Here is a 72,089-nt window from a genome sequence, read left to right on the forward strand (position 1 = left end):
TGCTTTTCTTCTTTTGCCATCAAGTGTAAAGTGGTTGCTTTCCACTTTCAGGCTGTCCTCCCCTTTGAACCACAAACATCTTGTATGGCTCAATACAGAGAAATTCCGGTCAAGGGTTCCATAGACAGCACATAATGACTTTCTTCTCTATATATGATCTGCATATTCCCCCTGACTGCAGCCTTTAAATGGGGGGAAGCTATTTTGATAGGTGATTTCAACACAGATCTTCACTGGGCCCTCAATAGAGCCTACATTATATATCCCATTATAGTAAAGGTGGATCCATATCACTAGAAAGAGATATCAGGTTAGCAGATGTTTTCAGGCATTTCCACAACTACACATTTTACTCAAACTTACATTTTTTCCAATTATTTTAGGATATATAATCGCTTCCAACACACGGGTAGGCACAATAATTCTCAAAGTTCTGGAATAGGCCACAATAGATGAAATCACCTTAACACAAAGGTCGCAATTGCCAGAAGCACTTCCAGTTTGCTCCTGACCTCTACTGAATGGACCTCAGGCCATGACAATATTGGACATTATATGACAATATGATCAGGCAGAGTGCAGCACAAAATAGCCAGTGGTGCATGGAGTAAACCCTCCATGGCCCTGTGTGTCCTCTTTGTTCCTCCCCAGGCTTGCACCTCAAGATTACCTGATGTCTATATTCAACATCATAAGTCTCCCATTATGCGTATTATTGTGTAAAGTGTACTGCTGAGCCTCCGTTTACATCTGCTCAGACCTCCTCAGCTGCTCTAAGAGGGCGGTGCACTAGCACAAGACCATATTTTCATAGAACACCTCCATCAAGCTCTCGCACTCCTCTATTAAGATGATCCCAGGCAGCAAGAGCACTGCCCAGCATGCAAACATGTGATCAGGCCTCATGCAAATCATATACATTTGGACTAGGGCAGAGTCACCCTAGAGGCTCCACAACAGGAAGTAGGCCAAGAGGAAACACTTCCTTCACATGGTCTGTGCTTTGAACAGATCATCTGAATGGTGCAGCAGAAACTCTTTGAAGAGCAATGAACGCAAGACCATTCATGCAGAATTTGTTGAGAAAGAATCTGGATGAGGATCAAATGTTTATGGCAGTTGTATATTAATTTCATTTTGATTAAAGGAAATGGGGTACCATTTGTAGTGAGCATGATGAATGATGCACAAGGATTTGAAGATGCATTTGTGATCATGCAGCTACTAAAGGGAAGACAGAGCTGGAGTTGTGCAATTGTTTCTCTTGAAGTGACAGAACAGATGAACAGTGGCATTCTGGACAATTTGAAGTCTCTAAAGTAGTGCAGAGAGATGACTATGGTAAGCAGTGTTTCAAAAGTCTACCCGGAATGAAATTGTTGTTTTGACCACTGTGACTCTGTGGGGAAAACATCAGATTTGGGAACATTTTCTTAAAGGAGGTGACAACTAAAGACCTACATTTTGTTAGGTGTTCATATTTAGTGATTATAAATGTTCTTTAAAGGTTGTAGATGTTGCCCATAGGTCATTAACATCATAACAGTGTTTAGGCATATTCTTATTATGCGGAAGCACCTCAAAACCTTCCTCTTTACCTCTGCCTTCTCTCCCCCTCTCCCCTGCTAAAATGTACTGAATCTACACCAAATCTGCAACTGGGCCACTCACTGTTCTCGGTCCTTGGCCCAGCCACTCTCCCCTGCACTGCCTCCCTGGCATCTCTTGCACTGCGGGACTGTGTCTGTATCCCTACAGCTCCCCTTCCCAGCACTTGTCTGCACTTACCACGCACTTGCCACCAGCTGGCCCTTTTATTTATCCTGTATTAACCCTGTACTGCACTTTCCCTTTCCCCCTTCCCCCCTTGCACTTTTCCCTTTCCCCTCTACCCTTGCACTTGCGCGATCTGAATGACACCTGGCCTAGTAGGATCGTTGTCTGTCTCCCCTTGTCCCCCCCCCCCCGCCTCGTCGCACCTTGAAACACTTGTGTATAGGCGCGTTACAAATGCCATATCATATCATATCATATCATTATTTGTGTTCAAAGCTTTGTTTATTTACATTCAGGGTTACCAGAGTTACCCTACGAAAAGGGTTTCCAGAGGAGATGCTGATGGACAATGGAGTACAATTTATTTCAGGTATTATGAAGGAGTTTTTTAGGAACATTGGTGTAGAACAACACAAGACATCCCTATTTCATCGCTTCATCAATGGAGTGGTTGAGAGATTTAAGAGGACGCTGATGCAGAAGAATGACTGTGCAAGGGGTCAAGGTTTGGGTGGAGTCTGTAAAGAAGACAGTGGGCCTCATTACAAGGTTGGAGGTAGCCTTGCCGGTTTTACCAGCAAGGCTACCTCCATACCTGCAAAACAATCTGGCACACACAAATGGGCAATTACCAGGGTATTCCGGCTCCACCAGACCCAGTAATTGCCCTTTCGCGGGTGCCGGTGCTGGTATATCCCCATTCCCATTGAGCCCTATAGAGCTCATTGGGAATGGGGATGCCTGTAGAACCGGCACCGTTCATAACAGTGCCAGTGCTACAGGCTTGCTGTGCCTACGGGTGCCTTTCATTCCGCAAGGCCAAGGCAGAATGAAAGGCACCCGCGAACACAACTCAGAGTTTGCCGGTCCGGTAACAACAGTACTGGCAAGCATACCAGTACCATTGTTACCGGACTGGCAACCTCGTAATGAGGCCCAGTGTATGCACACAGGTTGGTGCCCCATGCCACGACAGGGCGTTCTTATCTTTCTTGATCTCTTTTCTGCGTTTAACACTGTCAACCATGTCATCGTGCTCAACTGTCTCCGCGATAACCTGCGTATCACTGGTCAGGCTCTGGCTTGGCTGACTTCTTTTCTCTCAAACCGACCCTCCCAGGTCCAACTTAGATCATTCCTCTCCGACATCTTTTTCTCTACCTGTGGTGTCCCCCAGGGATCTAACCTCTCTCCCTGGCTGTTCAACCAATACCTGGCACTCCTTTCCCACTGCATCGCCGCTCTCTGTGCCAACGTCCAGTGCTATGCGGATGATACCCAGCTAATTTTCAGGCTACCCTCTGCCTCCTCGTCCTCTCCTTCCCTCATCTCTGACTGTCTGTCTGCCATCCAGGAATGGTGTGCCGCCAACAACCTCTGCCTTAATACCAGTAAGACTGAGATTCTACTCATCGGCACACCCACTCCCTCCTTCCCTCAGCTCTCTGGCCGGCCTCTCTTGGCCCTCCTCCTACTCCCACCTGCAAGGCAAAAAACCTCAGGGTCATCTTTGACTCTGCACTCTCCTTCTCCCCTCACATCTCTGACGTCTCTAAGAAGTCACACTACCAGCTGCACCTCCTTAGAGGTATTCTTCCTTTCCTCTCCTTCCCCAGAAGCTCACTGTCTCCAGAGCCCTGGTCCTCTCTAAGCTGGACTATTGTAACAGCCTCTATCTAAATCTGCCTGCCTCCACTCTCCGCCCTCTGCAACGTATCCAGAGACTTGTCCTTGGCCTCAAGCCCAGGGATCATATCTCTCCAGGACTGAAATATCTGCACTGGCTCCCAGTGGCTGCAAGGATTAAGTTCAAAACCCTCTGCATTGTACACAAGGCCTTCTCTCTCTTCCTAAATATCTTCCTTCTCGAGCTCTTCGCTCATCCGCCTCTAACTCCCTCAGGGTCAGTCGCTTCTCCAAGCAACGAATTGGTGGCAGATCACTCTCTTCGGCAAGGGCCTCTCTCTGGAATAGCCTTCCAGCCTCCCTGAAACTCGAGGAGAACCACCTCCGGTCCGGAAGCACCTCAAAACCTTCCTCTTTGCTTCTGCTTTCTCTCCTCCTCTCCCCTGCTGAATTCCTGACTGAAATTGCACTGGTTACCTGGCCACCTTTTCTGATCTCTGGCCCAGGCCCCATCAATTGCCCACCTGCACTGCCCCCCTGGCAACCCCTGCACCTGGGGACTGTTTTTCTGTATCCCTACAGTCCCCCTACCAGCACTTATGTCTGCACTTCCTTGCACTTGCCACTAGCTGGCCGTTTTATTTATCTTATTTATTCTACTTTCCCATGTACTGCACGTTCCTCTCTCCCTTCCCCCGGGGCACTTTTCCTTTCCCCCCTTGCTATGCACTTGCGTGATCTGAATGACACCTGGCCTAGTAGGATCTTTGTCTGGCCTCCCTTTGTTCCCCCTTTGCCTCGTTGCTCCTTGAAACACTTGTGCATAGGCACGTTGTAAATGCCATATCATATCCTATCATGGAAGTGAGAACAGTGTTCAGGGACGCTGGGCAGTTGCAAGATGGAAGGGCATGGGATAAGAGCATGTGGTGGTGGGAGGTTCTAGAGTGTGTGGAAGGGGGATGAATTAATCATCCTCTTCACTGCCATGCCAATGTCTATTAGGAAGGGAGGTGTGTTAGGTGTTGATATTTAGTGTTTTAATAAATGTTCTATAAAGGTTGTAGATTTTGTGCAGAGGTCATTAACACCATAGCAGTGTTTAGGCATATTCCTATTATGCATTGTTTGTGTTCAAAGCGTTGTTTATTTACATTCATGTTGCTGGTGGTTGCCCCAAGCGCACAGGAATGTTTACCTAGTTGTTGGGGTGATGGCACAAGACTCTGTATTCCAATGAAGTGTATACATTACCTTCTCCATTGAGCCAGAGGCAGTTGTTCTGTTTTGTGTGGAGGGTGCTTCTTTGTCTTGTTACTTAATAAAAGCAGTTGAAGGCCTACCAGGGTTTCTGCTTTATTGGAGTCCTGCATAAAAGCCTTTCAACTAACTTTATTCTCCTTTGCCTTTACTTGATCATTATCATAGTTATTTTCTACCTGATTTCGAACTGTAACCAGAGCCTTGGTGCCTACAGGTTTAGTGTGCTTCTACAAATGCAAAATAACCAGATACAATAAATAAAATATGTGAAAGAATCCAGAGCTGATGCCTGAGGTTATTTGGGAGGATAGTGAGAGTTTGTGATCAAGATAGAACCCCATAGTTAAGACCACTGATGTGCCACCAGCCATGATAAGTATGCGTGATGTTTTTCTTGCTGTAGCACAATGCTTTAGTCTATTTCCCTGATGTCTGGTGATCTCTAGCTTATACACCTTTCCAACCAGACTTTGTCCAGCCAATGGCTCCAGGAATGTGTTACCCCAGCTCCTACTCAAATTGGTACGTGGGAGAGAGGGCTCTCTGAAGCAATGTCGTGATGAATAGGAGAGCTTGTCACATTTGGAGTGTGTATTTGGGACGTAGGTGCCGTATTCTGGAGATTTAAGTGATCATCAAATACTTAAAGGAGATCAATGGAGGATTTTGGGGAGTTGTATATCGTTGAGAAAAAAGGGGGATTTTTGCATTCCTGATTAGTTTTCGTGGCCTCTGGAGTGTGGGGAGGTAAGCTGTTTTAGAGGCATGACTGCTGGACTGTGCCAATTCTGTTGCTGGGAATAAAGCAGATGTTTGGATTGCAGGACCTCTGGGGTAAACACATTAGCTGCATGCCTTTTTGGGGTAGAATCTGATTTATTTGTAAATGGTCTATTTTATCCTTGGCATGCGGGTGAGGCCATTCCTTAGTGAAATGGCGATATGGATATGCTGAAAACCTAAACCTTCTTCCATTGACTCATGATGCAAACAGAGGGTAGATTGGGGTGAGCAGAAGGTGCATGTGAGGTGTACGGAGAACAGATTGCAAAGAGGTCAGTGTCGAGCAGCAGATCTAGAGTGTTACCTTTGGTATACTGGAGCAAGGACCATTTGTTTACATCTGAGTGCCTCCATGTAGTTCATGAAGATGCTGGAAGCAAAAGGTTGGGCTGGTCAACCCAAATGTTGAAGCTACTGCAAAGATGAGGTTGGAAAATGATAGGAGGAGATGAGCGGCAGAGTTGGTGGAGGTGGGATTGAAGGAGCTGTGGTAACCTGGAGGGCAGTAGATTATCAAAATGTGAAATGCATAGGAAGTAGAGGGCACACACTTGATCAAGGAGCATTCCGTGAGAGTAGGGAGGTCGATGGCAGCTGTGTCCATTGATCTGGGTGTATGAAAGCAGTTCTACCTCCCACACATCTCAATATATTTTTAAGAAAGAATTTTAAGTCATTTGTGCTCATCTCCATAGTGATATGATTAGACAAATTACAAAATGAGCTCCACAAAATTAAAGGTCTTAACTTCATGGACTCTCAGAGCACAATCAAATCACTACATAGTTCCTACATTTGTAATATGAGCAGACATATAACTACCTGCACATCTATCTTAAATGTCACCATGAGCTTTACTCTCACCTTATCCACTTCAACCTCATGTACTCTATTCATCTATCTCAAGAGTCTCCCTGCCCTTCGTCTTTACTATCTCACTATACAAATGAGCATACACCTGGCCACTGGAATGCCCAAACCCTCTGCAACATACTCACCTCCTTCACTGACCATTTTGATTCCTGTCACCCCAAACTACGTGTCACCATCAAAATAACGGATGTCCTTAAATAGGCTCTGGTGGGAGGGGGGGTCATGATCTTCAACGAAACACCGCCTTCTGCTGTCCCCCTCTGACTTCACTCCATCCTCCTTTGGGGACATCTTGCTTTAATGTTTACCTCCCCACCCTTAAATATCCTCATCTTGCACCCACTGGGGCATATATTATTTATTTGTTTATATACAGGAGGAACAATGTGCTTCTGATCACAAAAGAATGTACAGTAAATAAGAAATCAGGTTTGACGGGAAGACGTCAGCTTCTTACAATGAGGTGAGTTTCAGGGAAATTCTGACCAGGTTCTGGAAGGGAGTAAATGGAAAGTCACTAGGGACAATACATAAGTAGACATACATAGATTAAGGGTAATGAACATTAAGTGCAGGTAGGCAGTACATCCAGCTGTGCTCGGGATGTGACCATGATGGGCCAAAGAGCCAGAGTGGAGGCAAAGGAAGTGAGGGACAGAGGCAGGCTAGTGGCGAGGAAAACATTATAGCTATCAGGCAGATGAGAGGTAGGTTAATAGGGTAACTCAGAGGCGAGGAGGTAGGATTTTAGATTGGTTTTGAACAAATCCATGTGGACTGTTTCTCAGATGTCCTGGGTAACAGAATTCCATGCAAGTGGAGCAAGAAGAGAGAAGGCGCGGAAGCAAGAGGAAGAACGGGGAGGGTGAGGAGCCATAAGGGTAGTTGAGGAGGAAGAGCAGCGATTACGAGAAGGCTTTTAAAGTTAGATAGAAGAGGATAGATACAGTGGTGCCTTACCATGGATAGATTAAATCTGGCCTTGTTTTGCATCGTCAGACATCCAGCCTGGTGATGGTACAAGGAAGTAGGGTTGAAGTGAGGGAGTTCAAAGAGAGTCCAGGTAGAGAAGTTATTGATCTTGTCGAGAGGACAGAAAACATAGTTGGGAGACCAAGGTGGATGCTGGCACAGTAGTCCAGGTTATAGAAGACCAAAGTAGTTAAGATATGCTTGGTGGTGTTGAAAGTGAAAGGAAGGAGGTGCCTGATTTTCCTTATATTTAGGAGGAGGTTGAGCGATGAAAGTAGAGAAGATGTGAGAAGGGTCATAGATAATGCTGAGATTTATAGCTGAAGTATAGTATGTGGAATCGGAACTGGAGAGGCAGAAGAAGAGATGAGAGAGAGAGCTTTTGGCAGGGAATTAGTAACGCCGGTTCTGGAAGCACCTCAAAACCTTTCTCTTTGCTTCTGCCTTTTCTCCTCCTCTCCCCTGTTGACCTCCTGGCTGAAACTGATTCTGCTCTGGTTACCTGGCCACCCTCTGATCCCAGACCCAGTCCCTCCCCCGCCAGTCACACACACCTGCACTGTCTGCTCAGCAACCCCCACACTTGGTGACTGTTTCTTTATCCCTACAGTCCCAGTACCAGCACTTGACACATGATGTCTGCACTCACCTTTGCACTTGCCACCTGCTGGCTGTTACTTTTGCTTATTGTTATTATTATATTCCCATGTAAAGCACTGTCCCTACCCCCTCCCCTTGCATCTTCCCCCTTTTCCCAATCCCATGCACTTGTGCAATCTGAATGACACCTGGCCTAGTATGATCGCTGTCTGTCCTCCCTTTGTTCCCCCTCTTTTGCCTCGTTGCACCTTGAAACACTTGTATATAGGCGTGTTATAAATGCCATATCATATCATATAATATCACCTCTGTTTTGGTAGAGTTTAACATCAGAGAGTGTGAAACCATATTTAATGGCACAAAGAGTTTGAAATCTCTTTATTAGTTATTTATTTACTTGTTCTTTTATAACACGTCTAAAGCAGTACCTGTCTTCTGCCTCTAAGTGCGGATCTGGGATTCAAACCTCTCTTGCTCTGCGTGGTCTTGCTTCCAAGACCAGCGTGTTGCCACTGTGCTATCCTTTGTTCACTTAAGATTGGAACACCTCACAAAAGCTGTCCCTGTGAAAAAGGAGTCTGATCTTCACCTGCATAACATGTCCAAAGCCAACATGTTGCTCCTGAACTCCACTTTTTCCGACTACTCCCTGGTCTGTGAATAGAACCTGCCCACCTATATTTATAGCAACTCACTTAAACTCATCTTCCCATTCTCCTCTCTTGCCTTGTCTGCTATCTCAGTTAATGCACCATCCTCTGACCACTTACCCACTCATTCATTTCACATTCTGCACCTCACACACTCACCAAACCTTCAACAATCACCAGAAGAACATGTATGCCAGAAACCAATGCCCAAGCCCTCTCTTTCCACTTACTCAATATTTAAATCCCACCTTTACTCAGGTCAGCAATGTACTGGCTAAGCCCTTCCACTACTGTTGAGCCGACCCCTTCAGCCCCTGATACCCCATACCTCAACCATGCACCTCTTATACATCTACCAGATGAGGACTACCATGCATCTCTGGCACATAGCGTATTCCCCTCTCGATCCCTTTGCACCCCAGACTATCACAAGGCCTGATCCTTTCACTTGCTTTTACTGGTCCTCCTACTCAATCTATCCTTCTCAACTGTAACTAATATTTTCCAATATACAAGGTGGCCAGAACTACTGTTGACCCTATAAATCCCTCTTTCAACCAACATATCACTTGATTCACCCACCACTCCTAAATCCTTGAGAGAGATGTCTGCAACCCTATGATCAACAACCTTGAGGAACCCCCACTGCATTCTGGATGTTGCTGTAAACCCTACACTGATTATTCTGTCAACCACCTCACCAATGTTCTTTCAGTACCCTGCTCATTACTTACGCATCTCATCCTTCCTCATTTTGCTTGCTCTCTCTAATATTGTCATAACTAATTGACACAAATGCAATGTTTTGTTAAACTTGGGCATTTGAAGATGGTGAAATAAAATATCACTTAACTTAATTAAACTTAACAGGATTTTTGTTGATTGCAAAATTAACTTACCTAATCCAAAATATGTTTCTGCTGGTGCATCAATGTTGCATGAAAAACATGCAAATGTATACAAATTATATTTTGTTATTCTGCAATAAACGACAGCCAGAATGTGTATAAGTAACATAGATTGAGTTTAACATGTTGATAGGCTTACACTTTATTGATTTGTCTTTATTACACAAAGATTTGATTCCATGTTACATGTAACCTCACAATGGTCGACTTAGTAGAACTATAGTTAAACCTGAGATGTGTTTATCTAGGGCTCATCTCTTAAGAGAAGCATTGTAAGTGTTATATTTCTGTAAAAAAGGCACCAGGCTCATTATTAATCAGTAACTAACCCATTAACATAGGTACAGCTGTGAGTACTCAGAATAACAATCCTTGTTTTAAAATACCAGGAAATAGAGCTAAATGTGATCTGCATGTTGAACTCAGGTCAAACTGCATAATTGACCAGGAAGGCAATGTCAGAGTTAAGAAGTATGGTAAATCAGTAAGGACCACTCCAGAGGATTAGCTGTCCACACAAGCCTTGAACCCTGGGAAAGCAACACAATAAGGTCTCATTCATTATGTGTCTGATTCATGAAAAACACCCTGTTTACTGGATTCCTTTGTTCCCAAGTTAACACTCCAATAGATCGTTTCTGTTAATTTCAAGATCCCACACATGTTTAAGGTGCACTATTAGCAAAACAATGCATTTGAATTGACAAAGAATTTAACACGTTATGAGCTCTAACTTTGTAAGCATTTGCTTAATTCAAAAACCAAGACATGCTTTGGATTGACTGAAGCAACCCTGATAACATGCACATTATTAAAACTATGCATTATTAATAACTTCACATAGTTTAATAGCCCTGTTATGCCTGCAGCTAAAGAAACACGAAGGATTAATTTGAATTCAGATTATGTTGCTATTCTGAATGCATAGGCCTTGTTAATGGCACATGCCAATACAAGAAAGGATAAGAAAACTACTTTTTTCAGTTCATATTTTCTTGTAATTCCTCAGAGGAAGGCTAACTCATAGCTACAGACATCCCCCTAAGGCATAGAATGCACAGTGGGTCAATCAAAGCAAAGAGGAAGAATGCTGTAGTGTGACTATGAGTATGTGACATACAATAGGTTCTGTCTAATCCATAATTGCTGAATCAAATGATGGAACATGGGTGGAGTTTGTTAGGTATTTTAAATTAAACACACAGGAAGTTGGCAGAGTTTTTGGGAAAGCAGCAGAGAAGAGAGACTGTCCGGCAAAAGAAAAGCTGTTTGGCTTTCCATCTGTAAATGGGTAAGGTAAATGCGTAAGTCTTTTTGCAGAGGAGCCCTGAGAGGGATTTATGAGCAGGGCGAAGGCTGAAAGGAAGTGCTTACCTGGCTGAGTTGTCTTGATCCGTTGATCTCCTTACCTTTCCTGGGCCTTTAAAAGACAAACCAAAGGTGGCAACAATGATTCCACTGTATGTAGATACATGTCCCAGGAATTAATGAAATGCCAGATAGCAATGGAAAGCATTTTGGAGGAACCCTGTTCACAAGCTAGGTGACTAAATGGAGCTGGGCATGTAAATGAACATGTGTGGACATATATTTGAAATAGAATGCTTAGAAACTATAATTGCACAGGGCATGCTGGTCTCCGACACTAATTAATTATGCAGTGTTTTCCCAGGAGCAAAGCAAATCTGGGGTTGGGATCAAAATGCACAACTTGCTTCACAGATATTCTGGGATTCATACAATTCTTGTCAAGCCATATGTGCCATGTGATATATAATTCAAACATCTTGAATATAGTTTTCTAATCCTCGAAGTGGCACAGGAATTTGGTTAGTTGCGATCCTTAATTCCCAAGAAAATAATGTCAATATAAATATTCAAAGTTATTTTTCCAAATAACATTGAGCAGAAAAGAAATAATTCTGCCTTAAATGATCACTTTCATTCTCAAGCCTTTAGAACAGGTATAAACAAGTTAACACTACCAAACATGCTTTTATCGTAAAAGCTAGAAACCAATAGTGGCCAACATTCTAAAGTGAATCAACTCTATATTAAATTGATATTTTTCTGATGCCAATGCTTGTTGATGGTTACAAAGAAAATCAATTATATTGTGGTAAAGTTCATTCTAAAATGGTTTTGTAGTTTCTTATTTTGATGCCTGATGATAATTTGTAAGTTTATATGTGAAATGATTGTGCCCTTTCATTTAGAATAGTTATTCATATTTATTTGTATACATATCAATGTTTGTGTGTTATGTTTGGATGCTTGTGTGAATTGTGAATGTAAACATCATAGCAATTCTAACTAGCAGGTTGTGTTTCTTTTCTGCAGACAAGGTGTATGTATGCAGAATTTATTTTGTGGGTGACTTCCCCAGTATTCAAAGTTCAATTTCTATTGATTTCTAACATTTAATAAAACAATATATTCAGACGAACAACAGCCTGTTTCTTGGCCTAGATGTTGGGGTGGGATTGTTGTAGTCGGGAGTAACAGACCACAGACATTTTTCTATAAAAATATTCTAACATTAGACCTTTAGATATATTCTATGAATCAACGTCATTACAAGGTCTTAGATACTGTAGATCATCCTTCCCTCCTACAAACTATTTATTCCCATGTCTGTAAGAAAACAGACTCATTTTGGGTATTGTGAGCGGTCAGAATTGGTAAGCAGACAACGTTGTGATGGTCTTTGAAAATAATCAATTTTATTCACTCAAAAGGTTGGATAAGCACCTCACTATCCCTACCTTGACAAGGATTTCCCTGCCTAAAGTAAACTAAAGGAAACACTCTAACAAAAGGATTTTGTCCCTCACACTTAAACATACACAATTTAACAAGGAAATATATGTCAGCTCAACAGCAACACATACAACAGTTACTTTTGCATCATGCCAACTGTTTATTCTTCTGATCTGGGGGAATTCCCCAGATTCACACTGGATTTTGTTCATCAGTTCCAGAAATGTTGAGGAAATCCTGTATCGTATCAAATACACAGTTCCAACTTGATGACACAATGTTCCTGAAGCAACTTATAATCAGCAACTTTGATCAACTTCATTGGTTTCAACAAAAAGGTCTTTGTCAGGATATTTCTTCTGCAGCAGGCCACACAACACATGCTTCAATTATATTCATTTGTCAGGATGATTCTGCATTAATCCACAAAAACACTTTAGTGGTTCTCAACTTATTCTTCGAGACTTTTAACCACACCACAATATGTCAATGGCTTCCACCAGGTCCACACACCTACCAAGCTTATTGAGAAAAAGTACTCTGCTCTGATGTACTGCAATGCCAGAACAGATCTAACTACTACAAAGTTGTCTGACTTGGTGTTCTTGTCTGCCAGGCCACAGTAAACTACTACTGCAAGTACTTCTGTGGTAAAGGTTGGACTCAAATAGGTTAGCAATATCTTTTGCTCCAATCCATCAAATATAAGAAACACTTCAAGGGAAACAAGAATCACACTGGTGCTGTTTATTACACCCAGGTGATTGCCACACTCTCTGTAGGTCATGCTGGTGTCTTCCCTCAGAAGAGCAGCATTCCTGCCACTCTTGTCTCTTCCCTTTCCCACTAACCAACTGCTCATAAGGTTTCTGTTTCAATACCACACGTCTTTGGCTATGGCTATGTGGGTTTAAGCTCTTGTATCTTAGGACCTCCTTTTCATATGTGAAATAGTTGTTCTCAACAGTGAAATCACAAATTGCCTTCTTTTGGCTTTTGCAATTCTGATTCTTTCCTATTTGCCTGAATATGTTTCTCTTTTGGCTTTGACAATGGTGGCTTCTCTTTTATCTCATGCGTATTGTCCCTTTCTGTTGTTGGCTCCTATTATTCCCCACAATGTCACAATCACACTTTTCTGATATAGTAATCGGTTTCTTATTTAGCCATGTGTGCCCTTTTAAATCAGCTTGGTTCACAACAGAAGAATTAAGATGCTTTGTATTAGTTTGGTATTAAAGATGTTTCTTCTATACTTGGTTTACTCTGTTTAACATGTTTCTATGGTCAAGGACACTGGACATCCGTTCATCTCGCTGCCTTCATGTCCTCTTCTTCAGTGTCCCCACACACTCCGCTCTGGGAATCTCTCCTCCACAATCTTCCACAGCTTGCACCTGTAATCAGCAGGACTCTCCTGGCTCCCACAACACATCAGTGCTCGCCTGCCAACAATGCTTGTTAGAGGATGGGCAAAATGTGCCCTTTCCAATGCACAATTTCTGCAGCAGCATTCCTCAGAGGGAAAGTGGCCACTCACAACTCTTCCTGTGGCACCAGCTCTGCAGTTAAGGTTTTGAGCATTAAGGACCCTCTAAGGACCTGTATCTACTTCACACACCACCATGGTCCCGGTGTCTCTGCGCACACGCAAGCGCTGCTTATGCTGCCAAGAGGAGGTAGGAAAATGACTCCCCCTATTACTGCTCCTTCTCATGCCTGCCACCTGAGAGTTTTTTTTTTTTGCTTCTCAGTCCTCCTCAGGTGTGGGTCATTTTTCCTAATTGACTGCAACCTGCAGTCCTGTACCTCTACAGTCCTCTTCTTTGTCCCCGTACTTTGGTATTTATAGGACAATTAGTCCACAGTACAAAATTCAGCTTTCTTAGTGAAATTATCATCACCACTTTCACTATTCATCATATAGATATTCCCCAGTGTACTAGTTCCATTAATTATTTGACTTTACAGAAGAGCATGGTTTTTCAGGATTTAAATTGGTAATATTTAAAGAATCTCCTTCCTTATTTCTCTGAGACCCATAGGGGCTTTCATGTTTATTTATTTATTTACAAAAACTTTACACATAATTCAACAATATACACAATTAATCATTCCTTAATACCCAAATTCATCATCTTAAAACATCTAAATAAACTTAATAAAAGAACATATTTCTTGTCCCATATAAATAAATAAGTCACTACCTCTAAAAAAGGAGAGAACTACTAAACAAATAAGTACATGAATGAGTATCTACCAATCATGCAAAAGAAAACAAATACTACAAAACAATCAACTCTTATTAAATATTTTGCTGCTTTCACTTAATAGATAGGAAACTGGACTCAACGCCTAGAGCGAAAGTTATATCTAATCAGAGGCATCAATTCATTGGCATTGTTGGGTTAATAGGTTACTGTAATTCAATCTTTTGTTGGCCATACACCATACTCTATATAATGCCAGGTGGAGACTAGCATTCCAGGAGTTTATGCACATGTACCAAAACTCATCTTCCTTAATGTAGTCCAAGTTATGGACGTATCTGCTGTAATGCTTAATATAAGATAAGCTCAGCATTGGGCATAACATAAGAACATGTCTGGCAGTTTCAGGTGAAGCATTGTTTTTACAGATCTGACAGAAACAATCAGTTTTAGGTTTTGCTCGTTCAGGGTCAGACACCATTAGCACCGGAAGATGATTGATGCTCAATAGCAATATGAAACGACTTCAATTATCAGATGTGCACAGATTTAAATACCATTGGGACCTTTTATATGAATATAGTAGATGAGATATAATTCCATAACTACTTAAACTTTCTAGATGTTCATAGTGGTCTTGCCAGTCCCATAACTTCAACCACTACCCCAGCTGATATTTCAAGTGTTCAAAGTTATTATCCCACTTACGCATCCATCCTATTGTCTTAAATAGTGTGGACATTTCTACCATAAACTTAGCCTGTTTGTTCCGACTGATCCCATCATCTCTCATAGTCACCAACAACAAATTGGTAGAGCTTGTATGTATTTTAACAAAGAGTTCTGCTCTCTTCTTCGACACTATGGATTTCAGAGAGAACAAACCAAGTTCTAGTCTCAAAATTGCCATTGGTATACCTTGCGGTAATCCCAGATGCTTCTGCCAAAACTTGCCCTCTATTATCTGAAGCCAATCTAAATTAGTATTAACTAAGGCCTCTAACCCATATATTATCATGGGCACCAAACATTGATATATAATTGGTGAGCAGCCCAGATGGAATATCCACTCTGAATACGGGAGAATTGGCAGATCATGGCAGTTAATTGGGCAGCTTTTATTTTACGGTTTTGGAAACAGGAATTGAAGTTTCTTTTAGAGTCAAATTCCACTCCCAGATATTTATATGAGTAAGTGTATTGGATTTCAAGACCTCTAACGTTCATACGGGGGCAGCTAATTTGATCATGGGTATAGAGAATTAATTCTGTTTTATTGTGATTTATTTCTAAATCATTTAGTTCCGCATATTCCCAAAGCCGCTCCGCAGTTCACAATAGTCCACAGAATGTGTGGTCAAAGATGACCAAATCATCCGCATAAGCCATTACTAAACAATGCTGGGTGCCCAATTTCGGGGGACAATTATGAACATCACAAATGAAGTCAGGGGTGTCTGATACAAACAAATTGTACAGTGTTGGTGCAGTAACCCATCACTGTTTCCCCCCTCTAAATTGTTTTATGGGTCTGGTGATAGTTCCACTTCCATCTAGCCTCAGCTGCACTGTGGTGTTACAATGTAGAAGCGGTAAGTACTGGAGCAACTCCTCATGGCCCGCCATTCCTTTCAACTTCCTCCACAGTTTCTCCCTATTGACAGCATCAAAGGCCGCCTTCAAATCAGAATATAGTGCATACAATGGTGGGTTATTTGGTTGTAAAGCTTTATCTCTTAGATTATTCATGATTAACAGATTATGAGAGGTTGAATATCCAGCTCTGAATCCACTTTGAAAATGATCCAGAATCCCTATTTCATCGGCCCAAATTTGTAATTTCTGCAATAATAAAGAGGAAAATACTTACCAGAACAATCCAACATAGACAATAGTCTATAGTTTCCTGGATCCGATCTATTCCCTTTTTTGAATACCAGGACTAATATTGCAGTCTGCCAAGTGTCAGGGATTCTCCCTTCTTTGAGGACCTTTTCAATGAGAATTTTCAGTAAATTTGCCAAAAAAATGGGACTATTTTTCATAACCGTATTCGAGAGTCCCCAGTGCACAGGAGGCTTTAAGTTTGGAGATTTTGCCTAAAAGTTCTTCCAAACTACTGGAAATGGAGGGGGGGCATGCTTAGCGATAGGAGATGCTTAACTAATCCCTCCGTTTTTCCATTACGCCTCTCAAGGTACCCTGCCCATTCCTCTGCATTTATGGGATTAATTTATGGGGTTACCCTTCTCCCCTCACCTCCCCCAGCAGAGCCCAGATGTTTCGGGTGTTTCTAGAGCAAATAACTTTAACAGTCTTTTGCCAGAATGTAAGTTTTTTTGTTCTTTTCCATTGTTTAGACCAGGACCGATATTGGTTCTTCAATTCTCTTATCTTGCTATGGGCTGCAATTAAGGATCTAGTAATGGTCCTGATTTTATGTATTTCGCCTCTAAGCGTGCGTTTGGCATCTCTTATCACTTTATCATAGATCGGAGTCAGGCCCGGGTCCCTGATGGTGAGTAATGACTTTTTAGTAGCATATTTGCACGTAAAGGTACATATCTATCCTTCCAAGTCCTCAAGTGACATAGGCCCTCATTACGACTCCGGCGTTAAACAATGGCGCAAATAGCGCCATGGTTAACGCCGGTAACTTACCGATTCCGCCAATGGTAAATGGGGAATTACCACCCCATTCCAAGGTTGGCGGGGCAGTAATTCCCCATTTACCATTGGCCCTTCCCCATTCCCATTTTTGCCCCATAGGGCTCAATGGGACTGGGGAAGGCAGTAATTATGGTACCGCAAATTGCGGTAGTGTAATTACCTCGAAAGTCCCTTTGCGGGTCCCTACTTTAACTGCTGCTCCAGACCAGCTGTTAAGGGCGGGAGCTGCAAAGGGACCTCGTAATCAGGCGTTAAGGGTTTAACGGCTCCAACACCTTTTACGGCGCCGTTAACCCCTTAACGCCAGGGTCGTAATGAGGGCCATGGTATTGAACAGATTATAGTACCTTATGTCCCAGGCTCCACTGTCCTGGCAAGCTCTTATGATGTTCTTTTCAGACCACACTAAACGTGTAGCTGCTTGGTTAACAAGAGTGTTGCCAGTCAGTATAGCCTTGGATAGGACAGTAATGCTTTCAAGAGTAACACTCAGAACTTCGTGGTCCCTCCAGTCATTATCTAAAACCTTCATATTTTTAACCAAAGATGCCATTTTGGCACTGGTAAACACATAATCAAGAGTGTGGCACGCTCCCCCAGCTCTCCAGGTATATTTCCCCGGGCGGTCGCTAAGCGTTCGCCCATTGATAATTTCAAGGTCCCAACTGTTTAGGAAACAGAACCATTTCTACCCTTCCTCGTCGTTATGGTTATGTTGCATAAGCAGGAGCGGGTGTAGAGATTTACTGTTGGTGCTTCCACCTCCACCTTTGATTTGGCAGTTAGAATCACCAGCAAGTATGCCAACATTGCTGTTCATTTCACTCTTCCATCCACTCAACAAATCATGCAGATAATCTTGGATTTGTTCTCTGGCCATCGCATCATGGTGGTTATATAGATTAACCAATAACAGCTTTACCCAATTGTCATTCATAGATATAACCACCTCCACCACATTAATATTGTCCTCAAATTCAGTGGGAATTTCTCTGGATACTACTGACCTTTCCACCTCAATCATTAGTCCTCAATAGGGTCTTCCAAACTATCCCTTTTTGGCCGGGGTATGGTATAACATATACCCATCCATTACAATAGGGGTGAGTAACCAAGTTTCTTGTCGGATAAAGGGTGAATGTTTCATGATGAGTGGTAGTGAACCATTCTTTGCAGTAAACTATTTAAAACCTCTAGCATTCCAAGTCAACAATGAGCAAATTCAGGGCTTATTCATGACCAGGGGTAAGGCATCTGCTAACCACTTAAGGGTATTCTGAATGTCGCTCATTTGTACGTGTTTCCCTGTAGTGAGTGGGGGCTTAGAATTTTTATTAGCCTTAAAGGACTCGGACTTCACAGTTATCAACAGATCATCATCCTCGGGGTTCACATCCACCCCAAGCCCCACCTGGGCTAGGCTGCTCCTGTGTTTCCGCATAAATTGCGCAGAGGCCAAAACCTTACAGTGTAGTGCAGTCACATTAGGATTCGAGGAATGGAGAGGCTCTACAAATGAGAAGTCCTTAGATAGAATTACTCTCAATTGCGGTATTAAGTGCAATTTGGCAAGCACGGCCCCCCGCGGCAGCCACTTGCCTCCAGTTTTCTGATTGAGGCTCTTCACTATGCAGATCTTATTTTCCTCTCTGTTTTTCTCCCTTGAATTCCACCACACTTTCCATGTCAGAGTCTGTACTCTCTTGTCTACTTCTTGAGGTATTCCTCTGGCGAGTAGAAAATTGATTGTCTATAGTACTGGGATTATCAGAGAGAGCACAGTCTTGGCTGTCATTACTAACAATTGATATTTCATTGGATTTTTTCTAGTAGAATCCAACTTGTTAGCGTCCCCAAGCCCTTTATTTGCCATTTCTTGGCCTTGAGAGCTCTTTTCCGGGCCTTTCTAGATTTTTGCTGTGGGTTGGCCATATTAGGCAGCGGGGATGCCACTTCTACAGGCACATCTTTCAATGCTGCTCTCTTAGCCATCCTGTGCTGTTTCTTAATGAGGTATATCCTTTGTTCTTCAATAGGTGGTTCAGATACCTCAATGTTCACTGTTCATGTTCACATATACCAGATCTGGAACGGGTCGGTTCAGCTGCAATACAATAGTCACATGTATTCTCCCACACAGTTTGAGAAGAATTTTTAAAGAAAACTGTAAAGAGAATATAGATGCCTGGAGGTCTGCAATTGCGGCATCATTCAACTGAGATAAGTCATTGGTGTGATCTTCAACCCAGTGACCCACGTCCTCAGTGTCAATCCGCAAATTAGGGGATTTAGATAAGCGGCCAGTTCCTAGCATAGTAGAAGGGCTATTTGCCGGCTGAAGTACCTGCGCCTCTACCGTGATAATTGCCGCTTTCTGAGGAGTCCCCATCATGTTATAACCAGGGATTGCATTGCTAGAGGGCGGCACCATCGATCTCTGTATAAACAAAGATCTAATAATTAATTGTTATCAATATCATCATATTTTGTAGAATCCAGAGGTTGACTCCCATTATGCACTGAAGGAATTGTCTCTTCAGTAGGTTTGTTGTTTTGTGCCGGTAAAATTTTTTGGAATAGAGCAGGAATAGTACCTCTTTCACTAGGGGGTGATTTCATGATTTCCCCTTCCTTTGTTTTGTTTAATTTCATATATTCTTTTTTTTGCATTTCCTTTTCTCAAATTGCAATTCATTTTATCTCTGCATGCTTTCGGTGGCAGGATCACTCAAGCTATATTGTTAAGTTACAGCTCAAAAGTTGGGGATTCTATACCAGACACGATATGTTCCGTGACCTTAATCCCAACAGCTGTATCCAAGCACTGGCCGACAAAATTTAGTTTTCGCTTGTATACGCCCACCGAATAAGCCCCCCCCAAGCAGTGTGCGCTACAGCGTAAGCGGGATCAAAGAGGATATTAATCCCCCGCAGTCTCCCACACGTAGCAGTGCACACGCTGAAAGGAAAAGTTAGAAGGTGGGCAGGCTTACTGTGCCGAGGATCGTAGAACAGTTTCTCCGCTACTCACAGCTCACGTACCCCTCGCAGTAATAAATCACGGGGACGGCCTCCCCACTCCTTCTCACAAGTGACCACAAAGTTCCACTTGCACACCACTTTGCCCCGGGCGTGCTCTGCTCTTGAGTGAGGATTTTATGTTGTTGTTCACAGTTCCAGCACAGCAGCTTCTCCTCCTTGTTAATGGAAACTGCCAACAGACTCCACAAATAGCGCAGAATTAAATTGGTCCAACCACAAAGGACCACTTGCACACCACTTCGCCCTGCACGTGCTCTGCGCTCAAGTGAGGCTTTTATGTTGTTGTTCAGAGTTCCAGCACAGCAGCTCCTCCTCCTTGTTAATGGAAACTACCAACAGATTCCACAAATAGCGCAAAATGCGATTGGTCCAACCGCAAAGGACCACTTGCACACCACTTCACAATGTTTATGAATGTCAGTGATGTTAAGAGGGTTTATCTGACTTTCAGAACATAACTGCTTATGGTTATCTTTGTTTATAAACTGACAGTCAGTTCGAGAAAATAAAAACTCTCTCTGAAAGCAAGCCATTACATATTCCGGTATTAAGGATATTCCCTTAAAGAAGAAAAATACTGCATCTCATTCCAGGAGGTCCTCTTATTTTCCTGCAGACTTTCTCCTGCCAGGTGATCCTACCAGCTAACACCGGCCCCCAGGAGTGTTGCTAGGTCTGAAAAAGATCTGGGGCTTCACCAATGTCAGTACTGTCGGGACTCGGGGCTAGCTAGCCATTTGGTTGTAGGCTCTGAGCTTCTATCCGTGCTAAAACCAAAAGACCCATTGCTATAGCCCCCTCAGGTACCTCCTAACATGCTACATGAGAGGACACTTTAGGTAGGGTTTTTGTGAGGATTCTGTAGGATTCATCACAGTAGCCTCCTATCTCTCCAACCACGCCTTCTCAGTCTCAGGGAATTTCAACACTTCCTACACCCCTTCTAAAAGCCCTGATACATTTACTATCAACACCATCTTCTGGGGTATAACCAATTAATCCTTTGCATTACATTCCCACCACTTTGCTGATGGTAACAAGATTTTCTTCTCCTTTCCCTCCTTCACCCCAGACATCTCTAAACGCATCGCCAATGGCCTCACTGTCCATCACTAGATGAGATATGCTGCCTGATGTTAAACACCACTGAGATGTAGTTCGTAGTTCTCCTGAATTTGAAGGAAAACCCAATTTTCCCATCCCTATTCCTATCCCTATATTATTTACTCCTTATGCCCTCACTCCTCCACCTAAGGCATAGCCTCACTGTCCTCCTCCACAGCAAAGTTAGACACAATTACTTCATCACTACTACTGTGCTGCAGCCACAATTAACCTTAGTATAAATGCAAATCTTCCCACACATTACTGACCACTCAGCAAAGCTATAACCTCCACCTTGGTCCTCAGCAAACTCGATTACTGTTCTATGCTCCTCCTGTAAGCTCCCCTTTACGATTTCACTCATCTCAGCAAAATAGATGGTGTTCCAGTATGCCAAGTCATAGTAGGCGAAGGACTGTTTCCTATTCCTTATGGGTTACTTTAATTTTCGGTCTAGCAATGGTCTAGCTCCTAGAAGGTCTGAGCCGGGCTTGTTATTTATGCACTTTAGCTTAATGGCAACTAGTGGTGGGCGAAAATGGCTAATTCTGTTCTGCAGAAAAATTCCTGTGTTTCTTGCAAATTTTGACCAATCCGTCAAATTTCACCCACGGATTGGAATTGCCTGTTTGGGGACTTTTCTCACTGGAACTTTCATTTTTTTCGAAACGCAATGTTGGGCAGGGGTTTTCGCATCTTTAAATTTCGTTTTTCTGTGCAAAAAAAGAAATGCCAAAAGTTCCGCAGAAAAGGTGGGAAATCGCACAGCTGGTGGAACGGAATTGTTGGTGAATTTTGCTAATTCTGTTTTGCCGCTGGGATGTTCACGCACCCTTAAGGATACGCATGGGGCAGCCTTTGAAAGGCAGCCCTGTGCTGGTTTGACAGGTGCAGCTCTATTGAAGCGATTAACTGCCCCTCGGATGGGTCTGGGGGGGCCCTAGGGGAGCCTCATTTTGTTGACTCACGCGGGGCTTCTTGGAGGAGTGCATGATTCAGAGGTATGCAGACTCTTCAGATATTCCCCATTTTGGAGCCCCATACTACTGCAATGGTGATTTTATATTACTGCACATGGTGTTGTCGCATGCAGACATGGACACAGGAAGCTTTCTCCAAGCAAGGCACGGTAGTTTTTATAGAGTATTGATACGGAAACTCTTAATATGGAGGTGCAGTAAAAAGCGGTAGCAATCCCGTTACCGCCACTATTTTACGGCACCACCACACTCGTAATGAGGCCGTATGTGGTGTAACACCCAGTGTAACCCATGCAGACAGGGACAAATGAGTCACTTAAAATCCTGCAGAATAGAGTTTGGAGTTTGCGAGTGTAGTGTGAGATTTAGCTAGACATAATATATGTGCTGTGGTTCAACTGTGGAATGCTCCTTTGTGTGTTTTCGGTGTTATCTAATTCGTGTTGTATATGTAGTTTTGTAGTAAAAGGCAAATGCATTCTTTTGTACATGGAATTGGATATATCAATTAACTGTTAATGCTGCTGCATTAATAAGAGACACTGAAAGAATATGATACTATAACTCGTGTGAGGAGGCCTGGGCTAGAATACCAGGTGCACTTTAAGCAATACTAGGTCCAGCGAACACAGCAGTCTGCCCTGATGCCTAGTAATTTTAGTGAGGACTGATTTGTAATTGTTTAATCACCTTAGTGTGCTGCTCCGTTTGAGTTTGATGTAAGTAGGTGTGTTATGACAAGACCTTCATACCTTAAACTGATCATATTATGTATGGTGCTAGCCTTCAAAGCCCCACCCCCATTCTTACTCTCCTGCCTTCTTTGTTGCTGCATGTGTCTAAATAATTTGCCATAGCCCAAGACTATTTATTAAAACATTCTTACGCTGTATTGGTAAGTGAATGTATTTAATATCAGCATTATCTTAAATAGCACTATATCTATATCTTTTCAAATTTAACATTTTCATGAACATGCCATTTATGCAACTTGCCAAAGAAATGTTGCAGCTTTTCAGGCATGCCCTGAGAATTGTCCCCACTGCTGAAACAGGATTATCGCCTGCTGAGAACTTCACAGCCTTCTGCCTGCTCGTGTTTGACATGTCAAGTGGCTTGGCCTTTGTGTCCTCTTGGCCCTGAATCTCCCCCTCTCCATTACCTGCCGATACTGTAATGTTCGTCTGCCCAGAGGTGAAACAGATGCAGCGTCTCTTCTTTCCGTGTATCCTTTAGAGTGCAGGTGGCAAGAGCATGAACTCTCAGGGCATGTTTAGACTTACGGGTCATGCTTTTTTCTGGTCCTGCAGCTAATGAAGGAAATTCTTACAACCGGAATGAGCACCAGTGGTAGAAGTGTATCGAAAACCAAAGCGGAACTATGGTCTCAGCAAGGGAGAGGGTAAGCGGAAGCATAAAGCAACAATGTGACAACTTGTTGCGGCTGGTGCATTGCAGTAGTCTAAGTGATTAGTAACTAAGGCTCCTATCACAACTTTACACTTGCACAAGGACATGAATGGGCAATTCCTATGTATAGAATGGTGAATATGGTCGTAAATCGTAGAGGAATGATGAAAAGAAAAAATAAAAGTAGTGGAACACCGCTCCCGACCGTTCCCGCTCACTGCGATCACTGAATTGAGCACGTATGGCGGCCCACTGCTTCCCAGTATGCAATGAAACCAAGCCTACCACCATCCTTTAGGGGGCGCATCATGTTGAATACAGCCTGCATCCTCTGCAAGGAAGACGCAACCAACACTCCACTCTACCTGGGCAAAACCTCACCACCTCCGGAGGCCAATGCACCACCAGAAGCCACAACAAGAAGGACAGGCACGAGTGAAAAAACCTAGCAATGGCCCTTCCCTTGTATGAGCCCTGTCTGTAGAGGAACACAGGTAAGAGCACCTCCCCCAAATCCTACTCCTAAATCAACACCTGGAGAACGGACTCTTCAAAGGGCTTCACGCCAATCACGGATTGCTCCACTCAACCCTTCTTGCCACACTCTGCAGGGCCCTCTCCCTTTGCTACTCAGACCCTTCCCAGCTGCCTCTGCTTCCCCTATTCCTCACCTGTGACCACTTGGTGCATTCTCTATGCCAAGCCCTCTGTTGCTTCCCAGTAACTCTGTTCCTCAGAAATGCTCATTTGAACTGTCTCCCTTAGGGCCTGATTCATGGAACTTTTAGCGTGGTGCAAAGTGACTTTGCACTGCAAAAATACACTTTGCAACGCACTGTGCATCAGGGTGTTTGTTGGCAGTGCAAAGTCACTTTGCACCACGCTAAATGTTCCATGAATCAGGCCCTTAGTCCGTTAAAACAGGATATGACTCTTCCTTTTGCAACGTCAAGGATCACAAAGCACAGTTTTTGAGTGCATCAACCACACCAGGATGGGCACTGTTTATGTAAATCATTCCTGTTCAGATCCACTGCATTCAATTGCATTTTGTGTGCATGTTCCGAAAATATGGATAGAATTTTGCCCTTTAGGATCTTCCTTTCAGATGCCTGGTGATGGCTGTGAACTTGATCGTGCGTGTGGCATGTTATAACATGTCTATTTTCTGCTGCAAAAATATTCAACCCATAGAGTAACATGCTGTGACAAAAGGGCATTCCAGTACTGCGGTGGGCCATTTTGTGGTCCGGATTTTGCCGACTGCATTTTAGCATAACAAAAGAACAAAAGCGGGGGGTCACATGTTAGTGAGCCATGAAAGAACACCCCCTGGCCACCGCACAGAATGGATGGATATTGTGCAGCGGAGGGGAGCTGAAAAGAAATAGCAAAAGAGGGGCCGCGAGAAGTGCAAGGCAGCAAAGGCCTCGTTAGTGCATGGAAGAGGTCTGAAAGGGGAAGGGGGGTGGCTGTGAGGAGAAACTGGGTGTTGCTTGGTCTGGAATAGACCTGGGGATACGCTAATGCCGGGATTGTCGGGACTTGGGGCTAGCTAGCCTTTTAGCCCTGAGCTTCTATCTGGGGCTACAACCAGAGCACCCGGGGCTATAGCCCCCTCAACCCCTCCCTAGCAACGGCTCTGTTGAAGGGTCATGTTCTGCAGAAAAGTGTTCTGCCGAAACATGACCCCCCCCCATCCTTCAGTAAATACTCTGAAATTCAATGAAGGCACCAAACTCCAGTCCCTCCTCCCATAAGAATGACTGCTTAATCTTGTAATGAGCACATCCCACCCTGATTTGTCCTCCATAATTGCGACTCCCCTTCATCTATCCCTTCCCCCCACCCCTCCCCGAACAAGGGGACATCCTGCTGGAAAATTAATCAGATTAAAAGCTGAGTTGACTATTGTAGGCCTATGTAGGCCAATGTTTAAGGCCTGTTTAAGGCCTGTAGCTTGGAGAACAACATCTCACATTGCCAACATCACACATTTTTTGCATATCCTTGAGATCCCAATCCCAAATCTATTCCCCTATAGAATACCTAAATGGATATGAGGGGATCAAATTGACAAAAGGTTTCCAAAGATGTGTAGGATTTCCACTTAACCAGGGTTTTGCAAAATCACTCTCCTATGGGAACCCTCAATAAATTAACCAATGGGAACTGACCATACTAGTGCCCAACAAGACTAGGACACCCACATCTTACTGTTCAATGTTTAAGTGACCCAAAGTCACCACAGTCCAACCACTCTCACCACGACCCCCCACTCCAGCTGCACCCGTACACACAACATCTGTGTCACAAACGCACCTCCTTCAAAACCACTCTATTACCCAACTGATCCAACATGACGATCCCAGAAAAAGGTACTCCATGGTGACCATTGACACATCAGATTATTATCCAGGCACAAACTGGAAGTGTGCTGTAGACGTCTTCAGCTCATCGATACGGTCCAATGGTCTCATCCTTTGTACCCACATCTGCAGTCAATTCTTCTACAGAGTTACACATAAGGTTAATTCCAAGCGTGTTTACTGCTCTATTGTACTGCACTGAAATCAACTGATTACACTTATAAAATTAAACCTTTGTTTGTTTTTGTATTTGTCTATTTGTGCCTTTGTATTGTTGCATGTGTAAGAGGCCTTTAGAATAGATAATGCAAATCTTAAAGTGTGAGACCGGTTACTAAGGCAATAGAGCAATAGTGCATGTTGACAGGGAATAAGATTGCCATGCATGATAGGCCTAGTGAATAGGAAGGTGGTAATGTATTGACATATTTAAAGCACGGCTTATGATTGAGGTGAGTGGTGGGGCAGGTGGCAGGGTGGGGTTGGCTTCATCAATGATAACCATAATGTGATAGGTCACCTCCCGCCTTTACACTGGAGATGGTAGATGAGGTGAGTTGGGATGAGGTTAGTGTCAGATGGATGGTGGGGTGTTTCCTCTTCCGTGTTCAACTGATGGAGCTTGAGGCTGGATTCAAACTGTTCAATGGATGGGATGGGATGGGATTGCTTTGATATCAGGGGGAGGGCGGTCCAGTGGAGAGGGCAAGAAGGAAGAAGGCGTGGTAGTGGGAGGAGGCAGATGGGGGTGGGGGACAGAGGTTAATGAGTTAGGATGAGTCTGGAATATGAGAACAGAAGTGCAGGGCTATGCAGTCAGTGAGGTATGGAGAGAGAGACTGTGGATGGATTTAAAGACAAGAAGTTCGAACTTGAAAAGAGAGTGGTTTTGTATATTGAGACAACTGGAATGGTTGTGGATGTGGGGATGACAGAAAGGGTTTGAGTACCAAAAGCGAGACCCTTGAGGGGTGAGAAATATTAAGGTGGAAGACCAAGGAGTAAACAAGAGTATTAGTTGAGTTTAAGAAGTGCACATATAGCTATTAGTGGTTTAGCTGCATGGTGGGTGAGGTGCGTACACAAAGTCGGGTGGTGCTCTAGAAGCAATTATAGTGGTGGTGAGGAAACGTTTGGAGTCAGAAGTCGTTGTCAAAGAGGAGCCCAAGGTTGAAAGTATTGGGATAGGGACTAATGATATTGGGGAGAAGTATGATAGGAGATTGGAGGATGGGATTGGCATTACAGGAGAGTAAAATACATTTTTTGTTTTGGCAGAGTTCAGCATCAGGCAGTGTAATGCCATTCGATGTTGGATAGCTGTGATGCGGCTGGTGAAGTTTGTGGAGATGGCACAGGGTGATGTGAAAAATGAGAAAAGGATTTGTGTGTTATTAGCAAAATGTTGGTAATGGAAGCCAAAGGAGGAGATGACTTTTCCTAGGGTGGTGGTTTCTAGTGTGAAGAGGAGTGGACCAAGGTCCTTTGATATGATATGCTATGATATTTTATTTGTATCGCGCCCGTACTCAAGTGTTTCAGAGCGCGACTAGGGAAGGGAGAGGAACAGGGGAGAACACAACAACAGCGATCTTACTAGGCCCAGTGACATTGAGAACACGCAAGTGCATGGGAAAAGGAAAAACGTGCATGGAAGGGGGAGAATAGAAAGGGTGGAGCAGAGGAGAGCAGATAAATCATAATAAATAAAAAATAAATAGTAAATGGGGGCAATAAACATTGGTAGTGCAGCCGGCAAGTGCACGTGGTGTGTTTAAGGCAGCAGACTGGGTAAGTCTGATAAGTGCAGAAAAAGAAGAAAAATGGTGGGGGGCTGTTAGGGTACAGATACAGTCCCCAGTGCAAGGAGTGGCCACGAGGCAGTGCAGGAGGGTGGCAGGGTGAGCAGGTACCTGGGCCCAGGGGACAGAGGGTGGCCAGGTGCACAGTGCCAAGAGATAGCAGATCAGCAGGGGAGAGGGGGAGCAAAGGCAGAAGCAAAGAGGAAGGTCTTGAGGTTCTTCCAGAACCGGAGATGGTTTTCCTCAAGTTTTAGATTGGCAGAGAGGCTGTTCCAGAGGGAGGCCCCAGCCAAAGATAGAAATCTACCCCCAGCTTGTTTCTTTGAAAAACAATTGACCCGGAGGGAGTTAGAGGTAGAGGAGTGAAGAGCTCGAGACGGGAGTTATTTGCGGAGGGATAGCTGAAGGAAGTTTGGACCCAGGACCCAGCAAGCCTTGTGGACAATGCAGAAGGTTTTGAATGTAATCCTTGCATCCACTGGGAGCCAATGGATAGATTTCAGGGCTGGAGAGATACAATCCCAGGGCTTGAGGCCAAGGACAAGGCTTGCGGTCCTGTTCTGGATAAGTTGCAGAGGGCAGAGAGTAGAGGCAGGTAGATTTAGAAAGTGGCTGTTACAATAGTCCAACTTAGAGAGAACCAGAGTTTAGGAGACAGTGAGCTTCTGAGGGAAGGAGAGGAAAGGCACAGTACCTCTGAGGAGGTGCAGTAGGAAGATTGACTTTTTAGAGCCCTCAGAGATAGGAGCCGAGAAGGAAAGTGTGGAGTCAAAGATGACCCCAAGGTTCTTAGCCTAGCAGGTAGGGGCAGGGGGAGGGCCAAGGGAGGCCAGCCAAAGGGTGAGGGAGAAGGATGGAGATGGTGTGCCGATAAGGAGGATCTCTGTCTTGCTGGCATTCAGACAAAGATCATTGGCTGCACACCAATCTTGGATAGCAGTAAGGCAGGCAAAGATGAGAGAGGGAGAGGAGGTGGCCGAGGGCACCCAGAAAATTATTTGAGTGTCATCAGCGTAGCACTGGAAATTTTAGCACAAAATGCCAATGCAGTGGGCGAGAGTGGCCAGGTATTGGTTGAAGAGCCAGGGTGAGAGGTTAGAACCCTAGGGAACCCCACAGGTAGAGAGGAGGAGAGATGATAGGAAGGTCCCCAGTTGGACCTTGGAGGGTCGATCAGAGCGGAAAGAGGTCAGCCAGGCCAGAGCCTGATCAGTGATGCCCAGGTTATCATGGAGACGGTTGAGCAGGATGGTCTGGTTGACCGTGTCGAAGGCAGAAGAGAGATCAAGAAGGATGAGGACACAGGGAATGTTGGAGTCCAGGTTGGAGAGCAGATCTTCACGGATATTCAGGAGAGCAGTTTCCGTGCTTCTGGCCGCTCTGAAGCCAGACTGGTGGTCATGGAGACAGCCAACAGAGTCCGAATGAAGGTTAAGCTGAGAGATGGCCAGCTTTTCCAGGAGTTTGCCCAAAAAGGGGGTAATGTACATTGAGCGATAGTGTGCCGGACAAGAAGCATCAGCTGTGGGTTTCCTGAGAAGAGGATGCACAAGGGAGTGCTTCAGAGAGGAGGGTAAAGATCCTGAGGCAAAGGAGTGGTTGCAAAAATCAGCAAGGGCTGGAGCGAGGGTGTCAATGTTGTCCTTGATGGTTTTAGAGGAACAGGAATGAACCTGTTTTGACAAGGCTTTCATAGATCGGACTTGTCTAACGACCTCGTCAGGGGAGAAAATAGGAAAGGAAGAGAAGGACGGTGGGAGGGGTGGTTAAAGGGGGGTCTGCAAGCACAGACTCAGAGGGAATGGGGGGCAAGGGAGGAGAGGGTGGCCAGAATGTCCTGGGTTTTTTAAATAAAGTGTGAGGCAAGGGCATTGCAAAGAGCCTGGGAGACAAGAGGAGGGGTGGTGACTGCCGCAGGTTTGGCAAGCTCCTTGCAGATTTTAACGAGTTCAGCCGAGTTGTTAGATGCTGCAGAGACATGGGCTTGAATGTGGGGTCTCTTCTTAGTGCAGAAAGAGAGTCGGTATTGCCTTTGGAGCAAGCGACAGGCTAGTTTGTGAGAGGATGAACAAGAAGCCCTCCATTTCCTTTCAGCAGCCCTACACCTCCGTTTAAGTGTAGCTAGGTCGGAGTCATATCAGGAATTGTACTTGGCTTTGGGCTGCAAGCGTATCCTCTTGACAGGGGCAAGAGCATCAAGAGTCTCAGAGATAGAAGAGTAGAGAAGGGACAGGGTTGTGTCGGGGTGTGAGTCAGCCAGAGGAGGAGGAGGGAGAGAGAAGATGGCAGCGAAAGCCTCAGTTGACACACGGTTCATAGGTTGGATGTCCGAGAATGTAAGTGGCAGTGTTGGGGTGGGGTTGGCTTGGGGGGAAGAGAGTGCGAGATGGGAGGAGAGAAGGCAGTGTTCACTCCAGAAGAAAGGAGTGGTCAGAGGGATAGTGAGGGGGAGGCCAGGGGAGATCAAGACATCAAGTGTGTGTCCTGCAGAGTGCTTCGGGCCAGAGGGGAGGATAGAGAGGGAGAGGGAATCGCAGAGGTTGCGAAACAGCAGTGATGAGAGACAGGGAGAATCCAGGTGGATGGGTACACCTATATTCATAGGTGTGGGAGCTAACTTGCAAGAATTCCAGGAGATGTATTAGGATTGATCAGAGAGGTTGGCAGCCACCCATTTGGGTGTTGAATCCTTAAAACCAAAGGAGGTGAGGATTTGGAGGAGGGAGGGATGATCCACTGGGTCACAGGCTACAGAGAAATCCAGTAGGATGAGCATGGAGAAGAGGTGACGGTGGTGGGCCCTGGTTAGAAAGTTCCATGTATGGGTGAGTGTTGTCTCTTTGGAGCGTTTGCTCTTGAATCCAGATTGACGGGGGCCAGAGAGTGAGTGGATGTCAAAGTACCTGTCAACGTGGTTAAAGGATACATGTTCAAGAATCTTAGAATGGAGGGCAGAAAAGGATCTTATCTGTAGAAGGTGGGCTTGTTCAGATCTGCAGTGGGTTTTCTGACAATGGGGATGACAGTGGCACTCTTACAAGTGGCAGGCAGGGAAGAGGGCAGTGGAGAACGAAAGGGTTTGCCCAGTCAATAGTGCAGAGCTGTAATGGTCCGTGCTTTGGAGAACAGCATTTATACATAAATAAAATAAATACAATTCTGGATCAAAACTAACAGGCCACAAAAAAGAGCATAGACTTTGTTGAATGATTTTCTTCCATTTATCTTTGGTCCATGGTCCACTGTTGCTGTTCAGGTTTAATTTGTATTTTAGGATACAAGCTATATTGAAGAACAGGCTAACATTGGTGGAAACATGGGCAGTAAATATTGTGGATATGGAGAAAAGGGGAGACAGGAAAGAAGAACATGACTTTTTTACAAAGGCAAATCTGACAAAATATGTTGAACAAGCTGTATAGACCAATGGCAAATATAACATTTCAAATTCATATTGTAATAGGCCTCATATTCAGAGTTTTCAGACCTTGGCGAAAGGCAGTTATAGCAGAAAGAAAGAGCAGTCACTGTGGTGGATACAGTGAACGCAAGAGATAAGTCAAAAGTCCCTGCTTCCTTCTCAAGCTTTTTTTCTGGTGGTGACATTGGTCTTGACTTTCCAGAAACCTCTGAAGAATTCTGGCTATTTAGGAGCACAATGGCAGCAAAAATCGAATTCCAGAACTATCGAAATCCCACATCTCTCCCGAGAGAAAAAAAACTGGCTGAGGAGTCTCCTCTCCACCACCACAGTGGCGAAGGCCATGGTCAGAAATAAAAAAGGAAAATGCATGGGAAAAGGGAAAACGTGCATGGAAGGGGGAGAATAGAAAGTGTGGAGCAGAGGAGAGCAGATAAATCATAATAAATAAAAAATAAATAGTAAATGGGGGCAATAAACAGTGGTAGTGCAGCCAGCAAGTGCACGTGCTGTGTTTAAGGCAGCAGACTGGGTAACTCTGATAAGTGCAGAAAAAGAAGAAAAATGGTGGGGGGCTGTAAGGGTACCGATACAGTCCCCACTGCAAGGAGTGGCCACGAGGCAGTGCAGGAGGGTGGCAGGTTGAGCAGGTACCTGGGCACAGGCGACAGAGGGTGGCCAGGTGCACAGTGCCAAGAGATAGCAGATCAGCAGGGGAGAGGGGGAGCAAAGGCAGAAGCAAAGAGGAAGGTCTTGAGGTTCTTCCAGAACCGGAGATGGTTTTCCTCAAGTTTTAGATTGGCAGAGAGGCTGTTCCAGAGGGAGGCCCCAGCCAAAGATAGAAATCTACCCCCAGCTTGTTTCTTTGAAAAACAATTGACCCGGAGGGAGTTAGAGGTAGAGGAGTGAAGAGCTCGAGACGGGAGTTATTTGCGGAGGGATAGCTGAAGGAAGTTTGGACCCAGGACCCAGCAAGCCTTGTGGACAATGCAGAGGGTTTTGAATGTAATCCTTGCATCCACTGGGAGCCAATGGATAGATTTCAGGGCTGGAGAGATACAATCCCAGGGCTTGAGGCCAAGGACAAGGCTTGCGGTTCTGTTCTGGATAAGTTGCAGAGGGCAGAGAGTAGAGGCAGGTAGATTTAGAAAGTGGCTGTTACAATAGTCCAACTTAGAGAGAACCAGAGTTTAGGAGACAGTGAGCTTCTGAGGGAAGGAGAGGAAAGGCACAGTACCTCTGAGGAGGTGCAGTAGGAAGATTGACTTTTTAGAGCCCTCAGAGATAGGAGCCGAGAAGGAAAGTGTGGAGTCAAAGATGACCCCAAGGTTCTTAGCCTAGCAGGTAGGGGCAGGAGGAGGGCCAAGGGAGGCCAGCCAGAGGGCGAGGGAGAAGGATGGAGATGGTGTGCCGATAAGGAGGATCTCTGTCTTGCTGGCATTCAGGCAAAGATCATTGGCTGCACACCAATCTTGGATAGCAGTAAGGCAGTCAAAGATGAGAGAGGGAGAGGAGGTGGCCGAGGGCACCCAGAAAATTATTTGAGTGTCATCAGCGTAGCACTGGAAATTTTAGCAGAAAATGCCAATGCAGTGGGCGAGAGTGGCCAGGTATTGGTTGAAGAGCCAGGGTGAGAGGTTAGAACCCTAGGGAACCCCACAGGTAGAGAGGAAGAGAGATGATAGGAAGGTCCCCAGTTGGACCTTGGAGGGTCGATCAGAGCGGAAAGAGGTCAGCCAGGCCAGAGCCTGATCAGTGATGCCCAGGTTATCATGGAGACGGTTGAGCAGGATGGTCTGGTTGACCGTGTCGAAGGCAGAAGAGAGATCAAGAAGGATGAGGACACAGGGAATGTTGGAGTCCAGGTTGGAGAGCAGATCTTCACGGATATTCAGGAGAGCAATTTCCGTGCTTCTGGCTGCTCTGAAGCCAGACTGGTGGTCATGGAGACAGCCAACAGAGTCCGAATGAAGGTTAAGCTGAGAGATGGCCAGCTTTTCCAGGAGTTTGCCCAAAAAGGGGGTAATGTAAAAGGAGCGATAGTGTGCCGGACAGGAAGCATCAGCTGTGGGTTTCTTGAGAAGAGGATGCACAAGGGAGTGCTTCAGAGAGGAGGGGAAAGATCCTGAGGCAAAGGAGTGGTTGCAAAAATCAGCAAGGGCTGGAGCGAGGGTGTCAATGTTGTCCTTGATGGTTTTAGAGGAACAGGAATGAACCTGTTTTGACAAGGCTTTCATAGATCGGACTTGTCTAACGACCTCGTCAGGGGAGAAAATAGGAAAGGAAGAGAAGGACGGTGGGAGGGGTGGTTAAAGGGGGGTCTGCAAGCACAGACTCAGAGGGAATGGGGGGCAAGGGAGGAGAGGGTGGCCAGAATGTCCTGGGTTTTTTAAATAAAGTGTGAGGCAAGGGCATTGCAGAGAGCCTGGGAGACAAGAGGAGGGGTGGTGACTGCCGCAGGTTTGGCAAGCTCCTGGCAGATTTTAACGAGTTCAGCCGAGTTGTTAGATGCTGCAGAGACATGGGCTTGAATGTGGGGTCTCTTCTTAGTGCAGAAAGAGAGTCGGTATTGCCTTTGGAGCAAGCGACAGGCCAGTTTGTGAGAGGATGAACAAGAAGCCCTCCATTTCCTCTCAGCCGCCCTACACCTCCAATTAAGTGTAGCTAGGTCGGAGTCATATCAGGAATTGTACTTGGCTTTGGGCTGCAAGCGTATCCTCTTGACAGGGGCAAGAGCATCAAGAGTCTCAGAGATAGAAGAGTAGAGAAGGGACAGGGTTGTGTCGGGGTGTGAGTCAGCCAGAGGAGGAGGAGGGAGAGAGAAGATGGCAGCGAAAGCCTCAGTTGACACACGGTTCATAGGTTGGATGTCCGAGAATGTAAGTGGCAGTGTTGGGGTGGGGTTGGCTTGGGGGGAAGAGAGTGCGAGATGGGAGGAGAGAAGGCAGTGGTCACTCCAGAAGAAAGGAGTGGTCAGAGGGATAGTGAGGGGGAGGCCAGGGGAGATCAAGACATCAAGTGTGTGTTCTGCAGAGTGTGTCGGACCAGAGGGGAGGATAGAGAGGGAGAGGGAATCGCAGAGGTTGCGAAACAGCAGTGATGAGAGACAGGGAGAATCGAGGTGGATGGGTACACCTATATTCATAGGTGTGGGAGCTAACTTGAAAGAATTCCAGGAGATGTATTAGGATTGATCAGAGAGGTTGGCAGCCACCCATTTGGGTGTTGAATCCTTAAAACCAAAGGAGGTGAGGATTTGGAGGAGGGAGGGATGATCCACTGGGTCACAGGCTACAGAGAAATCCAGTAGGATGAGCATGGAGAAGAAGTGACGGTGGTGGGCCCTGGTTAGAAAGTTCCATGTATGGGTGAGTGTTGTCTCTTTGGAGCGTTTGCTCTTGAATCCAGATTGACGGGGGCCAGAGAGTGAGTGGATGTCAAAGTACCTGTCAACGTGGTTAAAAGATGCATGTTCAAGAATCTTAGAATGGAGGGCAGAAAAGGATCTTATCTGTAGAAGGTGGGCTTGTTCAGATCTGCAGTGGGTTTTCTGACAATGGGGATGACAGTGGCACTCTTACAAGTGGCAGGCAGGGAAGAGGGCAGTGGAGAACGAAAGGGTTTGCCCAGTCAATAGTGCAGAGCTGTAATGGTCCATGCTTTGGAGAACCGCATTTATACATAAATAAAATAAATACAATTCTGGATCAAAACTAACAGGCCAAAAAAAAAGAGCATAGACTTTGTTGAATGATTTTCTTCCATTTATCTTTGGTCCATGGTCCACTGTTGCTGTTCAGGTTTAATTTGTATTTTAGGATACAAGCTATATTGAAGAACAGGCTAACATTGGTGGAAACATGGGCAGTAAAGATTGTGGATATGGAGAAAAGGGGAGACAGGAAAGAAGAACATGACTTTTTTACAAAGGCAAATCTGACAACATATGTTGAACAAGCTGTATAGACCAATGGCAAATATAACATTTCAAATTCATATTGTAATAGGCCTCATATTCAGAGTTTTCAGACCTTGGCGAAAGGCAGTTATAGCAGAAAGAAAGAGCAGTCACTGTGGTGGATACAGTGAACGCAAGAGATAAGTCAAAAGTCCCTGCTTCCTTCTCAAGCTTTCTTTCTGGTGGTGACATTGGTCTTGACTTTCCAGAAACCTCTGAAGAATCCTGGCTATTTAGGAGCACAATGGCAGCAAAAAACGAATTCCAGAACTATCGAAATCCCACATCTCTCCCGAGAGAAAAAAACTGGCTGAGGAGTCTCCTCTCCACCACCACAGTGGCGAAGGCCATGGTCAGAAATAAAAAAGGAAAATGCAAATGTTTTAGAGACATGTGTTCTAGATGTCATTGTCCACTGCTGAGGCAGTTGTTAAATGTTATTTATAGCTACAGCCTTCTCTACGACTACATACCTTGGCAAAAAGGGCAGTCAAAAATATGTTTATAAACAGAGGCTTGCTGAGCTCATTTCGAAAAATGAAAATTACTCTATGGCGTGCTAATGGGCAAACGTCTTTCCCAGTTGGTTTACAGATGCACTTCCAAATAAGATGCTATAAAAAATTGGTTTTGTAATTATAATTATGGCTTCAACTTCTCCCATTAGATTTGTTGGCATAAAATGCATTAGTTCATACTTATATGCTTTTTTTTCAACCAATTCAACTCATTGCTCTATCATGATTGATTTTGCATGACCTATTCTATACACAGTATGGTGCATTTATCTTACGTTTTCTGAGCCTTTAATGGTCTTTGTAAATTCACCACTTTTTTTATCTGAATTGTGTTTCTGGGGATTTCAAAGCCAGAACATCCCAGGCTATATCATGATAACTGTAAAGAAAAAGCTTCCAGGCTCTCCCACAGTCCTTTCTTTATTTTTTCAGGACTTCCCTTCTAAAGATTCTCCAACATTGAACTGAATTTGAATAATTTTTCCATGGGCAGTCATCCAGATTTTAGATGACAACCTTTCTTCACACTCAGACCGGATTGGTAGAATGAGATCCTTTTTTCTCCCTAAAATAGGGTGAGGAACACATTTACATGGGGAGAAATACATTTTTTCTGCATCATTTTCCTTACAATTTGTAAATAGTGTTAGTTCATATGAGGCTCACCTCTAGTCTAGAGATGTAGACCAAAGGACAATTCTCCTAGCTCATCCTAGCTCTTCGACTGCTGACTTTACAGCTAGAAGTATGGGTTTAGGTCTTCCCCTTTTCCCTATTCGCAGCCTTTAGGGACCCAGTAGTGTCCTTTCTTTCTGGACCAGACAATGGAGCTTAAATGTGGCAGTGCAGTAAAAACATGGTGGTAATGGGATTACTAGTTTAACAGCACCTCCATATTCCAAGTTTGGAAGGAAATTGGAGGGAAAACCTCCACTTGGCTGAAGAATCTAACAATGCTAAATATTAGTTTTTTCTTGCACTTTAACTAAACAAAAAGGAGGATTTATCAGAGTCAGGGTTACTTCCCATGGTAAATGCTCCAAACCCCTGATTGGGTCCTATGGACTCCATGAATGAGGACTAGGCCAGAGTTACCACCACTCATAATGGAGCACCAATGCTGGCTTTAAAATCCTCCATCTTAAAAATATAATGTGTAACACAAAGGCTATGAGGAGTGATTTGTAAATATATTAACTAATATGCGGAAATCAATTTGCAATATTGTAAATATATTTATCCACACATCTGATACATCTGATGAACCTACCCTTTCTTTTTGAAACAGCAACTTCTGCCATATTTCTACTCAAACTGACTTATTGACACATTCCATGACCATTAGATCAAGACAAGGTACCATTTACTAAAGGCACTGTCCAAAATTAGACCCCTGCTGAAAATACCACTTTTATCAATTTACGGTGGTTATAGTTTTCCATTCATACAAATGTTACTTTTAGTCAAAAATTCAACGTCTTCAAAATTTGCATAGTTTTGATTTCTGATCATTCATTGATCGATTTTCAAGTCAGTGCTTGGAGGAATGTTTATCAGATGTGTAGTTAAAGATATTTACAATATCGTAATTTGAATTCTGCATTTTAGTTAAGTGAGATAAACCTAAAAAGGCCCTTTTCTACAAAATGCAATGGGGGAGTTCATTCCAGGATATCATTTCTTACCCTGAGAAAGATCTCTTTAGTGAAGAGGAGCTGTGAAACATTGGCACCTCCATCTGGAGAAGCTCATACTCCTGCTCCCTCCCGGGACCACTAATTTGGGGGCCAGAATTTCAAGGAGTATGAATGGCCTGATTTTCCAGGCATGCTTCTGTAAATAATACAATAGCTTTATCAAACTTCTTTTCCTTGATGACCAATGTGACAGCAGCATGGAAAATTACCTTCACGGCGGAGCAAGACTGGTTTGAGGAAAGACAACCAGAAGAGAATTGCCAGGATCACAACTGGAAACAACCAAGACCTGATCTTAAAGAAAAACAGGTTTCATGGCTTTCAAAGAAAAGAAGTGAACATTGGCAGTATTCACCAGTGCCTTAGTGTGTGGAACAAAAAGAAAGTGAGGTGTCGGACATGAAACCCAAATGATTTAGCATAGCAACAGGAGAAGGTACACAAGGAAATAAGGCCTTGGAAAACCATAACAAACTTGAGTCTCTAAGAGCGCAATGTTAGAGCAAAAGAAACTCAGTTTTAGCAATGCTGAGTCTAAAAGGGTAAAGCAAACTATGTCTGAATCTGCAAACAACAATTCCAGAGATTATGCTTATCATCACTGGGTGATACCTGTGTGTACATTTGTGTATTAACAGGGTTCTGTTGCCTGGGTAATCCTAAGTGGGTCCATGCAATGAGAGAGGACCAACCACTCAGCCAGGCAAACAGCACTGATAGCGGATTCAAGCCTATATGGCAACCCATGAAAATCTTCTGACAGCTTCAATGAAGCCTTTCTGGTAATAGAATCTCCTTAATGTAGACCAGATATATAAACAAAATAGGGTATAGCATTTGAAATTAAGAAAATCAAAACATCTAACAAGATCTTATAAGTATAAGATTCGATGGAATATTGGGCAATTTCTATGAAACTTTCTTAATAGTGGTCATCACATCTCCCAAACCATTATTCCAGTTTTCTTAGAACAACACAGGATGAACTAATTATGTCATGATGTGTCAATCGTAGTCATTAATATACCAAATGTTCTATGACAAGCTGCACATACATCTTTCTTGCTTATTCCAATAAGTTAGTCTTCCACAAAGGATGGCTATCACATTTTCAGGATGTTACCTCTGGCTCTAGAGTGGATTCTGGTTACTCTTGTGGTAATAGAGAAGAGAATTGCACCAGTATTGACCACACCCCAACAGCCCCACCTGTTCCCCATCATGATCACAAATAGAAATATAAGCTGAGAAAGGTGTAGTAGGCCGTTAACAAAACATTAAGAGCCATGTAGTTGCCATTAAGAGTACAAAAGATGGTGTGGCACAAGCAGGTAGTGCACTTATTATAGACACAGGTAGGAAATTATTAAAGGGGCACACACACACACACACAGACACGTAGTACACGTAACAGACATAAAAAAGCACGTAGACATGACAAGCATGCAGACATGAAAATACTTGCATACGGAAATGAAGAACACTTGCATGCAGACATGAAGAATATTTGCATGTAGACATGAAGAAAACATATATGAAGACACAAAAAAATCAACATGTAACGGCGAAAGTCACAACATGGTGGAAAGTCCACTGAAATACTGGCATTTTACACTAAATTTAACAAGGCCTCAATTCTGGAATACTTCAGGCTTTTTAAAAGTTCAATGCTATTTTGTCTTGCGCACTTCGTCTAAGGAGTAGGTCTATTGACTACACTTGTATATTTTGCTTTAAGATATATGTTCACTTACTGTGCGTATATTGATGAGTGCCAGCTTTTGATTTTCACTATGGGGCAAAAGAACCTGGGCATATGTTATTCTTGCAGCTGGTAATTTTTTTCCATTTCTTTGCTGCTTAAATGTGGTTAGTTGGCCTTTTGCAATGTATCACAACAGTCACCAAGAGACTTCTGACCACTCCCCTCTCCTGGAGTGATCACTTTCTCCTTTCCTTTCATCTCACCCTCTCTACCCCCCAGGCTAAGCCAACTCCAGTACTGCCACCCACCATCTTGGTCATACGACCCATGAAGCGCGTGTCAGTTGAGGCATTCACCGCCACTTTCTCAACCCCCCCCGGCTGACTCACACCCTGACACAGCCCTTTCCATGCTCCACTCTGCTATATCTGATAATCTGTCATGAGGATCTGTCTGAATCCCAAACCCAAATGCAACTCATGGTACAACTCAGACCTCATTACCCTCAAACGCAAATGCAAGGTGGCTGAGAGGAAATGGCATGCTTCTGGTACATCCTCTGACAAACTGGCCTGCCACCTGCTCCAAAGGCAATACTGGCTCTCTGTCTGCACCAAGAAGAGAGCCCACATCCAAGCCTGCATTTCTGCAGCATCTTACAACTCAGCTGAACTCTTTAAAATCTGCTGCAGTCTCTACCTCTCTTGTCCCTTCCCAGGCCCTCTGCATGGCTCTGGCTTCCCATTTGATCTCTAAAACGCAGGACATCCTGTCCTCTCTCTCCTCCTCGCCCCTTCTACCCTCTACTCCCTGCTCTTCCTCTGGCCCTTCCTCTGCCACCTCTCCTCCCTCCTTCTATGCCTTTCCCCTGTTCTCCCCAGATAAGGTTTCCAGACAAGTCCAATCTATGAAAGTCTCATCAAAACAGGTTCACTCCTGCTCCTCCAAAACGATCAAGGACCACATTGACTACCATTGACTCCCCGGCTCCTTCCCTGGCCGACTTCTGCAACCACTCCTTCTCCACTGGAGCCTTCCCTTCCGCCCTGAAGCACTCCCTTGTGCACGCTCTTCTTAAGAAACTCTCTGATGACCCATCTTGCCCGGTCAACCATCACTCCTTTCCTGAGCTAACTCCAGGAAAAGCTGCCCATCTCCCAGCTCAAGCTTCACACCAAATATGTTGGCTGTCCCCTTGATCATCAGTCTGGCTTCAGAGCTGCCAGAGGCATGGTAACTGCTCTACTGAACATCCGTGAAGACCTGCTCTCCATCCTTGACTCCAACATCCCCTGTGTCCTCATCTTACTTGATCTCTCTTCTGCCTTTGATATGGTCAACCATGCCATCTTGCTCAATCCTCTCCGTGATAACCTGGGTATCACTCGTCAGACCTGGTTGTGACTGACTTCTTTCCTCTCTGATCGCTCCTCCCAGGTTCAACTTAGGTCCTTCCTCTCCTCCATCTCTATCTCTACCTGTGGTGTTCCCCAGGGGTCTAACCTCTCACTCTGGCTGTTTAACCAATGCCTGGCACTTCTTAACCACCACATTACCACACTCTGCCCCAACTTCCAGTGCTATGCTGATGACACTCATTTTCAGGCTACCCTCAGCCACCTCTTCTCCCTCTCTCATCTCTGGCTGTTTGTCCGCCATCTAGGAGTGGTGGGCCACCAATGATCTCTGCCTTAGTGCTAGTAAGACCGAGATTGTCCTCATCTGTACACCCGCTCCCTCCTTTCCAGTTACTCTCTGGGTGGCCTCTCTTGGCCCTCTTCCTGTGCCCACCTGTGAGGCTACAATCGTCAGGGTCAATCTCCTTCTCTCCTCACATCTCTGACGTCACTAAGAAGTCAACCTACCAGCTTCACCTCCTCAGAGGTATTCTTTCTTTCTTCTCCTTTCCTCTCCTTCCCCCAGAAGCTCACTATCTCCAGAGCTCTGGTTCTCTCTAGGCTGGACTATTGCAACAGCCTATTTCTAAATCGTCCTGCCTCTGCTCTCCACCCTCTGCAACTTATCCAGAACAGCACTGCGAGACATGTCCTTGGCCTCCAGCCCAGGGATTGTATCTCTCCAGGACTGAAATCTCTGCATTGGCTCCCAGTGGCTATGAGGATTAAGTTCAAAACCATCTGCATTGTCCACAAGGCCTTCGGGGGCCTGGGGCCTCAATACCTTCAACTCTCTTGTCCTAAATATTTTCCTTCTCAAACTCTTTGCTCATCCGCCTCCAACTCCCACAGGGTCAGTCGCTTCTCCAAGCAACGAGTTGGTGGTGGATCTCTCTCTTCGGCTGGGGCCCCCTCTGGAACAGCCTCCCTGAAACTTTAGGAGAATCATCCCCAGTTCCGAAGCACCTCAAAACCTTTCTCTTTGCTTCTGCTTTTTCTCCTCCTCTACCCTGCTTAATTCCTGGCCGAAACTGTACTGGGTACCTGGCCATCCTCTGATCTCATGCCCAGGGATCTCCATCTCCAGTTGCCACTGCCTTCCTGGCAACACCCGCACTCTGGACTGTCCCTTTATCCCTACCGTCCCTCTACCAGCACTTGACACCGATGTCTGCAATTACCTTTGCAATGCCACCAGCTGGCCATACTATACTTATTGTCATTAGTCTATTATCTCATGTACTGCACTTTCCCCTCCCCCTCTCCCTTGCACTCTCCACCTTCCCCCTTTCCATGCACTTGCGCGTTCTGAATAACACCAGCCCTAGTAGGATCACTGTCTGTCTTCCCTCTGTTCCCCCTCCCTTGCCTCGTTGTGCCTTGAAACACTTGTGTATAGGCGCGTTATAAATGCCATATCATATCATATCCTTGACAAATAATGTAACCTCACTGCGCATTTCCTAAAATAATTGTTAGTTCTCAAAGCCTGCCATCGTTTATACATAATAATAACACTGTCAAAACAGATTAAATTCAGTCTGTAATTGATTAATGTTTATGAGTGATGGCCGCATTAAGGAGGATTTCGAGGTTAACCTCACAAACCTGGGCATATGTTATTCTTGCAGCTGGTCATGAGATATATTACCCAACCTATGCACACAATAAAACAATAAAAGAATATGTGTGTGTTTACACTGGAAAAGCAGTTATCCGTGATTGTCTGAAGGGGCGTACAGGAAAAAAAACTGATAAACACAGATTCTGAAATTTGTTTTGCAAATACTGGAAAACACCACTAGAAGTAAAACAAAAAACAACTGAAAACTGGAAATCTTAATTGGAAATCTTAATTATAATTATACCAGTGGCTATTGCAAAAAAGTAATACAAAATTCACTGGTCGTGTCTAGTGGTCTGGTAGAGTTTTACAATGGACAGTGGGCACAGTTGAAGGTCAAGGCTAGTGACTAGGTAGTGATTTAAAAATACACTGGACAGAGGCAGAGGCTGTGCCCACTGACCATGGCAAAAGGCCATGACCAGCGGTCTGGTAGTGATTTAAAAAGTACAGTTTGAAAAATCCATGGCTAGTTGCCTGGTACTGTTCTAAAATGGAGGCTCACTGGCCATGGCCCAATGCCATGGCTAGTGGGCTGGTAGTGCTCTAAAATACAGTGGCACCGCCAAAGGACGTGGCCTCTGGGCATGGTCAAAGGCCATGTCTAGTGGTCTGGTGGTGTTTTAAAATGGATAGTGGGCTCAGCCGAATCCCGTCTCAAAGTCTAGGGACATCGGTAATGGTAAACCATCTGGTGTGATTCCACAGGGATGATGTCAATGATGATTACCGGGAAGCCCATGAACACCACAAAAGAAAGATGCATGGGGCCCGTTCCTTGCACAGACGAACATCAGCAGCACCTGCAGAACCTGTACAACCAGTGCATCACCAATGCCAACTGGAAATGCACCATTTACATAGGCAGTGGTACCCACTACACTTACTCCTATTTTACTGTTACCCGATCTAAGCATGATGAAAGTCACGTGTAAAAGATGCTGCAAATGGGTAGTCCAGGGAGATGCCACAATTGAGCAATGGCTGCAGCTAATAGCCCAACATCAGGCTATTTGTCATGCTTATTATCATTTTTTTTTAAAGTGGCATTTCCCCCCCATTTTCTCTTAAAAAAAATATAAACACATTCATTTTTAGAAACGATATATATGTTGGATTTTATTTTAATTCCCTTTGTTTTATGTTTCATCCTTATGCATTTTGCTCCCCTATTCCACCTCCCTCTTTCCATTACCCAAAACGGTCCTTTTAAGGGCTTCCTTTTATGTTACAAAAATAGATAAAATTGAACACAGACTTCAAACATGTCTTGCAATATCTATTGCAATGTATTTTAACGCAGTTCCAGAACTCAAAATTGCCATTTCTTGCCTGTAGCCACAGATAATAGAGGAATGTATGCGCGAGTAAAAGCACTCCAGCCGTTGTTCACCTTGACCATGTACAAGCACTCCTGCTATTCATTGACCGCGACTAGAATTATTTTTTCCCCCAAAAAATAGTTTTTGTGCACATATGTGCCTTACACATATATATTGACAGGGTAATTCATGGAATCAATGTGCGCTGAAAAGGGGAGCGTAAGCATGAAAATCGCAGCGCACGCGTGCTAACGCTGCGCACGCAGCCGTTTGTCGATTGATGGAATGCGCTGCGCGTGGCTTACCTGCGATATGCGCTCAATGTGCATGTGGCGCACACGTCATTGCGACATCCCGAAGGCTGTGTGCGAGACGGCCAGTGAAGGCGCACACAGGACAGTGTACACACCTAAAAAGGGGGCATAACACGTGGAATGGGGAACAACATGTGAAAATGTGGGCGTTACAGGGGAAGTACCGCTGCTAAATCCTTGCAACGCCCACATGCGCGCTAACAACACATATTCATGGAATCGAACAGGGAAAACCTGTGCGTCACAAAAGATGTGCTAATCCGGAAACACGTACGCCAGCAGGAAGCAGGCGTAAGTGGCCCCGTGCAGCATAAAAGTGTGTGCAAACAACAAACAAGCTCATACACTATGATGAATACATTGTTCCTCTCAGCAGTGGTCGTGGGACACTGTAGGAGGAGGAGGATGGCCAGGCCCCGCATTTTTATCCCCAGGACCAGCCTTTTTGGGATGCCTGATGACCAGGTGTATGGGAGGTACAGGTTTCCACCCCAAATCATCCTAGAACTGGTTGCTGAGTGGGAGGATGACCTCACATCACCCACCCTGTGCTCCCAAGCATTAGTCCCTTGGAAAAAGTGCTCAATGTACTGTATTTCTTGGCTACTGGGTCATTTCAGCGGACAAGTGCCATAGTTGGGGGCATCTCACAGGCCACGCAGTCACGCTGCCTACACCAGGTGTTGGCGATCATGACTGCATGCCCCTCAGTTCACAGGCACATATACATGCCCAGAACACCTGCAGAAAGGCAGGCCGTGGTCCAGGACTTTTATGGGGTGGCACACATCCCCAAAGTGCTACGTGCCATTGATTGCACCCATGTGGCTCTACGTCCTCCTAGGGCCACTGAGCACATCTATCGAAACCGCAAGAACTGGCATTCCATCAACGTGCAGGTTGTATGTGATGGCAAGGGAATCATCACCTCAGTATATGCCAACTATAAGGGGTCCAGCCATGAAAGTTTCATATTCAGAATGTCACCCCTAAACCGGGACCTGGAAGCTGGGAGGCATGGCTGCAAATAGCTCATTGATGAGTACAAATGCCGCTGCACATGCATGCATGTCACACACTGAGAAATGGGAAAACCCAACTAATGACAACCATTATCACCTCCCCAGGGGACAGTGCCTACCCTCTGAGCACCTACATGATGACGCCAATACGGAACCCCACCACACCACCCGAGGTAAGATACAACATAGCCCATATTGCAACCCGGGTCATAGTGGAGCGCACATTCGGAGTGCTGAAGTCACGTTTTCGCTCCCTTGACCTCTCTGGTAGGCAGCTGCTATATGCGCCCCCAGTAGTGTGCATGATCATAGTGGCAGCATGTGTCCTGCACAACGTTGCAACCCGGCGGGGCGTGCCAGTGGACATGGTGGTGCCCCCACATCCCCAACCACATGCACGGCCACTGTAATGGGAGGGGAAAGGGCACGTGGTGAGGCAGCCCGTACCCAGTTTGTGGCACATTTCTTCACCTAAAATCCCACCCCTGTGGAGTGCACACAGGCCTGGCACATACCAGCTGACAATTGATGATGATGACAAAAGGGACAGTTAACTGTCACTTCATACCACCCTGAGATTGTTTTCCTGGAAGTGCTACATTGTGTGCATCCCTAGCTACTTAAACAGACCCAATGCTGTGTCAGTAAAAGGCACACATTCGTGCAGCATGAAGGACTACCCCCTTGCAAAATAGTACACCCAAATAGTGGCATGTCACCCAACCCCTCCCGAACCCCCTCACCTACCCAACACACCATGGCATGGCATGCAATGTGAAAGCAACCAAATGAATGCACAACACATGACACAAGTGTCACAAAGTGCACCGTCCCAAATGAAAACAGGCCAGAGACAATTCCCTCTCACCGATGAAAAAGAAACAGCACACATGAACAAATACTTACCAGCAAGACAAAACATTAATACAGGGCCCAACAGTGGCAATGTATGACAGTAAAAAATGAAAGTAGTGCAAGTGTCACAACCTGACAAAGGCAGAACATCGACCCCTCCCATCTCCAGTGTGTTGCTGGTAGGTAAATGTGGCAGTGTACTGCATACAACATGAACTGCATCTGCAATGGAGATGGGCTAGAAAAGACATGAAGAAGCTACATGCAATCATGCATAATGGCCTGTATGTAATACAATATACAAATCATCCATGTAGTGGAGAAATCACCACCAATCCCCACTAGGGGTGTATACACAGTTTGGACTACAGACTGCCCACACAACCTATGGGAGCCCATGCCTCTGTGTAAGTTACTGTCACTTGGTCACACCCTTGCGAGCCCATGGAAAGGGGAAGCAGGAGTGGCATATATGTCAGGAACCCAAGTTTGAAATACAAACACAGGACAAGCCTGCATGTGCCCAGACGGAATGCACAGTGGATGCCTACGGGAGCCACACAAAGCAACACACTGTAACATGAATGTACAATCTGAAATAAAATAGTTATCAACAAAAAAGTAAATGTAAATTAAAAAAAATGAAATTAAAAATTAAAAGAAAATGAAAATGAAAAGTAAAACAAAAAAACACGACAAAAATGGAAATGTAAAATACTATTTAAAATGAAAAAACGAAAAAAATCAAAAATCAAATGAAAATCAAAAATCAAATGAAATATGAAAATAAAATGAAAAAGAAAAGAATAAACTGAAAAAATCAAAAGAAACAATGAAAATTTAAAAATCAAATCTAATTTAAAATGAAAAATCGCTATCAAATATGAAAAATAAAAAATAAAAAATAAAAATAAAAATAAAAATTCCAAAAAGAAAAATGAAAAATGAAAAAAAAAAAAAAATTGCCATGTGTCAACCAGGGAGGGGTGGGGGGCCACCCAGGAGGGAGGAGGTACAGGGTGCACCCTAACAACCACATGCGTGGATGTTGAGAAAAAAAAGAATCTCCATGGGCTCATGGCCTGCACGGCTACCCTATAGTGGGAGAACTGCCGTCGCTGTCATCACTCTCTGGTGGTACATTAGAAGGTGTGCATGGTATGGGAGTCAGACCACACAAAACCCTGGCATGCTCCTCCATGGCAGCAAGCATGCAGGTCTGAAAGGTTTGGTTCTGCAGGATGATGGTCCGGAGATCCCCATGCAGCACCTCACGGGTAGCACAGACTTCTGCCTGCAAGGCCTCACGTGATGCCCGGATCTCCTCTCGGGTTGCCTGGGGCTCAGCTGAGATTGTGCGTGTTAGCTGCTCCAGCTGCTGTTCTGACCTTGTACTCTGGGACACCTCAAGTGCACCCAGAGTATCTCTGAGGGACCTGTGTTCTAACCTCAGAGCATCCCTGTGGGCCTGTGACTCTGCAGATGTGGCTGTGCACAGAGTCTCCAGTTCAGCCCGTCGCTCTCTGTTGGATGCCAACATGTCCTCCCTGTGTGAGCGGCACATGGACTCTGTTGCCTGCTGCTGGAGCTCCACCTACCTTTCTGGGGGATAATGGAAGTGGCCACCCTATCCACGTCCTGAGCCATCATCTCACACGATGCCCTTTGTTGTGCTGCAATAGTATAGATGGAGTTCTCCCACACAGTATTGCCTGGTGGTGCATGGCCACCGTGTTGGCGGACACCACACCTGTTTGGGCCAAGGTGATGTGCACCTTGCTGTGCTGGCACTGCCTGAGGCTGCAGGACTGCATTCCTCCTTTGATCTGGCCCAGGAACAGGAGCAAATATAGTGGAGTGTGACCCTACATCCGTAACTGCCACAAGCGGACATTCCAACACTGAATGCCCCATTGAGGGGTCTACCCCCAGTGCAGGTGGGTTGGACTGAACAGCATCCCTGCCAGAATCACTCACCTGCGACTGGACATTTGTCTCAATGTCTGATTCAGCACCTGAGCCATAGAGGTCATCGGAAGTGTACCCAGAGTCTGTAGGACTAAAGGATTTTCCTGCTCCACCACCCCACGTACTCCACTGCTGGCTGGTTGGGGCTCTGGGTACTCCTCCCCCTGCGCCATCTCCTCCTCCTCAACATCATCTAGTGCCTCATCACCTGCACAAAAAGATAAAACAAAAATAATGAAGACAGGCATGTACAGCATAGCTGGCACACATAGGCATCACAATCTACACATTGAATACATTAATGACACATGTCACACATGACACTAACTCTGGTATGCATGCACTGGCAATGAGGTGGAAGGGGACCCTAAAAGCAGACAGTGAGGACTCCAAAATGGAAAAGGAACACATATGCTGCATGGTGCATAGCACCGGCATCACACATTAGCCTGTGAGTGGCATGGACAATCCACAAACATGACACATGCCAGCACACAGATGGAAGGTAGCATAGCCATGGCAGAATTGTCTAGGACACCCAGATGGTAGTAAATCAGTAATGTCCCCCATCCATGTGAGACGCACATCATGAAATAGAACATGCAAAAGAGTGTGACCAAATGCACATGTGTCACACACTGCAACAAAGCCAGTGTTTACTAATACAGTGATGGTAGGCACATGGATACATCAATGGTAGGTCACTTGGACATGACACAAGTCAATTGTCATGTTGAACATTCAAACAGGGCTCTGAAGTGATCGTGTGCAATGCATGTGTAGGTGCACAAAACTCAATCAGCCTGATTGATGAAATCATTCCCATAAGCATTTAACAAATGTGGGGCATTGTGGGGCGAAATCTATGTCTGAATTATGGTGAATTTGGGGCAGAACGGCACAAAATGTGTGTTTATCAAGCAAATGATTCCATCAATCAAGCAGAATTAAAAGAAATACATTATTAACAATGTTGTGGCATGATGCCAGTTGAAGGGCAAGTGCAGTCATCAGGAGCAAAGTGTTTACTGTGGTTGTTAGGGATACTGTGAAACCCAAACCCAAGGGCGGCGGATGGGTTGGAAGCACCACATGGGTGACCTATAGCAGTCATGACTACACAGCCTGGCCTGGCACTCAATCAGAACACATCACCCAAGCAACATACACATGGTTTGCACACACACGCATGGCCACTCACCAGACATTGCCTCAAGATCTGGTTGGTCTCCCACTCCTTGGATCTGATCCTCTGCGATGAACCCTCCAGCGATTGCCTCATGTTCTGTGAGTTCATCTTCCTCTGGTGGAGACCCACTACCAGTCACCAGAGTAGAGGCATAATTAAAAGCCAGCTTGTTTTTTGCTCGGCGTTTGAGGTCATTTCACCGCTTTGAGCAATCATCAGCTGTGCGCTTCACAAATCCAAGGGAACTTATCTGGTCCGCGATGCACTGCCAGTGGGCCCTACGTTGGACAGTCGTAGTCTTTCACACTGCAGTCACCAGCATCTTGTGGCCATGGGCCGACAAGTAGCCCACAAGTGCGTCTAGTTCAACATCATTGAAACTCCACTTCCTTTACATGCCGGAGGGGCGAGCCGTGTCTGGGGTCCCAGCCTGTTCCGCAAAAGCACGTTTCTTCCTCTTGAGAGGTGGTGCAGACCCTCAGTGGCTTACTCAGCTCTGGTCGGTAGGGACTTGAGCACAGGTGGACTAAGCACTGGAAGCAGCCAATGGCATGATGACCAAAGGTCTCACTGCAGGCATTGGCTGCTGGGTGCTGTTGCCAGGACCAAGCGGCGCAACTGCCTTGATGTGATGGTCTGGGACCAACAGTGTCCCGGTTGGGTGACTCAGAGCCGGAGTGGATTGAGCTGCAGCTGCCCCTGCAGCCTTCTCACCCTGGCTACTTGGGCAGCAGATGACATTGCTGGCCCAGATCCACGTGGCCTGGTGACAGCAATTTTCACTGCCACACGTGGCTTTGACTTTGTGACACGGAAGTCGGCCTGTGAGTCATCCCGTGCCAGTTCTCTGACCAATCTGGGCCAGGTTAACAGGGCCTGAGCTGGGATGGTGTCAGCTGCATCTCCACGACCCATTGGGGGGGGCATTGGTGTCCCTGATTGGTCCTCCACACACTGGCCTCTTGGGCCACCCTGCTCATCCTGGCCATGTCCCCTACCGCGGACACCTCTTGCCTCCCCTTAGCACTTGGTCGACTCCCAACCATGGCACTGATGCTCTTGTGCAAATCGGAGGTGCAGTAAACAATTTTCCTGGGCAATTGGGTTGAAGGGGGCAGGGTACTAGATGGAATACGTACCCCTGCGCTCTGGCAAGGCTGTCTGTGACCCCTGGGGGAAGATGATGGGACACGCAATGCTGAGGCACCCCAAAAGAAAAATGTAACGTGCACGCGATCCCTGGTAGCCCATATGTGTGGAATAAAGGAGCCGCACTATGCTGTGGCACCCAGAAACACAAAAATAAGCATACGCGTGGTACACGCAGGCTACAATGACCTATGAATGGGTAAGCGACACACAGGGCAACCACAGTGGAAACACACGTGCGTGACTCACCATCTGCCTGGCAAAAGAACCTGAAAAAGACACGCGTGGGCGCATTGGCAACACCCCCACCAAAAGAAGAATTGAACGCTGTCTGAGTAAACAAGGAGTACGAACTGCAACCGTTGTGAAGTAATCGCGTGTGAACCGACAAGAAGTACAAGAATCACCCACTAACTCTCCACAAAAAGCATGTATAAGAAAATGGCATCTAACGCGTACCTTTTAACCCTGCCCACAGAAACGCCCATGCGTGCCACACCACTTACACATTTACGCGCTAAGGGCCTTTTCTCCAATTATATGAAGTGACACCAGGGTGTGCTGTTTTTGCACATGCGGATTCACCATGCACCTGTGCCGAGGGAAACACCTGTGTGCGTCATGTCACTTACGCGCTTACGCGCTAAAAGCCTTTCCTCGAATTAATCACTCTGTATCAAGCTGACCACGCTCCTGCCCAGAAGTGCATTTTCCTGCCCCCCAGAGTCCCGAGCCGACGCCCACCAGCCATCTGCTGCTGCCTGCCTGCCTGCTGGCCACCTGCCCTGCTATTCCGTGCCTGCACATCAGCCATATGCAGGGGCCCAGTTGCTGTGACCACCCCTGCTGGAACAGAAGACTCCCGACTGCATTTCCATCGCTCCACAGCACATCACTAGGACCCAGTTGCCCACCCACACCTGCCTCGGGGGTTGCCATGTCGGGGGAAACAACATCTGAGACCACTGGCAACCCCCAGCCAGAGAGGCAGAGGGCTGCCAGCTTTACAGCAGGAGAGGTTGGGTTCCTGGTGGAGCAAGTCCTGGTGCATTATCATGCCCTCTTCTGAAGAACACATGCCGACAAAGGTGGACGGAGAAGGATCTGGATGGACATCTTGGTTGCCATCAACGCGGAGGGGGTGGCAACCTGCGACATACCACATGCCCTTAAGCGCTTGGAGGACTTCAGGCCCAGGACCCTCAGGAAGGCCCAGCGCCTCTTGTACACAGCGGATGCAGAGGGATGCCTGGTCTGCCTTACCGACGACCAGATGAGGGTCCTGGAATGCATACGCCCAGATCGTCAGCTCCAGGTCCTTGAGAGGCAGACCCGTCCGGAGTACAGCGCTAAGTGTCCATGTGTACTGATTGGATGCAGTGCATGTTGAGGTGTGCCAGGAGTGTGCAGCATGGATATATGTCTGGAAAGGCCCATGTATGGATGTGTATGTGCAGGGACATGAGCCTGCCGCATGTGCGTCCAGTCATGTGTGATGCACATCAATGGTGTATGTGTTCCAAAGCATGATGCACAAATGCACGTGGAGATGCACACATGTTAGCATTTCTGTGTATGTACTTTGCCATGGTTGGGGTGTGACACATGGATGCTGGTTCCACCTTCAAGTATGTTGTACATGTGCGTGTGTGTGTGTTTGACATGTGTGCAACTGTGATACGCCATGGATGCATGTGACACAGACATGTAGTGAGCCGATTGGCAGGTGTGACATGGTTGCCGGTGATTGCACTGTGACAGGTGGTGGATATGTACAGATGCATGTGTTTGTGGTGGCGTGTGTGCATCTGTTTGGCACTCCCCGTGTTGCTTGTGACGTCAGGCTGACCTTTGGATGTTCATGCTGTTGTGTGTGTATGGATGCTGCTGCCTGATGCACCATTCCTTCAATGTGTGCATGTGTGTGGGTTCAAATGATATGTGTGCTGGGAGTGTGATGCCATCTGTGAAGTTTGACATTGCCTCTCATGTGCAAATGTCATGTGTGTATATGAACATTGTACAGTGCTCTGATGCCTGTGTTCTGTCTCTCTCTGTCTGCAGCATCTACTGATGAAGAGGGCAGAGACGGTTTTGTGGAGCACAGTGGCAGAGATCCCACCACCAGCCGAAGATGCAGGGCCCAGCTCCCCCCCAGGCAGTCATCTCTTCGGGGAGTGAGGAGTCTGGTGCCGCATCCAGGGACGCAGCTGCCGAGGGTACGTCCAGGAGGCATCGTTTGGAGGTGGACTCCTCGGCAGCAGTAGGGGCAGCTGAGCCCCCACAAGGGCCTATGGAGGAAGATGGCACTGAGTCATCCAGGTTGGTGGGGGGTTTGGTTGAGGAGGAGGGCGTGGAAGGCCCACACATGTGGCCTGGAGGGGGGATTCCACCGGTGCTAGTGGTTCAGTCCAAGGGCAGGGACAGGAGGCAGCACAGGCTGCCGTGGACATGCCTGTGTGTAATCCTGTCCCCGATCCTGTGACTGCATCATCCGGCACCAGCAGGGATGCCTCCGTCCAGACCCGTTTTCAGGGAGGGGATGCACATACAACAACTGGCCTTCCTCTCCCTGCAGACGTTGCAATCCATGACCGTATTGACCCTGCCCTAGCTGTGGTGGCGTTGCGCCAACGTGGGATTTGGGATGACGTGCAGGGTTCTCGCCAGGACAATGCATGTGATTTCGGATCCCTCTTTGGCCACGTCGACTTACTAGGACAGGTTGTCGGCACTGGGTTCATCCGTGTGCTGGAACGTCTTGTGACCCCCTCCTCAACTGAACCCCCTGTGCAACAGTCATCCTCCATGCCATCTTCCAGCCCAAGTATCACCTGGGCCCTCTGTGGAACTGCCCCTGAGCCAGTGGCCAGACTGGTGGAGGACACATCCCTGCCACAGTCAGGAGTCGGAGGTCCAGCAGGGGTGGCCCCTCCACCAACTGGACCCCAGCAAGAAGAGGACATGCAGGCATCAACAGGCAGGGCATGTGCACGGCAGCAGCAGGCCCAGGGTGGGAGCGATCATGGCTTGGGGCCATCAACATCACAGAGGCAGGCATCAGCCGGAGGGCAGGAGGACCCAGGATTGGGAGTGTCTTCCGTTTGGCAGAGGTTGGGCTAGCAGATAGATACGGAGCGGCGGCGGGCAGAGGAGGCACGGCTCACTATGGTCAGGGCAGGGCATTGAGGCGGGCTGAGTGAGGCCAGGGAAGGGGCCCACCTACGGAACATCGACGTGGAGTTCGATGATGACCTGGCCCGGAACATCAAAAAGTGAGCCGTAGGTCTTGCCCGCTGCCTTTGTACATAGTTCTTTAGGCTTAGGTTTCCTTTGTTTTATATATTTTTTTAAGTTAATGGACTTTGTTCCACTTTATGTATATAGTTTTTTATTCATAGGACTTTTTTGTAGGTTTCCTTTTGTTGGGGATCATGGACCCTTTGGACTTGCATTGTAAATAGTTCAAGACTTGTACATACTTTCTTTATTTCAACTTCCCATGTATCAATGGTTTTATTTGTTTTGATTATTTACTTTATATGGACATTGGCGATGGACCACCTTTCATTTTTCATGCAGTGGATTTTTGTTTTTCATTGCATTTTACTTTTTTTTGGGTATTGCTTTCATTGTTTCTTAATTTGCAAGTTTGATTTTCATTATGTTATTTCATTATGTTTTTAATATATTTCATATATCTTCATGATTGGTGTTGTGTACTCTGATTGGTTTTGTGCATATCTCTATGAGCATTGCCTCAGTCATGTGTTGCCACTGTGTGGCTCTGTTGTACATTTATGCATGGCCATTCTTGTTCTTTTAAGACTCTCATGGCATGGGTAATTTGGGAGTGGGTGCAGTGGATGGTTGCGTGCTTGCACTGGGGGGCAGGGGGATTTGGGTTGGCATTAAGGCCATGGGTCTGTTTTGTCAGGACATGTTGGTTGGTGGGCCATGTGTCGGGGCCTGCTGGCTGGTGCCCGTCAATGGGTGGTGGGTGCATGGGGTGGGGGACATGAGTCAGGGCCTGCTGGCAGGTTGCCGTTACTGGGGGTGGGGTGGGGGACATAAGTCGGGGCCTGCTGGCAGGTTGCCGTCACTGGGGGTGGGGTTGGGGACATGAGTCAGGGACTGCTGGCAGTTTGCCATCACTGGGATGGGGTGGGGGACATGAGTTGGGGCCTGCTGGCAGGTTGCCGTCACTGGGGATGGGGTGGGGGACATGAGGCGGGTCTCCCAAGTGCATGGTGCCATTTGGGGTGCCTGTGTGTCAGGTCTGGGGTCATGGCCTGCCTGCGGGGCTTGCCCAGGGGTCATGGGCTGCCTGCGGGGCATGCCCAGGGATGTAGGGTGGTCCCCTGTAGTGTGGGCTGCCTGCAGGGCATGGGGAGGGGCACACCTGGGAGGGCCCACAACGCAAAATTGCGTGTATTTCTCCCCGCGCACCCCCCACTAACGCCATGCCAATCATGTGTAAAAGTTCCTGCGCACCCCCTGGAACACGCGTACCCCGCTCGTGCCGGGCCAATCACGTGTAAAAGTCCCTGCGCATCCCCGGAATACGCGTGCCCCGCTCGCGCCAGGCCATTCGCGTGTAAAAGTCCCTGCGCTCCCCCGAAATACACGTATCCCGATCGCGACAGGCCAATCACGTGTAAAAGTCCCCACGCACCCCCAGAATACATGTACCCCACTTGCGCCAGGCCAATCGCGTGTAAAACTCCACGTGCACCCCCGGAATACGTGCAGGCAGCCCATCCACCCTCCCCAGACCCCGCAGATGGCCCATCCACCATGACCAGGACCCACAGGCAGCCCATCCACCCTCCCCATGCCCTGCAGGCAGCCCATCCACCATGACCATGACCCAAAGCCAACCCATCCACCCTCCCCATGCCCTGCAGGCAGCCCATCCACCATGACCCGCAGGCAGCCCACCACTCGAGGCCATGGCCCGCAGGCAGCCCATCACCCCAGACCATGCTGACCTGCAGGCAGCCCATCACCCCAGACCATGACCCCAGACAGCCCATCACCCCAGACCATGACCCGCAGGCAGCCCATCACCCCATCAACCCAGACCATGACCCACAGGCAGTCCATAACCCCAGACCATGACCCGCAGGCAGCCCATCACCCCAGACCATGACCTGCAGACAGCCCATCACCCTACACCATGACCTGCAGACAGCCCATGACCCAGACCATGACCAGCAGCCAGCCCATGACCCCAGACCATGACCTGCAGGCAGCCCATGACCCCAGACCATGACCCGGAGCCAGCCCATCACCCCAGACCATGACCCGCAGGCAGACCACACCACACTGGGGACATTTTGCAAGCAATGTGCCTGACACAGGCAGAGTATGAGTATTCAAGGGGGTGCGCGAGTTGATTTCCACACATTTTGGCAGCCAAGAGCGAGGTACGCATATGGAAGGGTGTGCGTGGGGAGATTTTCACACGTTTTGGCTCCCGCGAGCGGGATACCCATATTCAAGGGGGCGTGCAAGTACATTTTCACATGTTTTGGCTGCCGTGAGCGGGGTACACGTAATTTTTCAGGTGATTACAGTGTAGCGGCCCTGTAAACTGGTCCAGGGTTAGCGCGACCCTTTGCGCCGTATTGCGGATTTCAATGGCTTTTCCTTGCGCAAGGGGCGTTCTTGGGGGCGTAACTGGCACTGCGGGATGTTTGCTGCGCCACAGTTCCAAATGGCTTGGAAAATACATTAGTACGCGCTGCGCCAGAATGCTGATTAGCGCACACGGCTGGCGCACACTGGCGCACGCTCCCTCTCTGTGCTGCTCATGTGCGCTGCTTCTGTGCTGAATTCTATGTATTACCCCTTAGCAACATGCTTACCAAATACCTTAATAGATGCTTGACTCTTTTTTCCATATTTGATCTGTAAAAGTAAATGAAATATACTTCACATCAATGTTAAATGCCATTTACACCAGACACTATCACCACCAGAGTTTTCATGTAGTGTCACAAAATAAATACAAAATTATTTATGTTTTTTTTCTCATAATGATACTAAAAGAATACTGATTGCATTCCTAGTACACAAACATTATCAAGTTGCATTCATTAATCATTCTTTAGAGGAAAGAAACTTCTCATTGGAGAAAAAAACCTATCTGTTCTGCTATTTTAAATATTCAACAGTTAAGTTATTACAAACTAGCATCAGCAAATTTGAAAAAGAATTGCCTACATCATCCATAGTTTGTACACTAATAAATGCATTTAAGTACAATGCACACATGTTATGAAACTATACGAACATTACTTAATGCTACATTTTGCAGATTCGTTTATGCAACCTTCACCAGGAAACCAAGCCATATAGCATAATCATGTCTTCAGTTTTACAAAGAAAAAAATGAAGACGTGCCAACACTGTAACATTATTTCGAGTATTCATTTTTTAAAATTATATTCATACCTATATTATAAATAATAAGTAGACAATACAAACTGTTGTGAATAAATATATTAATACAAAGCAGAAAAATAATAACCTAGCAAATGTCATTTCCATACTTCTTATACAATCTGTGTGTGTCCTTTGTGTCTACACATATAAGAAGTTCTGAATGAAATTTCATATTATACATACCATAATTTCAAAACATTTAAAACTACACATTATTATATAAACATTTTGTGTGCTAATACTGCTACACATAGTTAAAAAAAAACTTTTTTTTTACTACACCATAATGTATTCTAACTTATAAAAATTATATCTACATTAGTATTTCGTAACTTCTTTTATAATTTGGTGTGTGTCCTTTTTCTGGCCACCTACATACCTTAGAAACTAATCACAATAATCTTAAACCTACCGTACAAAATTAAAGAATAGATTATCTGACTTTTCTAAAAACTCCACACTGCACATAGAACAGATTTCTAAATTTAACAAACTAACCTGTTCAGCAAGTTATTTTGATTTTGTATTTTAATAGCACTGTACATTGTTGCATACACAACCTACTGATTACTTGTTTCATATGTAAACAGTCATCAGTTTCTACGCTCCCTCACACTCAAAATAATGTACATGGAACCATTTGTGTAACCTAGCACTTATAGGAAGCACGTGTAAATATTAAAATATACAGTGTTTCACACAATAAACAAAAACTAGAAGATAGCAGAATGTTATCTTCTTTTCTAAGTTATATAATCTTCACAATATTACCTCTACATTTATTTAGAACTGTTTAAAAAAAATACATCCTAGTAACAATCCATATCCTACTTTACAGAAAACATGTATTAGCCTATTTTTCTATTTCACATTTTTATTTTGCATGTTTATATTCACAAAGAATATTACACATATATTTTAAAACATTGCTTCTAACAACATTAAGTAAGCATTCTTTAAACCCTTTGGCAATCTAGCTTGATGTGTGACTATAGAGTCATTACAAACAAGCCAATCTACTTCTGTAGGCACCAATGTCGTGAAATGTCCAGATTCAATAGATGCACCCTCATGAAAAATATTTGCACATGTTTTAACCATTTTCTTACTAACAGAAACTTGACTATTTACAAAATTCATTGTTGATGTGTTCATTTTCCTACCATCTACATTTAATCTTTGAAACTTAATCAATACATACTTATTAAAAACTAGAGGGGTAATTCATGGAATCATTGTGTGCTGAAATGTCTAGCGCAAGCGTGAGAAATGCAGGGCATGCGTGCGAAACACACGCGTGCGCCCATTTACGGATTCATGGAAGGCACTGCGCGTGATTTACCTTGGACCTGAGCTGAATCCGGGCATGGCTCACAAGTCACTGCGACATCCCGAAAGCTGTGCGTGAGTAGCCCAGTGAAGGCACACAACGTCCAGTGCACACACCTAAAATGGGGGCAGAACACGCGAAATGGGGAACAATACGCGAAAATGTGGGCATAACGGGGGAAGTACAGCAGTGAAACCCTCGCAACGCCCACACGCGCGCTAACAACACGTATTCATGGAATTGAACAGGGCAAACCCGTGCACACCAAAAGACGCGCATAGCCGGAAACACGTCGACCACGCGAAAGCAGGCGGAAGCGGCCCGGGGCAGCATACATGTGTGCACAAACAACAATCAAGCACATACCGCTATGATGAATGTCCCATTCGTCACAGCAGTGATCGTGGGACATCGCAGGAGGAAGAGGATAGCCAGGCCCTGCATTTTCTTACCCAGGACCAGCCTTTTTGGGATGCCTGATGACCAGGTCTATGGCAGGTATAGGTTTCCACCTCATATCATCCTGGACCTGGTCACTGAGTGGGAGGATAACCTCACTTCACCCACCTTGTGCTCCCAGGCACTGAGCCCCTTGGAAAAGGTGCTCAATGTCCTGCATTTTATGGCCACTGGGTCATTTCAGCAGACAACTGCCATAGTTGGGGGCGTCTCACAGGCCATGCAGTCACGCTGCCTACACCAGGTGTTGGCAATCATGACTACACACCCCTCAGTCCGCAGGCACATATACATGCCCAGAACACCTGCAGAAAGGCATCCCCTGGTATAGGACTTTTACAGGGTGGCACACTTCCCCAGAGTGCTTGGTGCCATTGATTGCACCCATGTGGCCCTACGTCCACCTTGGGCCACTGAGCACATCTATCGTAACCGCAAGCAATGGCATTCCATCAACGTGCAGGTTGTATGCGATGCCAAGGGAATCAGGCCTACAACGGGACCTAGAAGCTGGGAGGCATGGCAACACTTGGCTCATTGGTGAGTACAAATGCCTGTGCACATGCATACATGTCACACACAGACAAATACACAAACTATAACTAATGACCACCATTCTCACCTCCCCAGGGAACAGTGCCTACCCTCTGAGCACCAACATGATGACGCCAATATGGAACCCCACCACACCACCCCAGGTAAGATACAACGCAGCCCGTATTGCAACCTGGGGCATAGTGGAGCGCACATTCGGAGTGCTCAAGTCACGTTTCCGCTACCTTGACCGCTCTGGTGGGCAGCTACTATATGAGCCCCAGTAGTGTGCAGGATCATTGTGGCAGCATGTGTCTTGCACAATGTTGCAACCCGACGGGGCGTACCGGTGGACATGGTGGTGCCCCCACATCCCCAACCACATGCACGGCCACTGCGCATGGGAGGGGAAAGGGCATGTGGCGAGGCAGCCCGTACCCAGCTTCTGGCTATATTTTTCACCTAAACTCCTCCCCTGCAGAGTGCACACAGGCCTGGCACATTCCAGGTGACAATCGATGATGACAAAGGGACAGTCAACTGTCACAACCTTAACACCCTGAGAATGTGTCCTTGGAATTGCAGCATTGTTTGCATCCCTAGCCACTTAAACAAAACACAATCTCGTGTGACCAAAAGGCCCACATGCAAGCTACAGATTCTACCCCATGCAAAATAGCACATCCAAATGCTGGTATGTCACCTAAACCTACTTCAACCCCATGTCACCCACCCCACACACCATGCCATGGCATGCAATCTGAAAACCTCAATAAAGATATCACCACACATGACTCAGCTTTCAAAAAGTGCACTGTTACAAATGGAAACAGTCCACAGACAATCCCCTCAGATACGGTCTCTGAAGAAAAGAGTGAGCAAAAACATCCAACCTATACTAAAAGTACATAAATGCATGCCATCAAAGGTATGAACAGCAAAACCTCGAACCTATGGTGGCATGCATTTCAGGGAATCACAAAAAAGAAAAGAAAATGCGGGGTTGTCCCCCGCTCACTACACCACACAGTACAGTGAATGGTGTCAGCGACCTGGAAACCCCTGCAGCTGCATAAAAAAACAAAAGAAAAAATATGAGCCAGCGGCGACAGTTCACGATCACAAAAGTCAATTTGAACATGTGCAGCAGGGACACAGCATGTCTCAGAAGGTAAGTAGTGTGTGGGCGGGTGGATGTTGGGGTGTGGGTCGGGGTGTGTTGTGTGTGTTGTGGGGGTGTGTTTGCAGGGCGATTCAATGCATGTTAGCATGAGAAATGCATGAACCCACAATGCAGCATACATTTTCCATGTGAACCACTCTGTTGTCGACACATCTGCAACAGAAACATATTGCTGATCCTGTGACACATCATAAGCAAAGCCAACACAGGACTATCAATTTACCAGCATAACACTTCATGAACACAGGACCTAACAGTGACAATGTCAGAGAGTGAGTAAACACCATAGCACACGTGCCTCAATGTGACGTTGCCACCACACATCCCCCTACCATCATGAATGTGGCCTCAACAGCTAAAGGGGGCATGGGACTGCATACAGCATGAAGTGCATCAACAATGTATACAGTCAAGGCAATACATGAATTAGCAAAGTGAAATCCTGCACAGTCAACAATATACTCACCAAAATGCAGTCCAACCATGCACTGGAGAAACTATCATGAATCCCCACTAGGGTTGTATACACAAGTTTGACTTCAGACTGGCCACAGATATGAAGGAAGTCCAATGCCTCTGTGTAAGTTACTGTCACATGGTGCCATCCTTGCGAGCCATGGAAAGGGGAAGCAGGAGTGGCATATGTGTCCTGACCCCAAGCCACAAACACGAGACAAGCCTGTATGGGCCCAGCCGGATTACACAGTGGAGGCCATCAGATGTCACATAGCACCACACTGCAACATAAATGCACAATAGACAAAAAATAAAAATGGCCATAGTGGACTCGAGGGTGGGAGGGGATGCACCCAGAAGGGGGGAGGTGCAGGGTGCACCTCAACAGCCACACGTCGATGTTGAGACTAAAAAGAAAATCCTCCATGGGCTCATGGTCTTCACGGCATGACCTGAGTGAGACATAGGTTGTTGTCGTCGTCACTCCCTGGTTGTAAATCAGGAGGTGTGCATGACACAGGTGCCTGACCACACATAGCCCCAGCAAGCCCCTCCACAGCAGCAAGCATGCAGGCCTGGTGAGCCTGGTTCTGCATGAATATGGCATGAAGGTCCCCATGCACCACCTCACGTGTAACACACAGTTCCTCCTGCAAGGAAGCATGTGTTACACAGAGTTCTGCCAGGGAGGCCTCACTTGAAAGACAGACCTCCTCTCAGCTTGCATGGAGTTGAGCCAAGAGGGTGCGTTCCAACTGCACCATCCTCTGTTCAACCTGTGTCTCCTGGCCCATGATGAGAGCAGCCAGAGTACTTCTGAGGGAGGTGTTATCTTCCCTCAGGGTTTCCCTGTTGGCCTGTGCATCAGCAGCAATAGCTGAGCGCAGAGCCACCAGTTCAGCCTGGCAGGCCCAGATGGACGCCGCCATGCCGAGCCTGAGCAAGTGGCACGTGGACTGCATTGCCTGCTGCTGGAGCTCCACCTGCCTATCAGGGGGGAGAATGGAATCAACCCCACGTTCCATGCCTTGAGCCAACAGCTGAATTGCTCCTCCCTATTTCTGTGCAATGGCATACATGCCATTCTCCTACCCAGTGTTCCCCGGTGGCACACGGCCACCACATTGCTGGGCACCATGCCGGTTGGGCCCAAGGAGACGTGGTCCTTGCTGTGCTGGCACCGCCTGCAGCTGCAGGAATGCATTCCTCCATTGATCTGCTGCCCCAGGAACAGGAGCAACTGGTGTGGAGTGTGACTCTGCACCTGTAACCGCCACAGGCCGACATTCCAACACTGACTGGCCTCTTGAGGGGTCTACCCTCACTGAAGGTGTGGCAGACAGAACAGAATCCATTGCAGAATCACCCACCATCGACGGCATGGCTTAATGAGCATCCGATTCAACATCAGAGTTAGAGAGATCCTCATAGCTGTACCCAGAGGCAGGCCTGGACGGGATGGTCTGGAGCACCGAGGGAAGTTCATGGCCTACCACCCCATGACCACCACTGGTGCATGGTTGGTGACCTGAACCCTCCACCCTGTCTGACATCTCCTCCTCCACTGCTTCCGGTGCATCATCACCGGTAACAAAAAAAAAGAAAAACATGAGCACACATGTCAGAAGCACATATCACACACATAGACAACACAATATTGAGGGCCAACACATGCGGCAGCCATGTCACACACGACACAAACGCTAGCATGCATGCAGTGGCAATGAAATGGAAGGGGACCCTGAGAGCAGACATGGATGTGTGTCAAATACGAAACCCACACATGTACTGCATGTAGCATATCAACTGCATCACACACAACCTTCTGGCAGGCCTATATTTTAGCCACAAATTACAGATGTCAACAAAGAGATGGCAAGTAGCATAGCCATGGCACAATTCCCAAATTGCCACAGCAGTAAGTCAAATAGAAGTGTCCAAATGCATGTCAACATGTACTACAAGAACATTAATATCAATAAAAGCACACGTGTCACAGGATGCAACAATGAAGGGAGGCAAATGGATACATACATGGCAGGTCACTTTGACAACACACAAGTGAATAGGCATGTTGAAGGATGAACATGGCTCAGAAGTGCATGGGTGCAGTGCAGCACATGTGTACGTCCTCAACTATCAACAGAACCAGAAATGTAGTGTTGTGACATGACGGCACTGTAAGGGCAAGTGCAGTCATCATGTGCAAAGTGTTGGCACTGGGTTGTAGGGATGCACTGGGGAATGGCAGGGAGCCAGTGCATGGCTCTGAATGGCTGACCACAGTACTGTGAAGTTGCAGACAGTGTTTACAGGTGTCAATTGCATCATCTGAGACAACTGAGACTACAGCAGATGAGAGGGGGACAGACAGCAGGACACATGAGGAACCATAACAAGTACATCTATGCAGGCAGAAGCCACAACACCAGTCACCTGGAGGCAGGGCCGCTGTAACAGAGGGCAGCCTGTGCTCGACACAGACAAGGACAGCATAAACATGTGCATGATGATGAAGTGACCCTGAGTGAGCATGATATGGATGACCAAATACCATGAGATGGATAAAATACTGGAGACATTGTACAATGAGTAGCCTGCCACAGACCCATAGGGGCTTGCAGGAAATGCAATGGTCCATGAATGAGCACTCATGTGCACTCTGAGCCTGTGTCATCTACACGGTTCAAGTGAGACACTCTGCATCAAGGACAAAGGATGTACCCCACTGCACAGGTATGGCAGGGTTGTACAGGGAAGTGTGCATGTACACAGGAAAGGGGAACAGGCCATTGCAGTAGTCCAAAACGGAAACCGCCAGTACCATGGAGACAGTGAGCTAAAGGGTGGTGGAGAGGCAAGGAAGCATGCTCATTAGGAGGAGCAGCTTGCAGGGTGACTTCACATAGCCGTCAGTCATGTGACAACATAGGCTAAGTGTTGGGTGGAACTACACCACATGCTATATGCAAACATGTCAGTAAGCTTGTACATGGACAGGAGAGGCTGCCGAATGACTTGCATGTAAGTAGGGTGCATGTGTGGTGATGAGGACTGCCCCTGTGTGCAGCACATGTCCTGCATGCAGACTGCATGATGACAAGCACACATCAGTAAAGCATTGCATGTGTCACACATGTCACTCATTAATACATAGCCTGAACTAGCAGTCAATCACAACACATCACACAAGCACAACACACATGGTCTGGACACACACACATCAAGACTCACCGGAGGTTGTGTCATAATCTGGCATCCCTCCCACTCCCTGGATCTCTCCCTGATCGATGAACTCTGCAGCGATTTCCTCATGTGGCGTGAGTTCATCCTCCTCTGGTGGTGGCCCATTGCCAGTCACCAGAGTCAGGGAGTAATTAGAGGCCGCTTTTGTTTTGCACAGTGTCGGAGGTCAGTCCAACGCTTGTAGCAATCCTGATCTGTGTGCCTCTGAAATCCCATCGCACTCACACGATCCACAATGCACTGCCAGAGGACCTGACGCTGGGCAGGCGTAGTATGGCAACCTGAGCCCACCAGCATATCGCGGTCATGTGCCAACACGTAGTCCACAAGTAAGTCCAGTTCCTGTTTATTGCAAGGCTTCTTCCTTGCCGTGCTGGAGGCCGGAGCCATGTCTGTGGTCCCAGCCTCTTGCCTAGAAGCACACTTCCTCCTCTTGGCCGGTTGTGCAGACCTTGATAGGCAAATGCCGCTCTGGTCAGTATGGGCAGTGGCGATGGTGAACTGGCCAATAGGAGTGGGAATTGGCATGAGGACGGAAGGCCTGGATTGTGTGATTGGCTGCTGGGTGCTCTTCCCAGGACCCAGCAGCACAACTGCATCAGTGGCAAGGGCTGTGACCGACACAGTCCTGGCTGGCAGACTCACTGCCGAGGTGGTGTTGGCTGCAACTGCCCATGCAGGTGCCACCACCTGGCTGCTTGGGGCAGCAGATGTCAACACTGCCCCACATACATGTGCCTTGGTCACAGCTACCATGGACACACCGTGGCTTGGCCTTCCTCACCTGAAAATCTGCCTGGGAGTCCTGTGTCAAGGCAGCCTGCGCTGGCTGACCCCAAGCCTGTGTGGTGATTGCCACAGCTGCACCTGCAGCTTCCACCACCTGGTAGCCCATGGCAGCAGATGACACTGGCTTTGGGGTCAGATGCACACTGGGGATGACTGCAGCAGCAGCATCTCCCTGAGCCGCTTGGGGTGGCGGCATGGCTGTTCCAGCAAGTTGCTGGACATCCTGCCCCGGTGGAACACCCTGGCCACATTGCCCTCCATGTCCACCTTGGCCTCCCTCGACTCCCTGGCCACCACGGCCCCGTGCCCCACCACGCCCAGGCCTGGGAGGTCACCCAGCTTTGCCGCCCTTTGCTTTTGGTGGTCTCCCAACCATGGCAGAGATGGTTTATTGCCAATGGGAGGTGCACACAATTGTCCTGGGCAATTGGGGTGAAGGGTCCAGGGTACATGATGTTAGATGCATCCCTGTGCTCCTGCAAGTCTGTCTGTGACCCCTGGTGAAAAAAGACAGGTCACACAATGCTCAGGCACCCCAAAAAATGATAATAAATGTGGTGAACGCAACCCCAGTAGCCCACGTGCATGGAATAAACCTCCCACAGTATGCCGTGGCACCCAGGGACACAAAAAAATATGTATGCGTGGAACATGCGGGCTACTCTGACCTCGAGAATGGGTGCGCTACACACCGGGGCAACCAGAGTGGGAAAAATAAGTGTGCGCAACTCAAAGTCTGCCTTGCGTGGAAAAGAAAAACACATGCATGTGTGCGCTTAGGCAACTCCCCACCAAAACAAGAAGTACGAACTTGTGAAGTAATCGCGCGTGAACCCACAAGAAGAAGAAACACACGCGGTCGGTCTCCACAAAAAGCACATACAGCGAACTGCTTACCCGTGCTGACCTTTAACCCCTGCTCAAGGTAACACCCGTGCACGTCACGTCACTTACACGCTTACGCAGTAACGGCATTTCCTCGAATTTCACGCTAATGCACTGTTTTTTCACGTGCGGACTCACTCTGCATCATGCTGGCCATGCAACAACACACGGAAGACCATGCTCCTGCCCAAAAGGCCATTTACATCCCCCCCAGAGTCGCGAGCAGCCTCCTATGAGCTATCCGCTGCTGCCAGCCTGCCTGCTGTCAACACGCCCTTCTATTTGGTGCCTGCACAGAAGCCATTGCCAGGGATCCTGTTCCTGAGACCACCTCTGCTGACCCAGAAGACTCCCAACTGGTGTACCATGACTCCAAAGCTCAGCCCCAGGAACCAGTTGCCCACAAACACCTGTATCGGGGGTTGCCATGTCGGACCAAACACCATCCGGGGCCAGTGGCAACCCCCTGGCAGAGAGGCAGAGGGCTGTCAGCTTCACTGAAAATTAAGGTGGCATCCTGGTGTAGCAAGTCCTGGGGCATTATGATGTTCTCTTCTCAACATTGCGCCTCGACAAGGAAGGACAGAGGAGGATCTGGTTGGACATCGTGGATACCATCAACGCGGAGGGGGTGGCATCCCGTGACTACCAACGCATCCTAAAGCACAGGGAGGACTTCAGGTCCAGGACCCACAGCAAGCACCGGCGCCTCATTGCAGCTCGTGGAGAAGTGGGGCACCGGGACCAGTTGACCAACATCCAGATGCAGGTCCTGGAGTGCCCACGCGCAGCGCTTCACCACTAGGTCCTCGAGTTGCAGACCCACCTGGAGTCGAGTGATAAATGTCCATGTGTTCATGTCCGGCATACTGCATGTTGAGATGTAGCAGGAGTCTGCACCTTTGCCTCATGTCTAGCATGCCCCATGTATGTATGTATGTGTGTAGGGCCATGACAGTGCTGCATGTGAGACCACTGAAGCCTGTTCCATGTCAATAGTGTCTGTGTCACAATGCATGATGTGCACCAGCATGTGATGATGCACACATGTTTGGGGAGTGAGACTTGGATGCTGAGGTCACCGTCATGGTCATGCATGCTGTACATGTGCTTGTGCGCGAGTAGTGTGTGTGTGTGTGAATGGGAAATGGCATGGATGAATGACACATGACCATCACTATGCGTGAATTGACTGATGCGGCCTAGTTATCCATGAATCCACTGTGACATGAGGTAGACATGGCCAGATGCATGACTGTCCGGTGGTGTGTGTGCATGTGATTAGCATGTCCCATGATGCATGTGATGTTCAGCCCCCCATTGGATGTTCCAACAGTGCCTTGTATATGAATGCAAATGTCTGTTGCACGTGCCAGGCTTGTTTGTGCTTGTGTGTTGCTTGCACTGACCCATGTGTTGTGGAGGGTGATGATGGAAGTGACGTTTGACAGTGCCGCTCATGTGCAATTGCTTTGTGTCTTGCAGACTATTGTTCAGTACCCTAATGCTTGTGTTCAATCTCTCCCTATCTATAGCAGCGACTGAGGAAGAGGGCAGAGACAGCGCTGTGGAGCAGAGCGGCAGAGATGCCTCCACCAGGTGGAGACGCATGGCCGGTCACCCTCCCAGGACATGTCATCTTCCGGGAGTGAGGGGACTGGTGACGCGTCCATGGCCGGAGCTGCCGAGAGGATTCCCAAAAGGCAGAGGTTGGGAGTGGGCTCCTCGGCAGCGGTAGGGGCAGGTGAGCCCCCACAGGGGCTGTCCAGAGCAGAAGACGGTGTGGAGGCATCCAGGTTGCTGGTGGGTGAGGAGGAAAAGGAGGCCGCATTAGACCCACACAAGGGGCCTAGTGGGGGTCATTCCACTGGTGCAAGTGGTGCAGTCCAGGGGCAGGGGCAGGAGACTGCATCACCATGCACCAGAAGGGATGCCCTGTCCGAGGCCCATCCGCAGGTAGGGAGGATTTCCACGTCAACTGACACTCCTCTACCTGTGGACGTGGCGATCCGTGACAGGGTTGAGACCATCGTAGTCAGTATTGCGTTGCACACACAGGCAATTTGTGATGATGTGCGTGGTTCCTTGCATGACCACGCATGTCATCACGAACAGGTGTGTGCCAACATGAATCAGCTAGGAGGGTTTATTGTAGGGGGTTTCCTCCATGTGATGGGCACTCTTGGGACCCGCTCCTCCTCTTTACACACTATGCACCATTCATACTCATGCCGTCTTCCGGCACACATGCCACCAGGGCCCCCTGTGGACCTGCCCAAGCCACCACAGCCAGGCTGGTGGAGATCCCATCCCTGCCACAGTCGGGAGTCGGAGGTCCAGCAGAGGTGGTCACCCAAGCAACTGGACCCCTGGCAATGGAGGTTGTGCAGGCACCATCAAGCAGGACACGTACATGACGGCCCTGGGTGTTGCCATCTTCCCGGAGGCAGCCGTGGTGGCACAGGCAGGTGACATCAAGGCGGCAGAAGGCTCGACGTGGGAGGCATCAGGACTCGGGGCCAACTACATCACAAGGGCAGACATCGGCCGAAGGGCAGGAGGACCCTGGACAAAGTGTGTCTTCCATATGGCAGCGGTTGGGGCAGCAGAGGGGTGCAGAGCGGCGGTGGGCACAGAGGGCATGGCTCACCATGGTCAGGGTGGAAATCTCCATGCGACGAGCCTTGAGGCGGGCAGAGTTCCTCGAGGAGACTCACAGGTAGTTGGCGGAGAGCATGCCGGCGTCCCTGCGAGCCCTCAAGGATAGAGCGCAGTCCCGCCTCTGGGCCATAGACTCGGAGTTCGATGATGTCCTGGCCAAGACTCTTGGGAAGAATGGTGAGCCGTAGGACTAGCCCACCACCATTGTAAATAGTTATTTAGGGTTAGGTTTCCTTTTGTTTTCTTCTTTTTTTTGAGTCCATGGACATTGCTCCACATTTCGTATATAGTTGTGTTTTTGTAGGGTTTTTGGTAAGTTTCATTTTGTTTTGGGATCATGGACCCTCAAAATTTCATTGTAAATAGTTCTGGCAATGTGGATTGTTTTCTTCTATTATTTAACACCCATGAGGGAATGTTTTTTTTAAATTTTATTTGCCCTTTGGATCTTGATTTCTGAACTCTGGACATGGACCACTTTGAGGATTTTTTTTTTTTTTGGATCCCATATTTTTGGGGAGTTTGCATTTCAGTTCAGTTCATGTTCATTTATTTTCCATTGTCATGCTTGCTTTTCGTTTGGTAGATTTCTGTTTTTTAATACATGTTCATCTTTTCAGATATTTGTGTTGTCTGCTCTCATTTGTTTGGTGCATGTGTCAGTTGTCATTGCCTCAGTCATGTGTCGCTGCTGTGTGGCCATGTGGGGCATGTCTTTGGGTGCATGCATGTGTGCTTCTGTGAATCACATACCATGGGGTCTGTACTGGGAAGTGGGGACAATGGATGGGTGTGGAGTTGCACTATGTGGGGGCAGCGTGGGGTGGCATTTGGGTGGACATTTGCTACATGAATGTATGTTGTGACAATGTGTTGGTTGGGAGGACATGAGTCGGGGCCTGCTTGCAGGTGCCCATCACTGGTGGGGGGATATGAGTTGGGGCCTGCTTGCTGGTGCCCATCACTGGTGGGGGGTCATGAGTTGGGCCTGCTTGCAGGGGCACGTCACTGGTAGGGGTTATGAGTCGGGACCTGCTGGCAGGTGTCCATCACTGGTGGGAGGACATGAGTCAGGGCCTGCTGGCAGGTGCCCATCACTGGTGGGGGCCATGAGGTGGGGCTTGCAGGTGCATGGTGCCATGTGGGCTGACTGCGGGGCATGGTGATGGGTGTAGGGGGGTCCAGTGTGGTGTGGGCTGCCTGCTGGGCATGGTTAGGGGTGATGGGCTGCCTGCGGGGAATGGACAGCGGTGTAGGGGGTTCCCTGTGGTGTGGGCTGCCTGCAGAACATGGTCAGGGGTGATGGGCTGCCTGTGGGGCATGGAGAGGGGTTTAGGGGGGTCCCCTGTGGTGTGGGCTGCCTGCGGGGCATGGTCAGGGGTGATGGGCTAGTAGCAGGGCATGGTCAGGGGTGATGGGCTGCCTGCAGGGCATGGACAGGGGTGTAGGGGGTCCCCTGTGGTGTGGGCTGCCTGCAGGCCATGGACAGCGGTATAGGGGGGTCCCCTGTGGTGTGGGCTGCCTGCGGGCAATGGACAGCGGTGTAGGGAGGTCCCCTGTGGTGTGGGCTGCCTGTGGGGCATGTGGAAGGGGGTGGGGCCACCCCACAGCCAAATCGTGTGAAAAGCGCACGCACGTACCCCGCAATACATGTACCACGTTCACGCCAGCCAAATCGCATGAAAAGCGCACTCACATACCCCGGAATACACGTACCACGCTCACGCCAGCCAAATCGCATGAAAAGTGCACTTGCATACTCCGCAATACACGTATCCTGCTCGTGCCAACCAAATCTCGTGAAAAGTGCACTCGCGTACCCCGCAATACACGTACCCCGCTCGCACCAGCCAAATCGCGTGAAAAGTGAACTTGCGTACCCCGCAATACATGTACCCCGCTCGCACCAGCCAAATTGCATGAAAGGCGCACTCGCGTACCCCGGAATACACGTACCCTGCTCGCGCCAGCCAAATCGCATGAAAAGCGCACTTGCATACCCCGCAATACATGTACTCCGCTCGCGCCAGCCAAATCGTGTGAAAACTGCACTTGCGTACCCCGCAATACACGTACCCCGTTCACACCAGCCAAATCGCATGAAAGGCGCACTCGCATACCCCAGAATACACGTACCCCGCTCGCGCCAGCCAAATCGCATGAAAAGCGCACTTGCGTACCCCAGAAAACATGTACCCCTCTTGCGCCAGCCAAATCATGTGAAAAGTGCACTTGTGTACCCCAGAATATACATACCCCGCTCGCGCCAGCCAGATCGCATGAAAAGCACACTTGCGTACCCCAAAATACTCATACCCAGCTTGCGCCAGCCAAATCGCGTGAAAAGCACACTTGCATACCCCAGAATACACGTAAAACGCTCGCGCCAGCCAGATCGCGTGAAAAGCGCACTCGCGTACCCTGTAATACTCATACCCTGCTCGTGCCAGCCAAATCGCATGAAAAGTGCACTTGCGTACTCCGCAATACATGTACCCCGCTCCCGCCAGCCAAATCGAATGAAAGGCACACTTGCGTACCCCTGAATCCACGTACCCCAACATTCGCCAGCCAAATCACGTGAAAAGTGCACTCGCGTACCCCGAAATACTCACACCCCGCTCCCGCCAGCCAAATCGCGTGAAAAGCGCACTTGCGTACCGCGGAATACACGTACCCCTCTTGCGCCAGCCAAATCACATGAAAAGCACACTCATGTACCCCAGAATACACGTACACCACAGGGGACCCCCCTACACCTGTCACCATGCCCCGCAGGCAGCCCACACCACAGCGGACCACCCATCATCCCTGACCATAACTCGCAGGCAGCCCACATCACAGGGGACCATCCATCACCCATGACCATGCCCCGCAGGCAGCCCATCACCTGTCACCATGCCCCACAGGCAGCCCACACCACAGTGGGGAAACCCCAACACCTGTCACCACATGCACAGCACTTTCCACGCATTTTGGCTGGTGCAAGTGGGGTACGCATATTGAAGGGGGTGCGCAAGCAGATTTTCATGCAATTTGGCTGTCAGTGCAGGATACGCGTATTCGCGGGGTTACAGTAGGGCTTTTTGACATGATTTGGAGGGTGCGAGCGGGGTACACGTATTCAAGGGGATGCATGAGTATATTTTCACACGTTTTGCCTGCCGCGACCGGGGGACGCATATTGAAGGCGGTGTGCGGGGAGATTTTCACATGTTTTTGCTGCCGCGAGTGTGCTACGCTTATTGAAGGGGGTGTGTGAGTAGATTTTCACACGTTTTGCCTGCCACAAGTGGGGTACGCATATTGAAGTGGGTGCGTGGGGAGATCTTCAGATGTTTTTGCTGGCGCGAGCGGGGTACGCTCAGTTTTTCGTGCGGTTACGGTGTAGGGGGGCTGTATGCTGGTCCAGGGTTAGCGTGGTCCATTGTGCCGTATTGGGGATTTCTGAGGCTTTTTCTGGTGCAAGGGGCATTCTTGGGGGATGTAACTAGCGCTGTTGGATGTTCGCTGCGCCACAGCTGCAAATGGATAGGGAAATCCATGAATATGCGGTGTGCCTAAATCCTGTTTTGCGCTGCACCTGGCGCATGCGTGGCTCACGCTCCCTCTCTACGCTAGGCACGTGCGCTACTTCTGCGCTGAATTCTATGAATTGGCCCCTTTGTTTCATTTATGATAAATAAACATGACAAGTCCATGATCATGGCCAGCAATGGTAAGACTATAATTCCAAGAAATGAAAGCTGGTCCTGGAAGATTGAGAAGAACAATCCCACATATGAGACAGATGACACACCAGACATGGGAAATTATAAGGTAAATGATTATACAGATACTCGTATTGACAGACCTGGATACAAACTGAGCCCAGATATTCAGCGATGCTACAGAAGAACAAGCAACACCTCCAGAAGAATCCTCAAAATAACAGATAGGAATAAGGAACACTGTTACCCCAGTGATGAGTACATGTTTCTTGGAATAAGCAAAATGAGTAGTCAACTGGAAGTATTGCTGTTCTTAATTTGTGTTGATACTGAGGAGAGATTTTGTGAATGGGCCAAATGAATCACATGTGAAAATGAATATAAAGAGAACCTTTATATTGGGTGCGCCTCAGAGTTTATATCAGTCCATGAGTGTGTGTCCTTTGCTT

The sequence above is a fragment of the Ambystoma mexicanum genome, chromosome 4p (assembly GCF_040938575.1).
Source record: "Ambystoma mexicanum isolate Mex_15411 chromosome 4p, UKY_AmexF1_1, whole genome shotgun sequence".
Taxonomy (NCBI): Eukaryota; Metazoa; Chordata; class Amphibia; order Caudata; family Ambystomatidae; genus Ambystoma; species Ambystoma mexicanum.